This window comes from Cupressus sempervirens, chromosome 8 (assembly GCF_028749045.1).
Source record: "Cupressus sempervirens isolate cs-2001-9-10 chromosome 8, ASM2874904v1, whole genome shotgun sequence".
Lineage (NCBI taxonomy): Eukaryota > Viridiplantae > Streptophyta > Pinopsida > Cupressales > Cupressaceae > Cupressus > Cupressus sempervirens.
In genome coordinates, this window is record NC_143125.1 from 747,675,066 (window position 1) to 747,747,154 (window position 72,089).

At 34.7% G+C, this 72,089-nt stretch overlaps 1 protein-coding gene across 1 annotated transcript; it reads left to right on the forward strand.

The window, feature by feature from the left end:
• The first annotated feature begins 25,045 nt into the window (after positions 1–25,045).
• On the forward strand, positions 25,046–58,441 carry LOC149544580 (disease resistance protein ADR2-like). The gene is made up of 6 exons (XM_089796414.1): positions 25,046–25,531; positions 53,614–53,743; positions 53,828–54,392; positions 55,474–55,728; positions 55,835–56,479; positions 56,573–58,441. The coding sequence occupies exons 1-6, from the start codon at positions 25,372–25,374 to the stop codon at positions 58,262–58,264; spliced, it is 3,447 nt and encodes a 1,148-aa protein (XP_089652540.1). The 5' UTR covers positions 25,046–25,371; the 3' UTR covers positions 58,265–58,441.
• The last annotated feature ends 13,648 nt before the right edge of the window (positions 58,442–72,089 follow it).

Consider the following 72,089-nt stretch of genomic DNA (forward strand, 5'->3'; position numbering starts at 1 on the left):
TGAAGATTCCTCAATTGTGAAGTCGTCTGATATCTAGTTGGATTCAAAGAGTGGTGAGAATTTGATGATAAAGAGGATTCTAATTAAGGAACTAGTTAAAGGAGGGCCCAATAAGAGGAGGTCACTCTTGAAAGTGAGGTGTAATATAATGAGGAAAGTCTAAAAAGTTGTCATAGACTCAGGGTCTACAAATAAAATAATTTTATAAGATGCCATAGCTAAGCTCAAGATTCCCAAAATACCTCATAGCACTCCTTACAAAGTCACTTGGTTAAACAAAGAGCAACATGTTTTAGTGAATGGGAAAGCATGGATTGAGTTCACGATAGGAGGATATAAAGACAAGATTTTATGTGATTTTTTACCCATGGATGGCTATCACCTATTACTAGGTAGGCCATGGCAGTTTGATAGAAAGGCCATACACAATGGTGAGCTCAACTCATATACCTTTGAAAATGATTGAGTGAGTTATAAAATTTAGTCACGACTAAATCAAATAGCCAAGGAAGTGGACCTATTGTATTAATGTTGAAGGGGAAAGAGTTCATGAAAACTCTTGACAAAGAAGAAGTAGTGGGTTATGCTATTGGGGTGAAACCCAAGGAGGATAGAGAGAATATGAAGCAGGACATACCTCATGAAGTGTAGAAAATTTTGAAGAAATTCAAGAGCATCAGAGCATCATATTAGATGGGGCACCTACAACCCTGCCGCCTCAAAGGGAAACCAAACATCAAATAGAATTGATCCTAGGGGCATCTCTACCAAATAAGGCACATTATAAATTAACTCCTGAACAGAATAGGGAAGTTGTAAAGAAAGTACAAGAATTGGTGGATCAAGGATCAATAAGGAAGAGCATCAACCCATGTGTTGTGCCTATTGTTTTGGCACCAAAAAAAGAAGGAACATGGAGATTGTGCACAAACTCCAAAGCTTGGGAGGGGATAAGTATTACACCAAGATATACCTTAAAAGTGGCTATCATCAGATTGTAATAAAAGAGGGAGATGAGTGAAAAATAACTTTTGAAACCATTGAAGTACTCAATGAATGGTTAGTCATGCCATTTAGCCTCTCCAATGCTCCAAGTACATTCATGAGGCTCATGAATGAGATGTTGAAATTTACTTTACAGGTAAGTTTGTGGTAGTCTATTTAGATGAGATATTAATTTTCAATATGAGAAAAGAGGAACATTTAGAGCATATTAGCATTGTGTTGTCTAAGTTAAAAAAGGAACATCTTACCATAAATATAGACAAGTGTGATTTCATGAAGTAGGAACTAGTCTATTTAGGATTTTTTCTATCTCAAGGAGATCTTAAAATGGATGAGACTAAAGTTGCAGCAATATTAAATTGGCCAACTCCCAAGAATGCTAGTGAAGTGAGGAGTTTCCATGGCCTAGCCCAATACTATAGAAAGTTCATTAGGAAATTCAGTGGGATATGTGCTCCCATGATGGATACTATTAAGGGTGGAATGAAGACTAAATTTTTGTGGACACTTGTAGTAGACAAGGGATTTGAGACATTGAAGAAAGAGGTAGCTACTAAGCCCATCCTCAGGTTACCTACTTTTAATGAACCTTTTGTTGTGGACCTTTTGTTGTGGAATGTGATGCTAGTAACATAGTAGTGGAAAGAGTGTTAAGTTAAAGCAATAGACTAGTGGCTTTCTTTAGTGAAAAGCTAAATGCAACAAAGAAAAAATATGCTTCCTATGATTTAGAACTTTATGCACTTGTTCAAACCCTTACAAAGTGGAGGCATTATCTTTTGCCTAAAGAGTTTGTAGTGTTCACTAATAATCAAGCTTTAAATTTTCTCAACTCCCAAGACAAATTGAACCATAGGTATGTCAAGTGGGTGGAGTATTTTTAGTCCTATACCTTTACCATAAAGCATAAGAAGGGGCAGATAAATAAAGTAGAAGATGCCCTAAGTAGAAGGCTACTCGCTATTCAAGAAATCCAAATAAAGAGCATAGGATTGGATAAATTCAAGGAAATATACCAAACTAATGGAGACTTTAAAACAACATACAAGGTATGTCAACAACATCTAAATCAATTTCATGGTGAGTTTGTAGAATATACATTGTAGAATGGGATACTCTTCAAAGGAGGGCAACTATATGTACCAAAAGGATCCATGAGGGAGAACCTCATTCAAGAAAAAGATAATGGGAGTTTGAGTGGCCATTTTGGCTTAAACAAGACCTTAGAATTGGTCCAAAGATACTAATATTGGCCTAAAATGTAGAGAGATGTTAGAACTTATGTTGAGAAATGCATCATATGTCAAAGAGAAAAGGGTACTTCTACAAATGCAGGACTTTATCAACCTCTTCCAATACCAAAAAAACCATGAGAATGTGTAAGTATGGTTTTTGTGGTTTAGAAAATAGAGTGGCTTTAATAGTATCTATGTGGTAGTGGATAGATTTAGAAAAATGAGTCATTTCATTCCATGTAAGGTCACCCATGATGCAAATCATATTGCTTTTTTTTTTTAAAGGAAGTTGTGAGGATTCATGGCTTGCCAAGTAGCAATGTATCTGATAGAGATAAAAAAATTTATGGAACACTTTTGGAGGTCCTTATGGCAAAGACTAGGTACCAATCTAGCACTTAGTTCAGCTTACCATCCTCAAACTGATGGTTAGAATGAGGTAGTCATTAGGACACTTGGAAATTTGTTGAGATGCGTAACCAAGGAATATGATTTGACATGGGACTTAGTCCTTCACCAACTAGAGTTTTCCTACAATGACCATATCAATAGAACTACTGGCAAGAGTCTCTTTGAAATTGTTTATGGAATACATCCTAGAGGTGTATGTGAATTAAGAAATATGGACAGTCAAGTTCCTAATAGTGGTTATGTTGAAGATTTTAGTCAATCTATGAAGGAAGTTCATAAGTAAAAGAGTCCCTCATTGACAACACCAAGAAAATTTAGGGCAAGGCTGATCTCAATGGAAGAGAGGTACAATTTAGTGTAGGGGACTTGGTCATGGTTCACCTAAACAAAGCAAGGATGGAAAAAGGAACTTCCATAAGGCTTTAGATGAGAATACTTGGACCATGTCCTATACTAGCCAAGTATGAGAAGAATGCTTACAAATTTGGGCTACCATATGATCTAGCCATCTCCCCCATCTTTAATATAGAAGATCTAGTTAAGTACATGGGACCTCTTAGTGAGGTAGATCAGAATGTGATAGAATCAGAGAAAGAGGCTCAAGTAGTAGCTCTACCCCCTAATCCCAAGCTACAAGCATAGAAGATATTGGACTCTTGGGTTCATACAAAGACCAAGAATGGAACATATAAAGAACACCTTATAAGTGGCAAGGTAAGCCAAACTCAGAGGCTACATGGATACCTGAGAATTATTTCAAACTTTAGGGCATAGATCTCCACCTTTTGTCTCTAGAGAGGACTTAGCTTCTTTGGTGGGGAGTATGGTGAAGGGCACCTTGAGGCATAGGGCCCTCACTAATAGTAATTTTGTTGTGCTTATTCTCTAAGAGAGCTTTGTAACTAGAATAAAGGTCTGAGGACCTATTTGTGTGCTTTGGCAACATTGGTTAGGGGATAGGAAGTCATAAATGGCCTTATAATCAAGGTATTCCTTATCATGAAGTCCTATGATAGGTCTCTAGCTTAGGAAAGGGTCCCTAGCATTGAAAATCTAGGAGGTAGCCAATTTGGCACGAAAAAGATGTCAAAACTTGATGTAAACAAAAAGTTGCAAGGCAAAAAAATGTTGCAACTCTATAAAAATTGTTGATCAACTTTACAAAACCATTCCAAACATGGTGGAGATTGATGGAAACCCTAATTGCAAGGGGAAAATGCCTATATATATTCCTACAAAAACCCTAAAGTTGCTAGTGTGTGGGTGTTAGTGTATGGACTATATGTTGGAGTGTGGTTTTTTTAATGTAAAGAGACAAAATAGAGAGCAGTGAAAGCTTTTGAGTGCTAAATTAATTATTGTATCACCTTAGAATTGTAATTAGGTTTTCTTATAGGAGTTCTAATTCACTAAAGTAGGTGTGTGTTTGTGTTTTATTTCAAGTTTGTAAATTCTTTCATTTTTGCCAGTTCACTATCCTGAACTAGGAAGTTGGTACTAAGAAGCATGTAACTCACTATCCCACCGTAGAAATAGTAAGAAATCTTGGATATAGTGAGTGTAATCTATGTGCTTCATGTCTACAGAAGGAAGGGCCCTCAAAAGCCATGGAGGCATTTTTAAGCTCTTGCCTTGGGCAAGCCAGAGCATGCCCGACTAGGGAAAATAGATATTATAGAGCTCATTAATAGCAGGGTTATGAAGATCATCAAAAAAACTAGTATGGAGTACAAAGGTGAGTGAGTGAAGACTCCTTGAGAAGAAGCAGCGATTGGTAGAAATATTTTGAGGCACCAAACCAATCCATACAATAGGTAGACCTAGAAAGGCCAAGAAACCCTTAGTTTATATAGGGGTGTTGTATGGTCTTTTGGAGATCCAAAACCTAGAAAATCTAAGAGTGTTAGTGAAATTAATGGGAGTCTCTAAAGAAATTTTATGTTTCTTAGTGGAAGAAATTTGAGGAAATCACTGATTTCTTGGAGTAAGAGGGCTAATTAGGGCTCTTTTCTAGTAGCCCTATTTTGGTGGAAAAGTGTTGAACTGGTAAGGAAGGTAAGTGCTTTGAGTTGCCTTCGAAAATGGAAGAAGTGTGTTAAGAGGTCTTTCATCATCTCCATGACCCTGCAAGATGTGTGTCAAGAATAGCCAAGAAAGATCTACAATAAATTAGGAACCTTATGTGTTCTTCATCCACCATGAAAACCTAGCAAGTGGATTGAAGAGGATTTTGTTCAAGATAGAAGAGTGGGGCTTATGATTGGGGAATATTTGCATAAGAGGGATCCTATAGGTCCATTTGGTGAACTTATAAGTTACCTTAGGTCTTAGTGGTAGACTAGAAGCATGAACTAGTGATTAGTTCATCCATCTCCCTATCAAATATATAGTCCACTAATATAATTGAGAGTGCAGTGGGGGTGAATCACTTATCCAACTAATATCACAAATAATAACTTTAAACAATATTAAGCATATGAGTGATGTAAACTAAAACTATAACAAGATACTCATACACAATGAAACCAGATATGTTAACAAGGGGAAACCTTGATCAGAGGGAAAACCTTGGTGGGGATGGTATCCATAAGATGATGTACTAATATAAATATTCCTTGTTAGAGGATAGACCTTGTTAGGAGTCTCTTACAACATTCAGTACATATGAGTCCTTGTTAGGAGACTTTGAATCCCTGTTAGGAGATTCCAATCCTATTAGGAGTTGTGGAAGATAGATGGACCCACTACCCAAACAAATTTGAGGGCAAGACCAATGAACCCACTGTCCAAATGATCTTTGTATTACTCCTTGCAGAATAATAGAACTGAGCTATGCTACCTTCCTCTATCTCTGTCCTGTCAGCCAAACTTTTGCTCCTTATGATCTTGTAACCAAATCATATACTGTGCATCCAATAATCCCTTAGATTTCTTACATGCATTCAATCAACCTCTGCTCCTTTTCATAATTCACACTTCAACAATGATCACAATACTTCAACATCCTTTTCAATTAAGGAAAACATCTTTCCTTTATACCATATCTGCATAATAATTCCTTGAGTCGGCCTTAAGGTTTTCCTCAGTTAATTAAGATAAGATATATAATTAATTATAATTATAATAGCACTATCGGCTCACAGTCCAACAAAAATTAACATGTGTGACTCCAAGTCTTGTGCAATGTTGACATCATCATATGATTTTCCTTTGTGACTGGATGACTATGCATCACCTCATTATATCTTGGCTAAGAGATATAATGCAAGCATCAAAAACTACCAAATAGATGCTCTATTTCTACACTACTCATAGTAAATCAAACATAATTGGCATACATCTTTGATTTTAACTTCATCCTCTTAACCATGTCATTAGGTCACTCTCAAAAATATATCCTTAACTATGCATCACTTAACCCTTATTCAGTTACTAAGAAACATAAGATCTCTGACTGCTATTCTTCCAGTCTCTACAGAAACACTGCTATGTTGACATCAATGAAAAACAGAGTCATGAATGCAACATATCAATACTCTCCAATGCTTAGGATACTCCCCCAAAGTAGTATCATTAGAATTCATGCTAAAAACCCTAAACATTGCTTTCTTGTCACGCTTTGCCGCCATAATGATAGAGATGTTATACATTTAGAGGATTTTTATGAATTAATGTTGTTCGTGACTATTTTTAGATTATTCTATGGGTAAGATGCAAATATTTTGTAACTTTTCATGAGCTAATATATTAACATTCCATATGTGGCATGTGTTATTATACATATGAGATTAGATGGGAATGATAAGATTATACCATTTTACTCAAATGTAAGATTATAGTGACATATTGTTGGAATTATTTGGAATAACTAGGGGGGGGGGTGTGAATCAATTATCCAAGGTCCAGATGTACAAATAAAACTTTTCAATTCTTAGTCGACCCATATCCATAAAAATCCAATATGCATGCATCCATTAGATCATACAATACTTAAACTTTATAGGTTACTATCCTAGGTCAAAACAGCTTTCCAGAAATGAAATACCATAAGAACATTCAAACAATTTGACACAAGGATTTTACATGGAAACCCAATTTGGGGAAAACCATCAGTAACATGCTACCAATTCTCACTCTTCTAAAGTGTTTCCCTATGAAAGGCCAACCCTATTAAAGGTTACAATACACACTATTAAATGTAATTGGGTTAAAGGATTTCAATCACTCTATTAGGAGTGAGCCTTGTTAGAGGACTTTAGACCATTCCATTAGAATGTCATCTAATTAAAGCATTTACAAATGACTATTATGTAAACCTTAATCCAAAGGATTTACCCTAGACTGATAAAATGATTAGAAAATAATAGTAAAGCTTGATCTATAAACAAATTACAACTCACTTGCAGATTACAAATCTCTATTTTTGTCCTCCATTCTTATTGGCATTCATCCTTTTCAACTCACCCTTCAAGCATTCATACTCTTATGCCTTCTTGCTTTGCATGTCAACTACATTCACCTTTATTTGGCCACTGAATGAAGTAATATCCTAGACTCCTTGTCTTCCTTAAATTCTTGTACATGAAAACTTTTGCTTCTAACCAATTATCTCTATAAATAGAGAATTCAAATCTTTTGTCACTCAACAATAATCATCCATTTTAGGGTTAGGTCAAATTACTAAATTTTCCCTCTTTTCCATTTTACTCCCTCTAGAAACTTCTTCTACAATCTTCCTTGTATTTGCAACAAAATAATGTATCTTGAATTCTGTGCCACCAGCTCATCATGATTATCTTCCACATGCTTCACATAATTCAAGACAACAAAATAGCCATCTTAGATTTGTCATATCTTTGATTTAACACTATTTTTTGTCACTCAACATCTATACTATTCTATCACTTGACAAACACTAAAGTTTACTGATGCTTGACACCAAGTAAAATTTACTTGGCATAAACTAATAGTCACTTGGCTTGCATTGTTTTTCATCTTTGCTTGGCACCTCTTATTTTTCACTCAGCTTCTACTAATTTTTTCTTGGCTTGCACTAATTTCTTGATAAGGCTTGGTAGACACTTTTCTTACTTGATCTTCTTCTAGTCTCAACTTGAGTAATCTTTCATTTCAAACTTTAAGTAGATAAATAATACACTATAGAATAAATGTCTTACTTGGTCTTAGAGCTTCTTTTACATACCAAATAACTCAACTTTTCTCTACGTGCTATTATTATATCCTCTTTTCAAATCCTTTTTATCAATCAATTAAATGAAATCTTTTAGACCAAAAAACAATTGGCTCACCAAAAGTAGTAGGTTTGACATCATTGATAAAATAACGATTGTTTCATTATAGGTTCTTCACTTCAAAAAAATCTTATATCAATGCATATTATTATCGTAAACTAATACTCTTGTATAATTTAGCCTAGTGAGACATTCTCTTGAGTTATCTTATGTTTTTTAAATAGAGGAACAAATAGGGTTTGAAGGAGCCCTGAAACCCTTTACTAGTAGATTTTGAGGGGGGCCTTAGAACCCCACTAAGAAGAACCACTAAAATCTAGACCATAAAGAAAAACTAGCTAACAAGATTGATCATTATAGAACTAGCTGAAACTAAGGGATTTGAAAGGCTCCCACAACCATAAAAGGGATTTTGAAAGGTTTCCTAAACCTCTTGATCATCAAAAGACCAATACAAATAATAAGGTCTTGGATCTTCAGTTATCTTATGTTGCATGTCAATTTTTTAATGTGATTTTTAATTTTATTCATATTATATTTGTAATTTTTCTTCATTTAATATACATATTTCATATGCATCCATTAGAGTTGGTTAAATTCATGTTGAAGGGGTATGATAAATCTTACTTAAAATTCATGAGCTAATTTATTAGAGTGTGGAATAAATAACTCAATTTTATGGATTGTGGTCAAACAACCATTATAAAGAAGAATGAAGCATAAATATAGGGTGGACTAAAAAATCATATCAAAAAATTTCCCTATAAAAATAAAAATCACTTAATAATAAAGTTGTAGGTCAAAACAAACTAAACACGAATAAGAGTCAACATGAACTTTCAAATATCAAAGAGTCTTGGAAAATTGAAACCATATTAAAATGACAATAACTAAGAAAGTAATATTACAAGAGAAATTGATATTTAGAAAGACATTAAGTGCATCACATGTTTATTGATATAAGTTTTAAGATTTAGCTTGATTAATTCTATAATTTTCTAAAAGATAGTTTAATTTATTATGTTCACAAAAATAATATATAAAGAAAAAATTATTAGAGTAATTACACACAATAAGAGATTCATTTGACAATTTTGGAATCCCAATAATGATCATTAGAGAATCTCCTTCAACAATGAATTTATTTTAATCAATGTTCCTAATCAAAGGAAGTACTTAAACTACATCACATTCATCATCTTTGTCAAGAAAAATACCTAAGAAAAATTTTCATCATACAACATCACCTACATATTTTCTAAAATGATCTATTTATTGACTAAACATTTGACAAGAGATTGTGTGTACTATTTTTCTTATTAAATTATTTGTCTTTATTCATAGGTTATTTTTCCTTGAATGTCTCATTTTACTCTCATCAAATTCATCTATTTTTATTTCTTGATCTATTCTCTTTGATTATATTTCTTTTTTATTTAACTTGATTTTCTCATTTGTTGCACTTTCTATTCATCTCACTACCCCACAATGTATTTAGTTGGTTAAATTGTTACTGTATGATATATATGATATTCTTAAAACTAGTAATGATTGATTGAAGAAATCTATACACATTTCTTTTATTTATATGAATAATGGAAAAAATTATCTACTATTATAAATCTATTTTATTTGTATTTCATTTTAATTTTAAAACACGTTTAATCTTAGAACCATCAAATACGTTTACTTGTTTCATCTTGATGTTAATACAATTTCATTATCTCAATATAATCCATTTTAAATGTTAAATATTATAATCAAATAATTTTATTAGTTTTAACTTGGTAGTAAGTTACAATTCCATTACCTTATAGTAAACCATATTAAATGATATATATACTATTTATATAGCTTAATTTAACTAATAATAGTTATATAAGGCAGTGGGGCATAAGTTAAACAAATAACAATTCACGTCCATGTCATTTCATGAAAGTTATTTAATCAGGTAGAATATAAATGCTTGTAGCGTAACAGATAAGTATGCTGATGATAAGTGACTGGAAAACAACTCACCAAAATACAAGGGATTATGTCTATAATTGTTCATACGAACCTTGAAAAATCTTTGTTCAATCATTCAATGTACGCTTTGTAGATACCCAGATATTGATTTTATAAGGTGGCTGACTTTTCCAATAGATAATCAGAACTGCAGATGATATAAAGTTTGTAGACAAGATTTTGCCCTCCGCTCTAATAATTTCATACACAGTTTTGATTCGACGCAAACATAATGACAGGGGCATAATTTTGCAATTATCACAAAAGTTGCTCAAAGCTATCATTTGAAAGCAACGTGGAACCTAATGCCCAAGTACACTCCAACTCAATAAATTACATAACAAGTAAGATATCAATAAAGTATACAAACTGATTACATGAAACCCTAATATTCTGAGTGCAAATGCAGAGGATAGATAGATAAAACACACAAAACCAAAAAAAACGACAACCCTCAAACTGGTTTTGCCAAACTTTTGCTTTACCACACAATTAACTCTTCGTCATCCCACTTTTGAAAAAGCAATACGGCACCAGATCGAATCCCTTAAAGGAAACAAAAATCGACAGGAATGGAATTTACCATGTGTGAGTAATCCATAAAGCAGTATTAATCAAATGTTTTAATTGATTGCAGGTCAAGATGCCAAAGGACTCCATCGACTTGATTGTATTTCAAGCAAAATACCAACATTCAAAGATGCCAAAGCAAATGCTGAAGCTTCCTTGGACTTTGTGGTTGTCTGGCAAAAGATATCAGTGATCTCAGAGATGTCTAGTGCCTTTGCTTAATGCCCACTTATAGGTAGGTAGTTATTTGTTATCTCTGCACACTAAAAGCTGTTTGAGTTTTCAATGAGAGTTTCTCTATGGGGAATGTGGCCTGATTCGAGCTTGTCCTTTCACAAGAACTTCCAATATTTTATGGGTCACATTCTCGGACCAGGCTTCATTCCCCTTAGACTTCACTCTTATTTCTACAAATGTCTGTTTTGACTACAATAGAATAGAAGAATTTTAACTTCTATCAGGTTACTGATAGTCTATAGAATAATAAATCTTGAAATCCTAATTTCTTAATGACTGTTTGCAAACTTTGATGATGTATTCATATATTTGTAAGATATGTATCTTTTATCAGAGAGATGAAGAGATTTCTGCAATCTATAATATTTTTGTATACAATTGCTTAGCGTTTATTTGGTTTCTACTATAATGAATCATGAAATGTAATCTAAATAATGTTAGAAAGTTGATTTATATTTTTATTGTGGATCTTGATTTATCACTTGATATTGATATTGGGAATTTAACTAAGCCCGTCTTCTACAGTCAAACATTGTTGCAATATGGCAATATGTACCTAATGAAAAAGAGCCCCGCCTATATTTTATCCCTGAGACATTTAACAAGTGTTATTTGTGAACCCCATGAATGAGATATTTCTTCTCTACTTCAAATGGCAGGATGATTTACACACTAATTTATTTTCAGGATTATGAATAAGTATTTCTTTGGTATCTAATGGTATTTTGAAAAATGCATTTCCTTGAGCTAATGGTCTACTTTACAGAGACTGAAAGGATTTAATACTATATAAATTATTTTGGTGTCTGATGGTATTTTTCTTAACCTTATTGTCCACTTTACAGAGATTGAGAGGACTTTATTCTGTATAGATTATTTTTCTTATGACCCAAAGAACATCTCTCTCGAGAAATCTAATTGTACAAAATTATTTTTATTTAAGTTTGTTTTATCATACAATTAAACAATTGTATTTACATTTTATTACACTTTCTTTGTTTAAAAGCACGTTTATTTTGGGGGGCACATTAAACTTTTTAATCTTTTCTTGATAGTTGTTCTGATATGGAATTGGAAGAGATCTTGATATACAGTACTACCTACCATGAATTCCAAACTCAACTTGAGTTCAGTTTGAGTAAAATGTGTAAGACCAATTTTTGTTTATTTAGTTTTGTTTCTGATCCAATCTGAAAGCTATTTTTAATTATTTAATTCTGTTTCTCCAATATCTTTGCTCAAATGCCTGTATTGTGAGAATCTAGTGTATTCAATCCCTCGCATAGTTGTCTGCTCAGATTATATAGCTTAACAATAATAGCATTAATTTATATATTTATTTGTAGAATATCTTATTTGTAATTCTGTTCTTTTCCGTTTATGGTTTGTACGGTAGGCAAACAAAGACTTAGTATGAACTTGAGTTTCTTTAGGCACAAACTGATCAGTACTATACAGGCTCTAGAATTGGACCGATCCAAATCATTCAAGGTCCTTTCCCTTTGGATCTAGACAGCAGATCTACAACAGTTTTGTCCTTTTCTTTTCATATTTCACTTTTACCACTTTCAAAGACGACAATGTGAAAAAACAAATTCTAGGACATTACTAAGACATTCAAGAATGAAAGAATATGATTCACACCATCTCAAATTATCATGAGGCTTTTATAATTTGTTTTCTATCAATTGCTTGGTTTCTAAACTAAGATAGATGTTTGAGAGTTTTGATTCCTTATAAGGAGTTTAAAATGAGTTGTTAGTTAATTTTAATCTATGATATTCTAGCTACAAATTTAAATACATAGAGATATATTATAGAAGTTAATATAATATTGTTCAAAGAAGATAATTTTATAATAGGATGTAAAATTCAAGATATCAAATTTTTTGCATCATTTGTTTAATTTAAAAATAATTGTACAATTAGACTTGGGTTCTAATATAGCATACCAATTTATCCAAGAGACTTAAAGCAGCTTGGCTAATTTTCATATTTTTACTTACATTTAGTATTATCAATCTTAGAACAAGTTATTTTAGGTATAATTTATTTAATTGTTTATCATTAATTGCAAAAGATTAAATTCATTTCAACTCTTAGTACTCAATTTTGGTAAACCTAATAATTGAACTTGTCTAATGTTTCACTTTAGGTTGATTTCTTGTTCCTATAACCTTTATTCTATTGATTGATATTAATTCATTTGCAATGAATTTCTATGAACTATTTTCTTATCTTTAATCGATTCTTATATTAAGAATTTTAATGTGTCTCACAATTTGTAATAATTAATTTACTAATCCTTGATGATTTGATATCATTTAACCAAAGAAATAGCAGTGTGTGTACCATGGATGCATTTTTTCCATGTGAATATGATTTTCGTCCTTCATGTAACTTAGTTCATGAATATTTTTCCTTTTATTTTAGATTATTTCACTTCTCTTGTTGATGATCATAATGATTATTAAGATACTTTAATGAAAGTGAAGCAAATGCCCTTGAGGATCTGACTTTCTTGAATCACATATCAAATGAGAATTTGTGATTCCTTCTTTAGTGATGTACCATACATTCTTAGATAACTCATGATGACTCATGGATGTTCTATTGCTTCATGATAATGTGTTTCAAGTTGTTTATAATATACATGGTGGTAGAGAATCAATGCAATATTCATTTTGTAGGACTAACAATATAATTTAATATATTATCAAAAATAATGTAATTTAATATGTCAAATATTTTTTATTTTAATGATAGATGAATATTTAGAATTACTTTATCTAATAATGCATTAGAGTGATATAGATATTTTCAATTTTATTTACATCATTTCTCACCTTATCATGTTCTATTACTAAATTGTATTTATTTGTATCCTAAAGTTTCTATGTGCTTTTATCTTTAAACCTATAGTAGTCATTCCTTAGGATGTGCGAATTGACTATTTACTTCAGATAGTTCATTCCATGTAATTCTTTGGTGTTTAGTGTTTGATATTTTATTAGTGCATTTACACATACAAGTATTAGAGGAAATATTCAAAATGTCGTCCCACTTTTATATAAAAAATTAATAAAAATGTTACTGGTTAACTTTTTTGATGCTAAAAATCTTGGTGTTGTTATGTTACATTTATGGATGGTTTTATTTGTCTCATTATTTATTTATTTACAAGCTATATGTTTTGTATTATGTGAAAATAGATTTTGAAGGGGACATGAAACCCTATTACAAAAAGATCTAAAGATGGAAAAAATTAAATCTCATAAAATAGAACAAAACTAGACACAAAATAGGGTAGGCCAAATAGAAAATCTAGCCATGTAGAAAGACAACAACAACGGAAAGGTCCACTCACCAAATAACTACAACTCAAGGCATGCCAAAACACAAGAAAGGACACACCAAAGCATAACTACCCTAGGTGCTTCAATGGCTCAACAACGTCATGCTCCAGCTTATCCATCTATTTTGCCACTTTCTTTATCTCATTAAACTCAATGATAATAGTAGAGTCCTTCCTCTTAGTGCTAGCTCAGGTTCTTCTACTAGGGCCAGCCTAACTAACCATAAGAGAATCCTTGTCATCAGTGACCTGAATGTTGACTCTTCATATAATGGCGTTCTCCAACTTCCTTAGAAGGATCTTGATGTGCTCATTCAAGGCCTTTAGGATCTTATAAATTTGATTAACACTACCCTTCAAAGAAAAATTTAGGCTTGAGATCTTACCTTCCAACACCTAGACCTTGTCCTCCCATTTTTTTAAAGCAATAGTGCCCTTCTCTTTACAATTCATATAAGCTTTACCCTCCTCATGTGATTTTACATCCCCCCATATCACTAACCACAACATCCTCATCTTAGATGTTCACCTTACTCTCCAAAGCCCTAATCTCCAGATTAGCTTCCTTGAGCTCATAGAAGGATAATTTAATGGCTTTGTAAGAGTCCAACATCCCATCCCTAGCTACAAGAACCCTATCAAACTTACTATCTATTAGATTTAAGGTGTATAACCTTTCACTCTTGCATAGTAAAGATGTTACCACCTTTTACCTTCTTTTACCTTGTGGTAAAGTAAAAGGTTATTTCACCTTTTACCACTTAAGATTTGACTTTTGCATAGTGAATGAGAACTAATACTTTTGCATTATTAAATGTGTCCACTTTGTGAGTGGATGACTTGTTCCACCTTGTGGGTGGAAGAGTCATTCCACCTTGTGGGTGGATAAGGCACTCCACCTTATGAGTGGATGAGTCACTCCACTTTGGTGAGAGGGTGAAATCCTATATAAGGATGTTCACCACTTTGTATTTCAAGGAGGAGACACAATGTGACACACACCTTGAGAGTTTTTCTCTCTTATAACACTTGATTCATATTATTGAGAAACACATTCTTTCTCATTTCAAGTTTGTTCTTTCTTCTTCTCTATCTCTTTCTTGCTTCATCTTCCATGTAATAGGTATTTGTTGCGGGTTATAATCCAGGATCTTCAAGAGTTGTTTTTCATCAACTCCTACATGGTATTAGAGCCTTGGATTTGGAGTTGCCCATTCTTGTTTTGAGATCTTTGAAGCTTTACAGAGACTAGGCAGAGTGGCTCAAGCCATGTCATCCATGGGTCCCACAGTGACACATGGTTTGGGCTACATCATTAGCCATGTAGAAATGCCACATGGGTATTGTTGGTCTTTAATGCACAATCAATGTGCCATGTTTTGTGCTACATCATCAGCAGGTCCCATAGTGACTTAGTGGGTCCCACAACATTGACATGGCAATAATTTTTTGGCATGATGGTCACATGGCCGTCAATTTTCATGTTGTAAAATTCTAAAATCATCACTGCATTACCCTCCTGCATGCCCTTTAGGCTCTTCTTGAGCAACATTCAATTTTTTGGCCATAACTTGAGCAAACAGACTCCACTTTCGACAAATGAAATATCACTAGAAAACTAGTTCCAATCCCATTCTAATGGTGTGGGTTTTTTGAGATTTTGATATAGTTTGGTTACCTATTTTGGTAGTCAAAGACCAAATTTCTATTTTACACTCTGGCAGGCATAACATGAGCATCTGAACTCCTTTTTTTGAAAACCTTATATCATCAAAAATCTTATTTTCTGTACTTTCCAGTGATGTTGGGGGGGGTGGGTGGGGTGGTGTTTAACTATTGATTCTTATGCTTCCTTGGTTTGATGGAGTGAACCATGCATTTAGTATTTATTTCTATGTACTAGGCGGTAGCAGTGGTTGGGTACCTATGCATTTGGGTGAGATGGAACACTTATCATATGGACACTCTTCTTCATTCATTCCTATTTAGGATGCAACATTTCATGTTCATTTGATCAACTCTTTAGGCTTTGGTTTTATGCCATCTATATCTTTGAGTAGTGCCATTAAAACCCACTCCTCATGTAGATTATAGTCTTCGCTATCTATTAGAGTTAAGGTTTATAACCTTTAACTCTTGCATAGTAAAGGTATTAAACCACCTTTTACCTTCTTTTAAACCTTATGGTAAAGTAAAAGGTTATTTCACCTTTAACCACTTAAGATTTCACTTTTGCATAGTGAATGAGCACTCAACACGTGTCCACTTTGTGGGTGGATAAGTCACTCCACCTTGTGGGTTGATGAGTCACTCCACTTTGGTGAGAGGGTAAAATCCTATGTAAGGATGTTCACCCCTTTGTATTTCAAGAAGAAGAAGGAGGAGACACAATGTGACACACATCTTGAGAGTTTTTCTCTCTTGTAATACTTGATTCATATTATTGAGAAACACATTCTTTCTCATTTCAAGTTTGTTCTTTCTACTTCTCTATCTCTTTCTTGCTTCATCTTCCTTGTGACAGGTAGTTGTTGCAGGTTATAATCTAGGATCTCCAAGGTTGTTTTTCATCAACTCTTGCACTATCTTCATTGGAATTTCTAATGATAAGCATGGATGAGTCTATCATTTGGACCAAATTCCCATCCTCCTTTTGTTCATCTCTAACTGTAAAATTTATCTTCAGAGTCCAAATATCAATATTAAGCTTATCCAAGACCACAACCTTTCAACAAGTAGTATCCTTAGATTGGGGGATGTTAACCTGAAAAGTAACAACATAAGGCAGGAGCAAAAACATCAAATCCAGGGACAACATTGAGGGCAGGCAACTCCCTAGTACCCTTCTTCAAGGTTATAGTAGCAACCTAGGGACTAGGCTTCGTCTTCATCTTTCTTTGCATGCCATGCTCATCTCTATCCATTTTCATATTGAGCTAACATGATGGGCATCATCAAGGTATATTTTAGTGGCTAACATCCGTAAATTGGCTAATTTTAGAATTTTTTGGCTAGTAATTTGGTTAATAATTTAAGATTTGATACAACCTAAATCATCATAGTTTTATAAAATTTAGTTCTAAAATATTTTAAATCACTCAATAATTTTTTTTTATTGAAAAATTTAAACTCAAATATTCGCCACAATATTTGTTACATGATTAGATTTGAGTCACCCAAATATAATATATTATTGGAGAAAGTATACTTAACTGACTAATAATTATCATAATTATTAGTTACTTTAGGGATATATCACCAATATTTAGTTTTTTCTATTGATTTAAAGTATATGTAACGATCCTCATAATATTCCATGAATGTTCAATTTTGATTTGTAATATTCCATGGTGATTAATTAACTTCCTATTATTATTGAGATTCGTCAATATTTTATACAAAAAAATTATGATCCGAAAATAATTGCCAATATTAATCATATTTAAAATAAAAAATTGAGAGATTCGCTAATAGAAATAATTTTATTTTTTTTAAATAATGAAAGATTCACTAATATTTTATATCTTTTTTTGGAGGCGGCTTTCTTAAAGCTTACACTAGGCATCATTTGTAGGTCATTGCACCCATCCCTAGGGAACTTATCTTGACTCATCTCACTCCATTAGCACCTCAACTTAGTATATAAAATTTAAGCCCAAAGTAAAGCCTAAAGAAATCACTAAGATGAGATTTGATAATACCATTAAAATATCAAAATAATAATACAAATAACAAATATCTTTATGTAAATATACTAGAATATGCATTGTTACATAAATATGCTATTTTTGAATCTCAAACTTAATTTCATCAAGATGTACACAAACAAACTCTAGAACATGAACAACAATGCTACTCAATATAATAATTCACCTATTTAAACATAAATAATAATTATTTTTTATTCAAACATATATACTACAATCCATACATTTAATTCAATCATTTAATGACATTGTGTATGGAGAATAGTCAAACTCGACGATCATATAAGTCTACCATATGGTTCCAAGAAGGTAGCACCTAGTATTATTCGGACATGAAATTGTTTGTTTCGTATTTCCAAGAATGTAGTACCTAGTATAATTCGTACATGAAATTGTTTTGTTTATTTTTTTTTTATCGAGCTTATCATTATACATGGAGCTGTCTATACATTAGTTTAATTTATAAAACTTGTCTCTCTTCGAATGTTAGTAGTTCAGGGTAGAAAAATGTCTGCAGTGTCGCGGAAGTTTCCTTATCCAAGATTATTCTTTCTTGGGCACCAACACTCCACTAATTTTGGTGATAGAGTTAGGCCGGCACGTTTATTCCAATGTGCCGGCTCTTTTTAACCCTTTTTCGTTGCGGAAACCCCTGTTTCATGTTCTCAACAAATTGGCTTTGCTTAGATCTCCAAGTGTGGAAAATTCAATTTGTTGGTTTGGCGATAATAATGGAATCGGGAGTCTGCTGGAGCAGTAACGATAATGAATGCGGCTTCCACAGAGAAATGAAGGAACGAATTACCGTTATGATCAGAGGTACGTAATTAGTAGTTTTTGTGCATACGTTTGTGTATTTAAATGCCTTTTTCATTATCCTTTACAGCACTGTGTAATTCCGGTGGGATAAATTAGATTATATTTTAATGGGGTTCTGATTATCGATCTGTACCTGCTGGAAATATGTTCCAGCAGTCCACTAGTTTAAGTTATAAGGATTACTTCTTCGGTGAAGAAAAGGCAGAGAGAAACGATATTGACAAACATGCCCAGATCCAGCTTGTCAATTATTTGTTAGTTAAAAATTTAACCTTGTTGTTATTTATGATGTAGGAAATAATAATCTTTTAAGGACTCCGTCTATGTTTTACTAGATATTCACTAGTGGCTATTAACTTTTAACTTTGTTCTCAATTGAGTTATCAAATAATATGAGAAATTACTGGTTTTTTTGTTTTGTTCTTGCTTAAAGCTGAGGTTTCAGCTTCTTACTAATAATGATGCACTCTACAAGAGACGTTATGCAGGAAAGGATCTAAAAGTAGTTCAAAAAAAGGTGTTCACCTATACTTGACTCTCAATATACAAATAATTGTTCATTCGATTACCAATAGTAGTTAACAATATATCTATTAGTCCAATTTATAAATCACTACTAGTAATAGACAAAACAAATCATGATCTTTTTGGCAACACTCATGGGTTTCTTTATCTTGAGCCAAAAGCATATAAGGGAAAACATTTAGATGATCCGATCAAATTATTAAATTTAATTAGTAATAATGTGAGGGATTCAAATAATGCTTGACAAATTATGATACTAGAGGTGAACTCTTTTATGTTCAAAATATCTATCTACAAAGTGAACTTAATATAGATTCATCAAGGGTTTTCAATTTTTTTAAATGGTATTTTTTGTACAGCTATGTTTTAGTTTAAGTATTGTCTTCCGCCACTTGTCATTTTTAATAACTAGATATAATAGTGTTTTAAGAACCTATGGGGATTTCTATTGAGATTTAAAGAAAAATTCAAAGACGTCATTACTGTTGTTTAATCCTCTTAAAATATTTCAAATATTACAAAGAATCTTTTAAAATGTGTAAAAATTTCTTAATTAACTAAGCATAGTATTTGAGCATCTATAATTTATAATATTAAATATATAATATTTTTGTGTAAAATTGCTTAGCGTTTATTTGCTTTCTACAATAATGAATCATGAAATGTAATCTAAATAATGTTAGAAAGTTGATTTATATTTTTATTGTGGATGTTGATTTATCTCTTGATGTTGATATTGGGAATTTAACTAAGCCCATCTTCTACAGTCAAACATTGTTGCAATATGGCAATATGTACCTAATGATAAAAAGCCACGGCTATATTTTATCCCAGAGACATTGAACAAGTGTTATTTTTGAACCCTACGAATGAAATATTTCTTCTCTACTTCAAATGGCAGGATGATTTACACACTAATTTATTTTCAGGATTATGAATAAGTATTTCTTTGGTATCTAATGGTATTTTGAAAAATGCATTTCCTTGAGCTAATGGTCTACTTTACAGAGACTGAAAGGATTTAATACTATATAAATTATTTTGGTATCTGATGGTATTTTTCTTAACCTTATTGTCCAATTTACAGAGACTGAGGGGACTTTATTCTGTATAGATTATTTTTCTTATGACCCAAAGAACATCTCTCTTGAGAAATCTAATTGTACAAAATTATTTTTATCCAAGTTTGTTTTATCATACAATTAAACAATTGTATTTACATTTTATTACACTTTCTTTGTTTAAAAGCACGTTTATTTTGGGGGGCACATTAAATTTTTTAATCTTTTCTTGATAGTTGTTCTGATATGGAATTGCAAGAGATCTTGATATACAGTACTACCATACGATAAATTCCAAACCCAACTTGAGTTCAGTTTGAGTAAAATGTGTAAGTCCAAATTTTGTTTATTTAGTTTTGTTTCTGATTCAATCTGAACGCTATTTTTAATTATTTAATTCTTTTTCTCTAATATCTTTGTTCAAATGCATCTGGTGTATTCAATCCCCTACTCGCATAGTTGTCTGCTCAGATTATATAGCTTAACAAATAATAACATAAATTTATATGTTTAATTGTAGAGTATCTTATTTGTAATTCTGTTCTTTTCCGTTTACGGTTTGTACAGTAGGCAAACAAAGGCTTAGTATGAACTTGAGTTTCTTTAGGCACAAACTGATCAGTACTATACAGGCTCTAGAATTGGACCGATCCAAATCATTCAAGGTCCTTTCCCTTTGGATCTAGACAGCAGATCTACACCAGTTTTGTCCTTTTCTTTTCATATTTCACTTTTACCACTTTCAAAGACGACAATGTGAAAAGACAAATTCTAGGACATTACTAAGACATTCCAGAATGAAAGAATATGATTCACACCATCTCAAATTATCACGAGGCTTTTATGATTTGCTTTCTATCAATTGCTTGGTTTCTAAACTAAGATAGAAGTTTGAGAGTTTTGATTGCTTATAAGGAGTTTAAAATAAGTTAGTTAATTTTAATCTATGATATTCAAGCTACAAATTTGTACATAGAGATATATTATAAAGGTCAATATAATATTGTTCAAAGAAGATAATTTTATAATAGGATGTAAAATTCAAGATATCAAAATTTTTTGCACTATTTGTCTAATTTAAAAATTATTGTACAATCAGACTTGGGTTCTAATATAGCATACCAATTTATCCAAGAGACTTATAGCAGCTTGGCTGATTTTCATATTTTTACTTACATTTAGTATTTATCAATCTTAGAACAAGTTTATTTAGGTACAATTTATTTAATTGTTTATCATTAATTGCAAAAGATTAAATTAGTTTGAACTCTTAGTGTATTTCACTCAGTTTTGGTGAACCCAAAAACTAAACTTGTCTAATGTTTCACTTTAGGTTAATTTCTTCTTCGTATAACCTGCATTCTATTGATTCTTATTATTTCATTTGCAATGACTTTCTATGAACTATTTTCTTATCTTTAATCTATTCTCATACTAAGGATTTTAAGGTGTCTCACAATTTGTAATAATTAATTTACTAATCCTTGATGATTTGATATCATTTTACCAAAGAAATAATGGTATGTATTACATGGATGCATTTTTTCCTATGTGAATATGATTTTCATCTTTCATGTAACTTAGTGCATGAATATTTTTCCTTTTATTTTAGATTATTTCACTTCGTTCGTTGATTAAGATGCTTCATGAAAGTGAAGCAAATGCCCTTGAGGATCTTACTTTCTTGAATCACATATTAAATGAGTATGTGATTCCTTTTCCAGTGATGTACCTTGCTTTCTTAGATAACTCATGATGACTCATGGATGTTCTATTGCTTCATGATAATGATAATGTGGTTCAGGTTGTTTATAATAGATGTGGTGATAGAGAATCAATGCAATATTCATTTTGTAGGACTAACAATATAATTTAATATATTATAAAAACAATGTAATTTAATATGTCAAATATTTTTTTAATTTTAATAATAGATGAATATTTAGAATTACTTTATCTAATAATGCATTAGAGTGCTATAAATATTTGTCATGTTCTATTACTAAATTGTATTTATTTGTATCCTAGAGTTTCTATGTGCTTTTATCTTTAAACCTCTAGTAGCCATTCCTTAGGATGTGTGCTGACTATTTACTTTAGATAGTTCATTCCATCTAATTCTTGGGTATTTAGTGTTTGATATTTTATTAGTGCATCTAAACATACAAGCATTAGAGGAAAAGTTCAAAATGTTGTCTCACTTTTATATAAAAAAATTAATAAAATTTTTATCTTTTAGCATGAATTAATTTCTTCTTCCTATAACCTATATTCTATCGGTTGTTATTATTTCATTTGCAATGAATTTCTATGAACTATTTTCTTATCTATAATCCTTTCTCATACTAAGGATTTTAATGTGTCTCACAATTTTTAATAATTAATTTATTAATCCTTGATGATTTAATATCATTTTACCAAAGAAATAATGGTATGTGTTCCATGGATGCATTTTTTCCTATGTGAATATGATTTTCATCCTTCATGTAACTTAGTTCATGAATATTTTTCCTTTTATTTTAGATTATTTCACTTCACTTGTTGATGATCATAATGATTATTAAGATACTTCAATGAAAGTGAAGCAAATGCCCTTGAGGATCTTACTTTGTTGAATCACATATCAAATGAGACTTGATGATTCCTTCTCTAGTGATGTACCTTACATTCTTAGATAACTCATGATGACCCATGGATGTTCTATTGCTTCATGATAATGTGGTTCAAGTTGGTTATAATATACATGGTGGTAGAGAATCAATGCAATATTCATTTTGTAGGACTAACAATATAATTCAATATATTATAATAATAATAAAATAAAAAAATAATATGTCAAATGTTATTTAGTTTTAATGATAAATGACTATTTAGAATTACTTTATCTAATAATGCATTAGAGCGATATAAATATTTTCAATTTTATTTACATCATTTCTCACCTTATCATGTTCTATTACTAAATAGTAGTTATTTGTATCCTAGAGTTTCTATGTGCTTTTATGTTTAAACCTATAGTATTCATTCCTTAGGATGTGTGCTGACTATTTACTTTAGATAGTTTATTCCATGTAATTCTTGGGTGTTTAGTGTTTGATATTTTATTAGTGCATTAAAAATGTTACTTTTAAACTTTTTTGATGATAAAAATCTTGGTGTTCTTGTGCTACATTTATGGGTGGTTTTATTTGTCTCATTATTTATTTCTTCACAAGCTATATGTTTTTTTATTATGTGAAAATTGATTTTGAAGGGGATGTGAAACCCTATTACAAAAGCATCTAAAGATGGAAACCATTTTAAATCTCATAAGATAGAACAAAACTAGACACAAAATAAGCTAGGCCTAATAAAAAATCTAGCCACGCAGAAAAACAACAATAATGGAAAGGGCCACACGATCACCAAATAACCACAACTCAAGGCACAATAAAACATAAGAAAGGACACACCAAAGCATAACTACCCTAGGCGCTTCAATGGCTCAACAGCATCCTACTCTAGTTTATCCATCTATCTTATCACTTTCTTTATCTCATTAAACTCGATGGTAGTAGTAGAGTTCTTCCTCTTAGTGCTAGCTTAGGTTCTTCTACTAGGACCAGCCTGACTAACCATAAGAGAATCCTTGTCATCACTGACCTAAATGTTGACTCTTCATATAATGGGGTTCTCCAACTTCCCTAGAAGGTCTTGATGTGCTCATTTGAGGCCTTCAGGATCTTATAACTTTGATTAGCAATGCCCTTCAAAGAAAACTTTAGGCTTGAGATTTTACCTTTCAACACCCAGACCTTGTCCTCCAAATTTTTTTTGAGCAACAGTGCCCTTCTCTTTACATGTCATACAAGCTTTACCCTCCTCATGCGATTTGACATCACCCCATATCACTAACCACAACATCCTTGTCTCAGATGTTCATCTTACTCTTCAGAGCCCTAATCTTCATATTAGCTTCCTTGAGGTGGTAGAAGGACCATTTAATGGCTTTGTAAGAGTCCAACATCCCATTCTTGGCTATAAGAAGCCTATCCAACTTATTATCTTCGTTGGAATTTCTAACGATAAGCATGGATGAGTCTATAATTTGGACCAAATTCCCATCCCCTTTTGCTCATATCTAACCGTAAAATTGATCTTCAGTCTCCAGATATCAATCTTAAGCTTATCCAAGTCCACAACCTTCCAACAAGTAGTATCCTTAGATTGGGGGATATTAATATGAAAAGTAATAACATAATCAAGAGCAAAAACATCAAAATCAGGGACAACATTGAGGGCAAGCACCTCCCTAGTAGCCTTCTTCAAGCTTATAGTAGCAACCTAAGGACTAGGCTTCATCTTCATCTTTCTTTGCATGCCATGCTCATCTCTATCCATTTTCATATTGAGCTAACATGATGGGCATCATTTGTAGGTCATTGCAACCATCCCTAGGGGATTTATCTTGACTCGTCTTGCTCCATTAGCACATCAACCTAGTATATAAAATTTAAGCCCAAAGTAAAGCTTATTAGAAATCACTAAAATGAGATATGATAATACCACTAGATTATCAAAATAATAATACAAATAACAAATATCTTTATGTAATATACTAGAATACATGCATTGTTACATAAATATGCTATTATTTAAATCTCAAGCTTAATTTAATCAAAATGTACACAAACAAACTCTAACTCTAGACCATGAACAACAATGCTACTCAATATAATAATTCACTTATTTAAACTTAAATAATAATAATTTTTTATTCAAACATATAGACTACAATCCATACATAGAATTCAATCATTAATGACATTGTGTATGGAGAATAGTCAAACTCCTCGGTTCCAATAAGGTAGTACCTAGTATAATTCGTACATGAAATTGTTTGTTTAGTATTTTTTCATCGAGCTTATCATTATACATGGAGCTGTCTATACATTAGTTTAATTTATAAAACTTGTCTCTCTTCGAATTTTATTAGTTCAGGGTAGCAAATATCTCTGTCACCCCTGTTTTGGTACATGGGCACTTGCCTAGAAAAATGTCTGCAGTGTCGCGGAAGTTTCCTCATCCAAGATATTCTTTCTTGGGCACCACCACTTCGCTAATTTTGGTGATAGAGTTAGGTCGGCACGTTTATTCCAATGTGCCGGCTCTTTTCAACCCTGTTTTCGTTGCGGAAACCCCTGCTTCATGTTCTCAACAAATCGGCTTTGCTTGGATCTCCAAGTGTGGAAAATTCAATTTGTTTGCTTGGCGATAGTAATGGAATCGGGAGTCTGCTGCAGCAGTAACGATAATGAATGCGGCTTCGACAGAAAAATGAAGGAACGAATTACCGTTATGATCAGAGGTACGTAATAGTAGTTTTTTCTGCAAACGTTTGTGTATGTTATACGCCTTTTTTACTATCCTTTGCAGTACTGTGTAACTGTGGTGAGATAAATTAGATTATATTTTAATGGGGTTCTGATTATCGATCTGTACCTGCTGGAAATAGATTCCAGCAGTCCACTAGTTTAAGTTATAAGGATTACTTCTTCAGTGAAGAAAAGGAAGAGAGAAATGATATTGACAAACATGCCCAGATCCAGCTTGTCAATTATTTGTGTAGTTAAAAAAAATTAACTAGCGTGGTATTTATGATGTAGGAAATAATATTTTTAGGAGTATGCTTATATTTTATGAGGCAAAGATATTCAGTAGTGGCTATTAACTTCGATTTCAATTGTGTTATCAAATGATGTGAGAGATTACTGATTTTTTTGTTTTGTTTGTGTATGTGATTTAACCAGTTAAAGCTGAGGTTTCAGCTTCTTACTAATAATGATGAACTTTACAAGAGACTGTTATGTAGGAAAGGGTCTAAAAGTGTTCACCTATACTCGACTTCCAATTGTTCATTCAATTACTAACAGTAGTTGACAAAATATCCAGTAGTACTTCACAAATCTCCAATAGTAATTTATAAATCACTACTAGTAATAATAAAATATTTATATAATACTGATTTTTTTGTTTTGTTTGTGTATGTGATTTAACCAGTTAAAGCTGAGGTTTCAGCTTCTTACTAATAATGATGAACTTTACAAGAGACTGTTATGTAGGAAAGGGTCTAAAAGTGTTCACCTATACTCGACTCCCAATTGTTCATTCAATTACTAACAGTAGTTGACAAAATATCCAGTAGTACTTCACAAATCTCCAATAGTAATTTATAAATCACTACTAGTAATAATAAAATATTTATATAATAAAAATAGATAAAAGAAGTAGTATGCTCATATTTTGATGGAGGGTTTAGACCTGCTAGGAAATCTAGAAGCGAGCGAGCTACCAACCAGTGAAGGCCACCGCGAAGACAATTTAGAAACAAATATTTAAAATAGCTGAACTGATATTCAAAATGGGTAGAATCTAGAAAAAGCTCCGTCATAGAAGCAAACTGCTTGAATGCACTAAAATTAAAGCTAATCCCCATTGCCTGAGACTTGGAGATCTTTACTCTAAAGAATCGTGTTTTTTGGTCAATTAGAAAAAAATATTTTATATAAGCAAAATTGTTTGAAATTCATCCCAGACAAAAGAATTCCCTTGAACAAAGTTTGAAGCTTGAAGTTTTAACCATACGTTAAAATTATTTGTATTTGTTCATTTGCTCCAAGTCAAACTTATGTTTACTTTTTTACTCTTATTTTGAAGATTTACCGTTAGTTTTCTATTTATTTCGTATATATATTTTAGGACGTGGCTATCCTCCATCTGTATAGTTGACCAATTTTCAAAAAATTGAAAACATTGGATTTTTTTGAAAATTTCAGCATTTGATCTTCACAATCTACATAGTTTGTAGTCGAAAAAAACAACAAATTTGGAAAGAAAAAAAATTGCTACATTTTCGTGAATCTGAAAAAAAAAATTTAAAAAAATTGACTTTGTTTTGTCTTTAGAGCATTTTGCATGGAGATTAGCCTATCCCTGTTTTTTATCTCACATTCTTCACTTGTGTCATCATCCTAATGGTTTGACTTTTCTTTCATATATATGCTCTGATTGTTATTTTCTCTTGAGCATGTGTGTGTGTGTGTGTGTTTGCCACTTTTTTCTATTAATATAAATATGTTAATGTTTTCCTTCTTAACTTATCTTGAATGTGAGTTCTTTTTAGTTCTTTTGGTAAGCATGGTACTATTGTAATTGCTTTCTCTTAATTGCTAATTAAAATTTCTAATATGTACCAATCAAAATCAATTAATTTTAAATAATTTATATTTTTTTTTTTATAGTAGACTTGCATGTTTCTTACAATGATAAATCAATGAAATTAATTAAGATGATTGGCTAAAAACATTGGAGTTTTATATGCAAATTTCTTGAAAGCACTATATCTCTCTTAATTTTTAGCCAACATTTATGAATAGTGTTAATTTCCATTATTGAAAATATATAATGAAATCATATATTACAACACCATCATTATTATTAATATCTATTTAAGTAATTATCATTAGAATTAACATATTAAAATAAATATACATTTTAATTTTTAATTATAAAATATTATTATATTATAATTACAAAAAAATTATAATAATTTAAACTTAATACGTTTAAAACTTATTATAAATATATAATTAAATTATACTATGAGACAAGTACAAAGTCATTTCATGTCACTTCTTTATAGCTCTTTTCAAATCATCTTTTGTTTATTAATTTTTCTTTCTAAATTCATTTTCACTCTATTTTTGTATTCAAATTGTATTTTTATAAATTAATAATATCTTAATAAAGTTATGTACCTACAATGTCCTTGCTCTTCTCTTCATAACAATTAGTTTGAATCCCCCTCTTGACCATTGTGCAATGACAAATTTCTCTTAAATATTCTTCCTAATAAATTTGATTTTAACTTTTGACAAAATTCAACCTAATAAATTTAAATGATATATACAAATTTTCTTTTAATTTCAATAGTAAAAGTCTAGAAAAATATATTTAACTATGAGAAATGTAACAATCTTCTAAGTGTAATTTATCTTCAATCTCTTTAAGAATATTTAAAAATGTATAAGTAATATGAAGTCAAATAATCATTTCCATGCTCATCTAAAGAAACCCCTTAAATCATCATTCATAAATATCTAAGGGATAATATTATACAAATTAATAGAATCTATTTGGAATGCCCTAGCCAATATTAGTTGAGACTAACTTGCTAAATTTGTAATACCAAATTATTAACTGTGTCTTTTCATGATCTTCTTGCAACACTGATGGGTTTCTTTATCTTGAGCCAAAAGAATATAATAGAAAAAATTTAGACGATCACATCAAATTATTAAATTTAATTAGTACTAGCACTTGCACCTTAACGAGCGAGGGGTACACCCATAGTGACAAAAGGTGCAAGCCTATAAGATGGTTGCCTACGCATTTTTTTTAAAGATATTTAATTAAAATGAAAGGAGACTTAAAGACTAAAAAACTAATTAACTAATTTAAAATAGTTAAGTTTAATTGCTCTTAAATTCATTTACATCTATTATAAAAAACAAAGATATTTAAAAACTAGTAAGTAAGATAGTTAAAAAGTAGTAAGTATTTTTCCTACAAAGCAAACTATTCAAACCATTAAACAATAAGTCAGGCTTAGATATCTATTCTTAGTTGTATGTTATTCATGAAATTTCTTATTTTAATAAGTGGTTTTCTATTTTATAAATAATTCTTCTATGCATATTATAATTATTGAATATCATAGATGAAATGTTATTCTTAAACTATTATATGTTTTGTTCTACTTGAATTATGTTCTTTTTTAGTCTTTTTCTTAGCTAGATCTATGCTAAAACTTCTACATGGTATCAAAGCTTAGGAGCTAGGAAAGAGATTATTTACTATTTTGTAGGTATTGAAGATTAGATTTATTATATTGAATGGAATTTCAAGCCTTTGGTTTTTTGACTTCATACAACTATTTCAAATGAAAGCCCAAGATTCTACTTCAACTTAGAAGTAAAAGTCTTGTATCAAATAGTCATGGTGACAAAGGTGAACCCAAATCAATAGTTGAAAAGTCTAAATACTTCAAGTGCATGTATGAGGATTTTGGTCTTTTAATTTTATCCATGTCTCCAAAATTGTTGTTTCATGTTGAAGCATGGATGACTCAAAACTAGGTTTGGACTATGTTGGAGGTTCTTTTTGGGAAACAAGGTGAGATGCAAATCTACATCCTTAAAAATGAGATCGACTCATTAAATACAAGTATTTTTGAAAATATTTAGGACTTCTTCACAAATTTTAAGGCTTTGTTACTTCAACTAAGAGAATGCAAAATTGATAAATCTACACAAGAAAGTAAATTAATCCTTTTTATTTTGTCTTTTCACACAATCAGGTTTACAATATGAAAAAGTTGGAAGATGTCCACTCTTGAAGCTTTCATTGAGTCTTTGACACATGAGAAAGATAAGCTTATAAAGATGGGTATTTTAAAAAGTTCCAAAACTCATGCTCTTATTGTACATACAAGTGAGAAGAAAAATCCAAATTCAATAAAAAATCCAAGACAAAAAAGAACCTAGGTGAGCCTTGCAACTTTTATGATAAGGTGGTACATGTAGTCAATAGATGTTGGATGAGACTAGAGGCCTTGGAGAAGGCTATGCAACAATATCAAAATTTAGCCCCTGAATCTTCTTCATCACAAACAAGCCAAGGTCAGACTATTACTACATGAGCCTTACATTCTTTTTTTCTTTAGTGACACCATGTTAGTGAAAATTTCATGAATCTCTTTTGAGCTATTTTTTACTATTTGTATTTATCATATCTTGCATCTACAAAAGATCATATTTATAAACAAGTGACATGTATTTTCAACTATATTTTTGTTCTTGCAATGTTGAGTAGTGTTGTTGGGGTCACTCGTATAGATTCATGTGTCATATGCATCCTTGATTGATGGATTTTTGCATCTATTTGGCATTTATTCATTTTTTGAGGGGGCTTACGTAGAGTATTATCTTTTGTATCTTTGAATGATAGATATTTTACCTTTAGTTGCCATTTTTTCATTGTTGAAGTAGTCTTATTAGGGGTACTCCTACAAATTGTTCCTAGTCTTCATCTTGGTTTTAGAGGAGTCCCTTCATTCAACACTAGGACAATAGTTTTTTTGTATCCTTAGCTATACCTAAGAGGGGCTCTTAGTCTATGTTTTAACATCAATGTCACTCTTGTTAACACCATTCTTCTATCTCATATCTTATTTGTGATTTATTGATGATGATCCCCTATTTTACTTTCAGTTTGAATAATGCATGATTGTTTGCATACAATATCATAAGACTGAGGATGATGACAATTTGATTTGTGTAAACAAAGGATTCATGTACTTATGCAATATTTATAACTAGATAGCTATTCATAGCTTCATGTTGTTGACCAAATTTTTTGTTTTAATCAACGGTTTACTATTATATAAATAATGCTTCCATCCCTATTGTAATTATTGCATATCAAAGATGAAATTTTCTTGAAGTACCTTTTTTGTTCTACAAATTCCATTATTTTATTATTCATTTTCTTAGCTAGATTTCTATTGAAGATTCTACATTGCATTGGTTAATTTTAGCCTTGGACCATGACATTTAACAACTATGATTATATTCTTCTCTACACACCATGGGAAGGTAATCTGAGCATGTTATGATCTTGGTGGGCAGTCTTCATTAGCACCTCAAGGTTTTGGTGCAATGATTTGTACCATGTGGTATTAGAGCCTCCACCCAGGTTCAAGTCCTCAAAGCGGGTGGCAACACTGAAATTGTAGTGTTTTTTCGAGGCTCATACTGTATATGAGCAATGTTAGTATGCTAATAGAAACCAAATTTAAATAAAGCTTCTACAAACTAAACAAAATTCATAAACTTCAAGATAGACTAAGATGATCTCTCAATTGAGAATATGAGCCATTGATGGGCTCTCTCAATGAGAAGCTCTCTTGTTGAGTGGCTTTGTCTAAATAGATAGGATGTATGCTCAAGCTTTATGCTTCAAAAAGGGCTTCAAATGGAGTTGGAATTTGGGTGTGAGTGTATGGTTTTGATGTAAAATGGCTTCTTAAAATGGCATTACTACATGGATTGTGTTGTTTTGCAAAGGGGAAGGATCCATTTTATAGGCAAGAGGCTTGAGGGTTTGAGGGCTAAGATGCAAGGATGGGAAAAAGCTCATGGAGGGCTCAGATTGCATGAGAGGAGAGCACATAGATTGTGCTTCCTTACAACCAATCAGGAAGTGACACATGTCACAGGGTGAGAGGATGGAGGAAAGGGGAAGGATGAGTCAACAAAAATGCTCAAAGGATAAAATCTTCATAAAGACCCTCATAATGGCTTGTAAGAGCGATAAAAGGGCTTTGGAAGAGTCATTTATGGCCTAGTGGGCTTCATAAAGTTTTATGGTTGGAATATTTTGAGGGAGATGAGAGGAATTTCGACTTGGGCTTGATTAGGAAGGTTTTAATCTTGCTTAGGCTTGTGCAAATGATTAGAGGATGGATTAGGATGGTTTAGGATTAGCTTAGGGATAGGCAAGTGGATGGCATTTAATGAGGGTGGGTGAAGGAGGAGATATTTGTTAACTTTGGCTTGGGTTAGTATGTTTTAACCCATGTTTAGGGAATGCGACAAGGTTAGGAGGGGATTAGGATTAGGTTTAAAGACATCTTCTAGAAGAGTCTAGACTTTGGATGAGGATAAAGACTTTCTAGAATAGTCTAGAATTTCCTAGGATGAGGATGAAGACTTTCTAGAAGAGTCTAGAACTTCTTAGGATGAGGATAAATTAGATTTTTAGGAAATAAATAAAGTTTTATTTATTTCAAGGGTTTGGGTTGAGGAGATATTTATTAAAACTTTTTTAATAAACATGAGGATTAATATTTAATCTTAATTAAATATTTTGAGTTGGGATTAGGGGTAAGAAATGATGGGTTTAGCCTTTAATCAAAACTAAAGAAGGATTAGAAGATTTTGGAAGAGGTTAGTGGTCTTAAGGAAATTGGCCAAGTTTTGGGCAAAAAATAATTTTTTAATTTATTTTGGATTTTTTAGTCAATTTATTAATTAAATAATTAATAAATAATTAAATAATGTTTAAATAAGATTTAAACATTTTTGGGAGGGATTCCTTAATTAAATATTTTTAATTAAGATAAAGGGATTTAATGGCATAAAAATAAATAAATTAATTAAATAAATAATTAATTAATAAATGATGATGTCATAAATTTTTTTTCAGAAAATAGAAATACTTTATTTTCTAAAGGTTTTTAGGTGTCTACATTTTGCCCCTCTTTGATGTGATGCCGCAAGTGGCATGGCATCAAAGATAAGAAAATAAGATGCCCAAGGCTAGAGCAAAAGAGAAAAGAATGGACTGCAAGATGCCCCCTCAAGAAGGCGGCGGGGAGAGAAAGCGAGGCTCGATGACTTCTTGAAAAGTACAAGAATCCGAGATAAGCAAGAAGACTCAGATTGGCTTAAGAGAAGAGGTTTAGTTAGCTCAAACTCTCACTATAGGAGAATGATAAAGGGAGAATCAGAGGCACAAGAGGAAGCAAGCTTAAGATCTTAGGGATTGCAGAGGATGAAAGAGCGGAGTGCTATAAAAGGAATCCAGGATGGGGAGATGGATGAGGGGACTATAAAGCTGATGCAACAAGATTTCAAAGAGTCAGATTGGTGGAAGATGGGTTTCAGAGATCCCTAGGACTAGGATTGTGGATCTCGAAAGATGAGGCTTGGTGGATTGATTTAGATTGGTGGATCCCTAAGACTAGGATTGTGGATCCCTAAAGCTAAAGGTGAGGAGTGATTCAAAGAGATACTAATGCATAAGCTTGGGTAGGAGAGATGGATGCTGGATATGGATGGGGGATAATGGAGATGAAGGAAAACCATTGAAGCTTTTTGAGCGGGGGGATACATCAAAGAGAAGTACCACCATGTAGTTGAGCACTAGATTTGCTATAGGACTATTGGTTAATTGCCAAGGTTACCAAGAACATCAATGCCTTTTCACCAATTGTCCACAGGATTGGCGAACTGACTCAAAACAAACATGCAAGGATTGCCCCAGCATCACACATGATTCCTAAAGGAAGCAATGTGGAACCGACACTGGGTAACCCACAAGTAGAAAAGAAAAATAAATGAAAGACCTGATCAAGACCTAATGCTCAGATTACCCCATTCACAGCATACCATGATATAGAAGATTGTGGCAACCTTGAGGAGGGAACAAAAGGATTGCTTGGAAAAGATACTTCAAGACCCAAAAGGGAAGATTCCAAATCGAAAGAAAGTGAAAATCCAAAAGAGAACTGTTTGCCAACGAGATGGGTAGGACAAGGTACTAACGGACCAAGATCAGACATGAGGAAAGCTATATCCTGCAAGGATCTATCGGAGAGCACCTAAGCTGATGGATCTAGATGAGTGATGTGTCTGGCAAGCTGAACTAAGAAGGATAACACTTTGGTGATAGGAGATCTAGTTAAAGGATGCATTGGAATAGCTAACCAAGGGTTGTGCGATGTGTGCAAGATGCTGATCAAGGAGGAACTGACATGAAAGTTGGATAAATACAATGGTACTAAGCTAAAGAGGATGTACAAGCTGACGGACCAAGATATTTACAAGCTGAAGCTGACCAAGATAGTTACAAGAAGGAAAAAAGCTCAGGATGATAGGATAGCGAGATGGTTCGATGTTGTGCAAGATGCGAAAGCTAAGGGTGGGGTGATAGTGAAAGATATGGATTTGGCAGGATGCATCCAATGATGATGAGAGATTTTGTGACCTAGGATAGCTAGAGGAGCAAGATGAGATGGCTGGATAGGATGGTAGATAGCTAGGATTATGATGGATATAAAGAGATGACATTGGGTTTGCATGAGGATGGCCTAGATCTAGATACCAATGACAAGGGAGGATGGACAAGACAAGATATCCAAGGAATATAGTGCCCCCAATCAGAAGATAACATGCGGAAGGAGGTCTTATGATGGATGTGATAGGATTGAAGCTAGGATGGAAAAAGCTGAAGGGGCTAGGGAGATGGATGATAGCTGGGATGGTTGGTTGAAGCTGCAGGAGATAAGTGGATGGTGTGAGATGGAAGATGGATGGTGGAGGATAGGTGGATAGATTGGAAGATGGAGTTGGATGTTAAGAGATGACCAAAAGCATGAGGGTGATAGGCTAAGCTGGGGATGGTGGGATTACGCATGATGCTTGTTTGCCAAGTTTTCATCATGGTACTTGTCCAAGGTGCTTGAATTGCCAATTTTTCACCAGTGGATGCTTTATTTTTCTTTATTATTATTTTTTTTGACTTTTTGACTTCGGACTTAGCTGGAATGATTTTGGCTTTCTTCAACTATTTTGGCTTTTTTGGGATTTTTCACTAGCTGTTGGAATGTTCAATTTTGTTGCTAGCTGTTGGTACACTGGATGTGTGATTTATGCAATAGATTGGATTAGATGGGATTGATGGTAGGAGATGGAGGGATGAAAAGGTTGGAAAGGAGCATGAGATGGGGATGCTTGCAAGAGCAACATTGGCACATGTTGGGATGGGTGTGAAAAGAGCATATGGGGGATGGATGGTAGATGTGGGCATGATGGAGGATTTGTGGAAGTGTGCTTGGGGATATAGGCACCCAAGATGGAGTTAGGAGATGGGGGACATGAGTCACTGGATGGAGGATTAGCAATGGTGGATGCCATTATGCATTGGGTTTCAACTTTTTTCTTTGGGATCCACATGGTTTTGGATTTTCTTTTCATAGGCTTTTGAATTATTTTGCATTTTTTGATTGGATTTTGCCTTTTTGGAGTATGTTTTTTAGAATAGACATATGATTGCCTAGGATGTGGATTTTTAGCTTTATGCATTTTGAAGTTGGCATTCACATTGTTGTGGTAAGAATTGCGAAGATGGTTATGAGAATCTTTGTGAGATGGAGAGGATATGGAAGAGCATATAGGGGGATGATAATGGATGATGTGCCCTGATATGTGCCTTTGTTGATCTTGCATAGGAATGGAGGGAATAGGATTTGAATGATGGCTGATAGGAGGATGGAGGATGGTAGATTTTGGGACATAGGGACCCAAAATGGATTTAGTGGATGAAGGGGGGATATGGTAGGTTGTTTTGGGTTGCAAAGATGGTGGAGGGGGGGTAACATGAGATTTCTTGAAGGAGTGATGGGAGGCTGGCATGGTGGGTTTGGAGATAGGCTTGGTTTGGGGATGTGGTGTACCAACACCTTTAGATGGTGAACCTTTGGATACATATCCAAGACCATCAAATCTTGGATTCTTTTGTGCAATAATAGGTGTTCTGATTCCTTGCTCTTGTGGTGCTAAACCTTGACCTTGATAATGCCATTGATTGAGCATTTGAACTAGATGAGGATACTTTTTGCTTGCAGAAAATGGTGGAAGTGCTTTATCAGATGTACTGCAACAAGGAGATATTGTTCTTAATTCTTCTACTGAGAGGAGGCCACCATGGATGAATGTAAGTGAACCAAGAGGGTAGATTATAGATGGTGGAATAGCTTGGATAGGTGGTAAGATGGAAGCATGGAGTGGAGGAGATGGTAGGATAGGATCTTGATTTAGCTGATGGGATGAAAAGATATCTTGCAGTAGAGGAGGTATGGCTTGAGGTTTTGGAGATGGAGGGGATAGTGAATGCACTATGGATGGAAGACATGGTACGATGATATCTTCGTTTATTCTTTGGAAAATGTCAACATGCTTTTGGGCAGGATCTTGATAGGATTGGTTTAGAGTGGATGGTGTGATAGGAGGTGAAGGGATGGACTCTTCAAAGGCAACGGATGGATAGATGGGAGATTCAATAGTGGAGATGGGTGAGTAGAAGATGGATGCATAACGTTCATTATGGGAGATTTGGGAAATGCTTGGAGGTGATGTGGATAGGATTTGGAGGGTTTTGACAGATGGTGGGATTTTGATGCTTGCGGGAAGTGGAAGGATTTTAAGCAATTTGATGGATGGTATGGGGATGATAGCTATGGGAGATGGAGGTGATATTATAGATGGGGAAGCTTCATTACTGACTACTTCACATGGTTGGATTAGATGACATGGCTTATCGACTACTGGAGGTGACTTTTCTTGTATTTCCTCTAGGAGATTCCTTGGAGACTTGTGTGTCGGAGGTGGAAGTGGATTGACAGGAATAGCTAGTGTGATGGGGGTGGAAGATTGGAAGCTTGGTTGATTGGGTGATGGAGGAGAAGCTGGGATATTAGATGGCATGACTAGATAGTTTGGAAGAATGCATGGATTTTGTGGGATGCTTGGGGGAATGTTTCTAAGGCTTTCAATATACCCATCATAGTCAACAAGATATTCATCATCATTGGAATAGGAGGTGGCGGGAGCAAGGACAATACGACCGAACACATCATGATAGGTTTGGTATTTCATGTTTTGATGATGAGTCAGATGGGGATGGGGTCTTGCATATGGATGAACACGGAAGCTCATGGTTAGATTTGGATTAAGCGCAGATTTTGGATTGGCTGATGAAGGATTTCCTAGGGAGAGTCAAAGCTGTATGACAGACCTAAGGAGGATTGGCTGGAGATTTTTGGCTTTCCTGTGGATGGAAGACTTCAAGGGCATGCTGTCAAAAAGTGAGAGTTTTGCTTTCCTATGTGCTGGATTGGTGGATATTGTGTCAACTTAAGGATAGACTAATGATCCTATGGGCATGACACGAGATTGACCACTTGTGGATCCCAACCTTTAGCTCAAGGTGATGACGGATAACAAGTGAAAAAGCTAGATTACCCTAGACAAAGCTCTGTCAAAGGGATAACCTTAGTGAGGCTAGTGGATTGGTCGGATTGATTGGATAGAAAATTCTAGCAGAATGACAACAACTCTCTAAAGGCTTGGGTGTGATTTTGGATTGGGTTGCTAGCTGGTTGGGGGGGATGATTTGGAGAGACTTTGGATTTGAAATTTTTCTAAAGCAAGGAACTAGATAGATTCAGTTGCAGCGGGGGAGCTTGGATTATTTTTTGATGAGGTAGTGACTACGCTAAGTATTCCTTGAGCTGGGAGATTTTTTCTTTTTTGGGATTTTGACCAAAGTTGGAAAACATTCATTCAAAAGCTATGAACAAACAAGCAAACAAAATTTTGGAGCAAGCACGTCAAACACACCAACATCCTAGGAAGCTTTCTACAAGGATGAAATTTGTTATAGCTAGGGAGTCCTCGATATACGCAAGGTACGTGAGGCCCAAATCCGTAGATGAAATCAAAAAGATGTCACACAGTCGAGAGGAGCGATAACCCACTTCTCCTCTTTCACTTCTCAAGGGTATAAAGTTCCTTGAGGCTTAGCCCAAGCGACAAAATTTTGATTCCAAGAGAGGTGTCTTTGGATTCACCTCCCGATTTTTATACTCCGTCGGAATGCTGGAGTTGAGGTCGTCCCAAGGGGTGATGAAATCCCCAAGCAGGCCTCCTAAAAAGTGTAAAACAATACCACATACATGATCTTGGGCTTTAAAAGACACATTTATTCCAATTGATGATTTAGATTTTGTAAGCTATGATTGAAGACACTTGTGATTATGGTATACAATGTTCATTCCAATTTGACAGCATCGTTAGCATAATGAAAGTCGAGAGATCGTCAACATAAGAAATGCAAGTGTCATTGAAAATGCATCCAAACCATGTAATGTTCATTGATTGTTAGGCATTCAAGATTGAGTGTGAGTTTGTTTTAAGCCCAAAACAAAGATGTTGAAACTCGATTGCCAAGCACGTGCCCGGAGGCCCTCGACGTCAAGATTTGTCCAATTTTTATGCCCAAATGAAGTGTGAGTGAGATTAATGCACATTCAAGGAATTTTCTAACTTAGAAAAACCACTAAAGACCCAAGTGAGTGGAGTTTGATCTTTGTGGAGCACTTAACACCCTCTTAGGTAGACCCATCCCCATAGATGGCACTGAGATTGCAACCAATGGTTAAATTGATGGGTGATTAAAGAGGGTGAGTCCAACTACCAACTTACTAAAAGCATCTTTATTAGTTTTTATAACTTAGAAGATTTCAAAAATGTGGATTCTTTTTATGCCTCAAAAGATGATTATTTGATCTATGGCATTCAAGATTGGATTTGTTGTTTTAATCATGCATTCATAAAAAAAACAAACTTGATTTTAATCCATGGCACTCAAGAGTGATTTTAGCAACATGCATTCAAAGACAAGTGATTAAACATTCAAGTTTTTTCCTTTGACCATTCAAGATTGAGATTTTGTGTGTTGTTTTAAGAACTTTGAAGTGCTTTGTTTTAACCTTAGATCATTCAAGATTGTTTTGGACTCAAAAGTGAAAATGACTCTTCGGAATTTGGTTTTTATTTAAGATTTTCTGTTCTAGTTTGCATATTTTAAGCCCAGAAATGATATTCCTAGATTGTTTTGATGCATGAAAAACTTAAGAAACATTCAAGATTTTGCAACAAGACATTTGTTTGGAACAAATAACAAAGCTTTTAGGAAAATTTTTGGAAACCATTTAGGACTCTTAGTTTTCATGAGATTTTTAAAAGAACTTTAAAATATTTGCAAATGAGGTTCATTTTATCCTTGATTGATGCTTTGAGTTTGATTTAGATTTTAGTGTGCACTTAGTGTTGATTTTGAACCTTTTAAAATGGAAACTTGAAGTTCTTTTTAAATTCCCAAAAATGAAGTGTTTCTAACTTTGCATGAATGCATCTAAAACCTTGATGTTGCAAGGATGCAAATGATTGGATTGGTTTAGTTTCACTTGTTAAAAGATTTTTTCTTTTTTGCAAATTTTTAATTTTTTAATGGATTTAAGTATGATTTGGGGGTTCATTTTAAGCACTAAAAAGAAGTGTGTATGATTTTGCTTCCTTAAAAAAAAAAGACCAAGATCTCCCACAAGAAGAAGAAGAAGAAGTAGATGGAATAAGAAGAATATAGACAAGAAGAGGAAGAAGAATTCCAAGTGCTTTGTCCACCTAAGCTTGAAAAATATGCAAATACTATGAGATAGACTATGAGTTCCTTTGTCTTCTTCATGCTCATGTGGACCAATTTATACAATCCTACCAACCACAAAAACAAGAAAAATTAGCCAAAATTAGCAAATGACATACAAAACTTGACTAAAAAAGCTAATGAAGGTGACCCATGCGGGCTCCCACCGGGCGTGCCAAAATGTATATGAGCAATGTTAGTATGCTAATAGAAACCAAATTTAAATAAAGCTTCTACAAACTAAACAAAATTCATAAACTTCAAGATAGACTAAGATGAGCTCTCAATTGAGAATATAAGCCATTGATGGGCTCTCTCAATGAGAAGCTCTCTTGTTGAGTAGCTTTGTCTAAATAGATAAGATGTATGCTCAAGCTTTATGCTTCAAAAAGGGCTTCAAATGGAGTTGGAATTTGGGTGTGAGTGTATGGTTTTGATGTAAAATGGCTTCTTAAAATGGCATTATGACTTTACTGCATGGATTGTGTTGTTTTGCAAAGGGGAAGAATCCAATTTATAGAAAAGAGGCTTGAGGGTTTGAGGGCTAAGATGCAAGGATGGGAAAAAGCTCATGGAGGGCTCAGATTGCATGAGAGGAGAGCACATAGATTGTGCTTCCTTACAACCAATCAAGAAGTGACACATGTCACAGGGTGAAAGGATGGAGGAAATGGGAAGGATGAGTCAACAAAGGAGGCTCAAGGGATAAAATCTTCATAAAGACCCTCATAATGGCTTGTAAGAGCAATAAAAGGGCTTTGGAAGAGTCATTTATGGCCTAGTGGGCTTCATAAAGTTTTATGGTTGGGATATTTTGAGGGAGATGAGAGGAATTTCGACTTGGGCTTGATTAAGAAGGTTTTAAGCTTGCTTAGGCTTGTGCAAATGATTAGAGGATGGATTAGGATGGTTTAGGATTAGCTTAGAGATAGGTAAGTGGATGGCATTTAATGAGGGTGGGTGAAGGAGGAGATATTTGTTAACTTTGGCTTGGGTTAGTAAGTTTTAACCCATGTTTAGGGAATGCGACAAGGTTAGGAGGGGATTAGAATTAGGTTTAAAGACATCTTCTAGAAGAGTCTAGACTTTGGATGAGGATAAAGACTTTCTAGAATAGTCTAGAATTTCCTAGGATGAGGATGAAGACTTTCTAGAAGAGTCTAGAACTTCTTAAGATGAGGATAAATTAGATTTTTAGGAAATAAATAAAGTTTTATTTATTTCAAGGGTTTGGTCTGAGGAGATATTTATTAAAACTTTTTAAATAAACATGAGGATTAATATTTAATCTTACTTAAATATTTTGAGTTGGGATTAGGGGTAGGAAATGATGGGATTAGCCTTTAATCAAAATTAAAGAAGGATTAGAAGATTTTGGAAGAGGTTAGTGGTCTTAAGAAAATTGGCCAAGTTTTGGGCAAAAAATAAATTTTTTATTTATTTTGGGTTTTTTGGTCAATTTATTAATTAAATAATTAATAAATAAGGAAATAATGTTTAAATAAGATTTAAACATTTTTGGGAGGGATTCCTTAATTAAATATTTTTAATTAAGATAAAGGGATTTAATGGTATAAAAATAAATTAATTAATTAATTAATTAAATAATTAATTAATTAATGATGATGTCATCAAGAATTTTTCAGAAAATAAAAATACTTTATTTTCTAAAGGTTTTTAGGTGTCTACACATACAACCAAGGGAGGGCCCACCATATGGGCACACATCTAGCCCAGAGTCTAGACTATGGAGCGTGGTGGGATGTTATGATCCTGGTGGGTGGCCTTCACTAGCACCTCAGGGTTTTTGTGCAATGGTTCATACCAAAGTAGGTGTCAAATTTTTTGTCCAAATATTTAGAGTTATTAGAAGTAATAAAATTGAGTCAATATTTTTTTATATATAAAATATTAACATGCAAGAAATGCCCATATTTTAAAAGAAAGAAATGATTAGTTACACCTCAAGAAGGGGATGCAAAATAATCAAAAGAGGCAAAAGGAGTGTGTGAAAGTGAGGGAAAATGAGGTAAATTTTCAAAAAGCATTAGAGTTACCACTCTCACCTACTAATATATGTCGCCTAGCCCACTTTGACTATTAAAAATGCACTGAAGCTACCACATGAACATAAAATAAGACTCAAAACTTGGCTAAATATTATTGCAAATAATATTAAATTTTAATTAACTCAAATTGAAAAAGTTAATCACTAGATAAAAACTATTGCTTATTTTTCAAATTCTAATTATAAACTTTATTGTTACCTTTAAACTTTTAAATCAATTTATTAATTTATAAAATATTTTAAAATTTGATTATTTTTTTACATTTTTAAGTAGTTTAAAAGAATTAGAATTTACTAATCATGTACAAATATGCTATATATAGATTAGTATATTATGTATTATAATGCTTAACGATATAGGACAGATGAAGAGATAATCATATGAGAAAATGCTGTTTGCGAAGCTGTATCGTAAACTCCTTATTAAAAACACCAAAAAAAAAAACATATATACAGTCATTTACCACCGAAAACATAGATTATAAAGCTATTTATTACCACCAACAATGTATACTAGAAATTTAATGTGAATATCATTGTACTAAATTTAGTTTCAATACCGTAGACAACATAAATAGTGGATTTATTCTTAAGACTGCCAACAAGATTTGTGTACACTAATTGTCTATAGAGTAAAACCATTTTCTATTCCACCAAAAAATTATATTCTAAATTTATGTAGAATATCGACCACAATATATACTCTAATCTCAAATTTCAATTTCACCAGCAACATATACATTAAAATCATTCTCAGTACAACCAATAATTTTAGGTTGATTGCATAGAAATGGAATTGGAGTTCGATTCAGCACAAATGATTGTTGATAAAGCACTTGTTTCAGCACAAGAGATTGTCAATGAAGAACTTAATGATTCAACACAAGAAATTGTTCATATGGCTTGCAAACACAAAACTTTTGCATTGCCTCCAATGGCGGCCACAGATCTAGAAATGAAAAAGGACACCCTAGTTTTGGACATCAATGACACACTAATACACACGAAAACTCATCTAGATAGAGAATCTTACTTCTCTTTCGAATTCACCTCAGTGTTGGAATATTAATTATGGTTGGTTGTTTCTCCCTGGAGCCAAACGCCCACCTACCTCCCTGACGGTTTGCAGAACAATCAAATAAATTTATTGCTGGTAGGTGAAATTTTTTGAAATTCAGAAATGGGGGGAAAACATTTTGCAAATATAACAAAAGGAATGATCAGATTCATTCAACCAGATTAGAGTAGACAAGAGGAGACAAAGAAGAAGTTGCAGAGCAGAGAGAAAAGTGATCAGCAGATCAGTTGTTGCAGAGACAGAAGGAATCATTGTCGTGCCTGCAGTTGCACATGGTTCTATTGTCATTCTATAAGTTCATTGTTCATAGTTTATTGTTTTTTTTTTCATTCGTCCTGTTGAAGCAGTGATTTCTCCAAGCGTTATTGTATGCAGCCATTAGAGCTGTAAGTTTAAAGTTTATGAAGTTTGAAGTTTTAGGGTTATATTAGGGTTTTCTGGTTGAAGCCGTATGCTCCCAAATTTGTAATATTTTAAATCAGAGTTGAATAGTAAGCAAGCAGGCATATGTGATTCCATTGCTTCTTGTTCATTTTATTTGTGAAGTTTATTTGAAAGCTTGAAGCTTTGGGTCTCTGGTTTTAATGGTGGAAATGTTCACACTGGAAGTTTGTCACTCGGTTTTCTCTTTAGTTTGAGTTTTAATTTTATAGTCTTTACCAAGTTCAGTTGGTGCCCTCTTCTATCGGGCTCCTCTCTGCAATGTCTACCGAGTTCATTCGGTGTCTTCATCTACCGAGCTCCACTCTCCTGTGGCTACCGAGTTCACTTGGTAATCACTTTGTCTATCGAGTTCACTCGGTAATCACACTTTCTTTTATCGAGCTCACTCGGTATCCTTTTGGTTACCGAGTTGCATGTCCTTCATTTACTGAGCTCACTCGGTAAACACTCCTGCTAGTTGGTTTCTTTGGTTACCGAGCAAAATTTATCACTCGGTAATAGTTGCTCCCGAACAGTTTTATTTGTTTCAATATTTCTCACATGGTATCAGAGCTTTGAGGCCCCACATCCAAAGTGAGTTAGGGCATTTGTTTTCTAGGATATTTATCATGGTAGGAGATGCAGGAAAGATTTGGCAGCAGCCACCATCATTTAATGGACAAAATTATGATATGTTTGCAAAGAAGATGAAAACTATTATGGTTGCAAATGATTTGTGGGAGTTTTTGGTAAATGGGTTCAATGATGTGACTAATCCAACATAGTATGCTGCTCTCACAAATGCACAGAAGACTCATTTGAAAGAGTCAAAGAGGAAGGATGCTAAGGCATTAAGTTTGATTGAAGTAGCAATGACTAAAACTGTTTTTCCCAAGATTGCAACAGCAAATTATGCAAATGAAGCATGGGATATCCTTGAGACAAACTTTAAGGGGACTAATAAAGTCCATACAATAAAGCTGCAGAATATAAGGAGGGAGTTTGAGAACCTTTACATGAAGGAGAATGAATTAGTTGCAGACTTCAGTTCAAGGACCTCCAATGTGATTAACTAGCTAAAGTCAAATGGAGAAGACTATCAAGAGCAGAGGATAGTGAAAAAGATATTGAGGATTTTACCTCATAAATATGACAATTTGGTCATGACCATAGAAGAGGCAAAAGACCTCACCGTTTTGACAATGGATGAGTTGATGGGAACACTTCAAACCCATGAGCATAGGATCAATAGATCCACATCTTCTTCTACCCAAGAGCAAGCATTCAAGGCTCAGTCAAATTCAAGAGGAAAGGGGAGAGGAAGAAATGGCTCAGGCAGAAACTCCAGAGGCAGAGGCCAAGGTAATGGAGGACAAAGGAATGTTGTAGCAGAAAGCTCAAGAAGAGTAGATGGAGCAAGTAGCTCACAAAATACTTCAAGAGGAGGTAAGAAAAACTACAACTCAAATAAGAGTAATGTAGAATGCTACTATTGTCATAAATATGGGCATTATGCAAAAAAATGTTGGAAGAAGCAGAAAGATCAGTCAGGACAAGCAAATGTGGCTGATGTGAATATGGAAAGTGAAAACACTGCCTTCATCATGTGTAATGTTGGTGAAGAAGGAAGCCCTAAGGTTTGGTACCTCGATAGTGGATGTAGCAACCACATGAGTGGTAATGAAACCTTGTTTCAAATCAGAAATTAAAATGGGTAACAATGTAACCCTACCAGTTGTGGGCAAAGGATCTATTATGGTCCGCACCAAGAAAGGTGAGAAAAGGGAAATACAAAATGTATATTTTTCCCCTGGTATGAAGCACAATTTGATGAGCATTGGTCAGCTCATTCAAAATGGATACAAAGTGCTGATGGAGAATGACATGTGTGTCATTCAAGAGAAGGATGGGAGCAAGAATTTACTTGCAACAGTTCAAATGACCAAGAACAGAATGTTTCCCTTGAGGATTGAGACATGTTTCTCATCTCAAGTTAGTGTTGCACCTCCCACACAATCAGCTCTAAGGAGTGTGATTGAAGACCCCTCATGGCTATGGCACCTCAGGTATGGTCATCTTGGCTATGCTGGTTTAAATTTATTGTCAAATAAAAGAATGGTAGAAGGTTTTCCATGAATAGGAAATTCATGTGACAAGTGTGAGGCTTGTATTTTGGGTAAGCAACACAGGCTTCCCTTTAATTCTGGAAATTCTAGGAGGGCTAGATATCCATTAGAATTAGTGCATACTGACCTAGTCGGTCCTATACAAGTTACTTCCATTGGGGGGAGTACATATTTTATGACATTCATTGATGATTTCAGTCATAGAACATGGGTGTATTTCTTAAAGAATAAATCTGAAGCATTTGATAAATTTGTAGAATTTAAAGCTCAGGCTGAAAGAGAATGTGGACATTATATCAAGGTCCAAAGATCAGATAGAGGAGGGGAGTATACCTCCAATTCTTTTGTAAATTTTTGCAAGAAACATGGCATAAAGAAAGAGCTCACAGCCAGCTATACACCATAGCAAAATGGAGTGGCTGAAAGAAAGAATAGGACCATTGTTGAAATGGCAAGGATCATGATGAAAGAGAAAGGTCTCCCAACTGAATTTTGGGGAGAGGCTGTGGCAACAGCAGTTTACCTAATTAATAGGTGTCCTACAAAGGCAGTCCGTGACAGAATTCCAATGGAAGCTTGGTCACGAACAAGATGGACAGGTGAGCACCTAAGGGTGTTTAGATGTGTTTCATATGCACATGTGCCTAAAGAGAAAAGGCAGAAATTGGATGACAAAGGTGTGAAATGCATTTTCACAGGGTACAACCCAGAATCAAAGGCATACAGATTGTATGACCCATTGAACAACAAGATGGTTCTTTCAAGAGATGTGGAATTTCTTGAAAATCAGTCTTGGTATGGTTCAACTAATGAGTCACCAAGCACTTCTAGTAAAGTGCCATTTATGAATGAAGAGGATGTTGATGAACAACAAGAAGAAGGAGCAGATAGAAGAAAAGACAAGCAGCCTCAGTCATTACCGTGCTCCTCTAGGCATGACTAAGTGTCAGGGCCAAGCAGCAGCAACGAAGATTCTAATCCCACACTCTCCTCCCTGTTACCAAGAAAAACCAAGAGTCTTAGGGAGATATACCAAGATGAAAGGTATGAAGATTATGATGAGAGTGTTAATTTTGCATTATTTTCTCATAGTGATCCAATATATTTTGAGGAAGCTATTAAGGAAAAGAAATGGTGTAAGGCCATGGATGAGGAAATAGATGCTATAGAAAGAAATGAGACATGGGAGCTAACTGATTTGCCTCCCAAGAAGCATGTGATTGGAGTGAAATGGGTCTATAAGACCAAATGCAATGCTGAAGGCAATATTGATAGGCATAAGGCAAGGCTGGTAGTCAAGGGCTACAAATAGCAATATGGAAGAGACTATGATGAGACATATGCCCCTGTTGCAAGAATGGAAACTGTGCATGCTGTCATAGCAATTGCAGCTCAACACAAGTGGAAGGTATTTCAAATGGATGTGAAGTCCGCCTTCTTGAATGGTGTATTGAAGGAAGAAGTGTATGTGGAGCAGACACCTGGTTATGAAGTTGCAGGTGAAGAGAACAAAGTATATAGGTTGAAGAGAGCTCTTTATGGGCTCAAGCAAGCTCCACGAGCATGGTACAGTAGGAATGACTCATATTTGATGAGTAACGGCTTTAGAAAAAGCAATGGTGAACCTACTCTCTACATCAAGGTAGAAAATGGTAATGTGTTGATTGTTGTCTTGTATGTAGATGATTTGATTTTTGCTGGAAATGACAAGGCTCTAATTGGTGAGTTCAAAGAGGCCATGAAAAGTGAATTTGAAATGATAGACCTAGGTCTCTTGAAGTACTTTTTAGGCATAGAAGTAAAACAAATGCATGATGGAATCTTCATCTCTCAAAAAAAGTATGCAGGGCAGATCTTGGAGAGATTCAAAATGCAGAACAGTAAGGCAGCCCCCACACCAACAGCAGTAGGTCTGAAGTTGAGCAAGGAAGACTCTAGCAAGAGAGTGGATCCAACACTATACAAGAGTATGGTTGGAAGTCTGATGTATTTGACTGCAACTCAACTAAACCTAATGCATGCAGTTAGTTTGATTTCCAGATTTATGGAAACACCAAAGGATTCCCATTGTCAAGCGGGAAAGAGGATCCTAAGGTATGTGAAAGGTACCAAGGGATTTGGGATTTTTTATACTGCAAATAATAATTTCAAGTTGGTGGGATACACAGATAGTGATTGGGCTGGAAGTATAGATGATAGGAAGAGCACTTCCGGATACATGTTTCATATGGGATCGGGTGCAATTTCATGGGCATCCAAGAAGCAACCTATTGTTTCTCAATATACAGCAAAGGCTGAATACATAGCAGCAAATGCAGTAGCATGTCAGGCTATTTGGCTAAGGAGGATCTTGATAGATTTGAATGAAAGGCAAGAGGATGGAACCACAATTTATTGTGACAACATCTCATCAATTGCATTGTCCAAGAATCCAGTCTTCCATGGGAGAAGCAAACACATAGAAATCAGATATCACTTCATCAGAGAGTTGGTGGAAAATGGGGATATCAAAATAGAATTTTGTAAGTCTGAGCAGCAGCTAGCAGACATTTTTACCAAGCCATTAGGCATTGGGACTTTTGTACACCTAAGAGAGTGTCTTGGTGTAGTTGATTTGGATCAGTAGCGATCCTTGTTTGTTTGGCTCGGGATAAAGGGGGAGTATTGGAATATTAATTATGGTTGGTTGTTTCTCCCTAGATCCAAATGCCCACCTACCTCCCTGACAGTTTGCAGAATGATCAAATAAATTTATTGCTAGTAGGTGAAATTTTTTGAAATTCAGAAATGGGGGGAAAACATTTTGCAAATATAACAAAAGGAATGATCAGATTCATTCGACCAGATTAGAGTAGACAAGAGGAGACAGAGAAGAAGTTGCAGAGCAGAGAAGGCAGAGAGAAAAGTGATCAGCAGATCAGTTGTTGCAGAGACAGAAGAAATCATTGTCGTGGCTGCAGTTGTACATGGTTCTACTTGTCATTCTGTAAGTTCATAGTTCATAGTTTATTGGTTTTTTTTTTTCATTCATCCTGTTGAAGTAGTGATTGCTCTAGGCGTTATTGTATGCAGCCATTAGAGCTGCAAGTTTAAAGTTTATGAAGTTTGAAGTTTGAAGTTTTAGGGTTATATTAGGGTTTTCTGGTTGAAGCCGTATGCTCCCAGATTTGTAATATTTTAAATCAGAGTTGAATAGTAAGCAAGCAGGCATACGTGATTCCATTACTTCTTGTTCATTGTATTTGTGAAGTTTATTTGAAAGCTTGAAGCTTTGGGTCTCTGGTTTTAATGGTGGAAATGTTCACGTTGGAAGTCTGTCACTTGGTTTTCTCTTTAGTTTGAGTTTTAATTTTATAGTCTTTACTGAGTTTAGTTGGTGCCCTCTTCTACCGGGCTCCTCTCTGCAGTGTCTACCGAGTTCATTCGGTGTCTTCATCTACTGAGCTCCACTCTCCTGTGGCTACCGAGTTCACTCGGTAATCGCTTTGTCTATCGAGTTCACTAGGTAATCACACTCTCATCTTTTACTGAGCTCACTCGGTATCCTTTTGGTTACCAAGTTGCATGTCCTTCATTTACCGAGCTCACTCGATAAACACTCCTGCCAGTTGGTTTCTTTGGTTACCGAGGAAAATTTATCACTCGGTAATAGTTGCTCCCGAGCAGTTTTTATTTTTTATTTTTTTATTTTTTTATTTTTTTTAGGGTTAGGTTGTGAGTTTTATTTGTTTCAATATTTCTCACACTCAGAAAAATGAGGAAATTCTAAATCTGGAAGAGGCCAGGAGTTGAAAATATGCTATAAGAATTATTAAAATTTAAAAAATAGTAATCTTTACAACAACCGAAGAGACATATGCAAAAGCCATACAAGAGAATCTTAATTTGGATGGAAAACTAAATCATTGATTGAGCAAAAAAAATTACAAGGCTGAGAAGCCGCGTTTTTCTTTAAAAAAATATATGAAAACGCCTCAGAGAGATCTAAAAAATGTCATATTTATACACAATGAGTAGTTCCAGTGTTTGCAGTCTAATAATGCCTATGTGATCTTCGCCATTCACTGATGATGTCAGCGGTATGGTGTTGTATGCCCTTGTGGACTTCTACAAATGGGTCATGGTCCATGTCCAACATGAGAGATGACCTATGAGAGCTTTCCCTTCCTACATCAACACCTCCCCCAGGGTCCTTGCCTCACATGAACATCACTGGAAAGAAAATGTTGGTTCTAAGATTATGAAGAGGGCTTGTGCATTCCAGCTTAGAACTCCTGCAGTGTTATGATCTCATGGTGGACTCAGAATCTATTAATGGACAAATCTCTCCCATCAAATCACTTAAATATATTTAAATTGGTAAATCTAATTGTGATACGATATGCACTTTATTTTCCATGCTATTGCATTTATTGAAAGATGCACAATTCACGAATCTAATCTGTATTGCAAACCACCTACAAATTCAGTTAGCTCTTTCAAGGATTGGACAAGTTTCAAATGAAATCTCCACTTATAATAGCCTATCGACTAATTAATGTGAGGGATCCAAATGATGCTTGATAACTATGATGCTAGACTTGAACTCTTTTATGCTCAAAAGATATATCTACAAAGCGAACTTAATATAGATATTATCATAAATAGCTTTTCAATTTTTGAAAGGGTATAGTTGGTGCAACCGTGTTTTAGGTTAAGTATTGTCTTCCACCACTTGTCATATTTTAAATAACTAAATATAATGGTGTTTTAAGAACCTATGGGGAATTTGTATTTGTATTGAGATTTAAAGAAAAATTCAAAGATTTCGTTATTATTGGTTAGTCCTTCTAAAATATTTTAAATATTAAATAAAGATTCCTTAAACAATGTGTAGAAATTTCTTACTTGACTAAGCATAGTATTTGAGCATCTAAAATTTATAGGTACAAGATTGTGATTCCTAATTTTCTCTTTTTGCATGCTATTATTTCTTGCCTTCATTGTTATATATATTGGAAAAATAAATATTTTTAACTACTTATGACATCTTGGGCATTTAAGGTGAATGAAAAAGATAAATATGAATAAAGTCATAAATGAAAACCTAAAAAAATAGAATTGTTAATGTTGTGGACATGGTCAATAATGGAAATATGGGCAAATGATTGAGATGAAAATGATTTTTTAAAATTTAGTATCAATGTTTTTGAATATGACATCTAGACTGGATTATGCAATCAAATTATTATTTCATATGATTAGATCAATTGTTCTCTCAATGTGAAGGACTAAAGGTGAAGTATGTGATATTTATTGTTATACCTCCCCTAATTTAGCATGTGCATCAATTTACAACAAATCATTTAATTACCAAATTTAGATAAATAAAAATAATATTATGATAATTGCATAATTGCATAAGGATTTAATTTTCTTATGACTTTATGATGTATGTATAAAATATTACTATTTGATTTTAAAACATGACATGCAGTGTTATGATCTCATGGTGGACTTAGAATCTATTAATGGACAAATCTCTCCCATTGAATCACTTAAATATATTCAGATTGGTAGATCTAATTGTGATATGATATGCACTTGATTTTCCATGCTATTGCCTTTATTGAAAGATGTGCAATTCATGAATCCAATCTGTATTGCAAACCACCTACAAAATTAGTTAGCTCTTTCAAGGGTTGGACAAGTTTCAAATGAAATCTCCACCTATAATAGCCTGTCAGCTAATTAATGTGAGGGATTCAAATGATGCTTGATAACTATGATGCTAGGCTTGAACTCTTTTATGCTCAAAAGATCTATCTACAAAGTGAACTTAATATAGATATTATCATACATGGTTTTTCAATTTTTGAAATGGTATTTTTGGTGCAATTGTGTTTTAGTTTAAGTATTGTCTTCCACCACTTGTCATATTTTAAATAACTAAATATAATGGTGTTTTAAGAATCTATGGGGGATTTGTATTTGTATTGAGATTTAAAGAAAAAAATCAAAGATTTTGTTACTATTGGTTAGTCCTTCTAAAATATTTTAAATATTAAACAAAGAATCTTTAAAAATGTGTAGAAATATCTTACTTGACTAAGCATAGTAGTTGAGCATCTATAATTTATAGGTACAAGATTGTGATTCCTAATTTTGTCTTTTTTGCTTGCTATTATTTCTTGCCTTCATTGTTATATATATTGGAAAAATAAATATTTTTAACTACTTATGGCCTCTTGGGCATTTAAGGTGAATGAAAAAGATAAATATGAATAAAGTCAGAAATGAAAACTTAAAAAATAGAATTGTTAATGTTGTGGACATTATCAATAATAGAAATATGGATAGATGATTGAGATGAAAATAATTTTTTAAAATTTGGTATCACTAGTTTTGAATATGACATCTAGATTGGATTGTGCAATCAAATTATTATTTCATATGATTAGATCAATTGTTCTCTCAATGCGAAGGACTAAAAGTGAAGTATGTAATATTTATTTTTATACCTCCCCTAATTTAGCATGTGCATCAATCTACAACAAATCATTTAATTACCAAATTTAGATAAATAAAAATAATAATATGATAATTGCATAAGGATTTAATTTTCTTATGACTTTATGATGTATGTATAAGGTTATGTTGAAGGGGAAAAAAATCAATTATTACAAAATACATAAGAATGTTGTTAATAAATGTAGCTAAAATAACTTCAATATGTGTAAAATATTACTATTTGATTTTAAAAGATGACATTGGGAGTCAATTTAACAAATACAGTAGGAATTACAAGAGTGCAATTAATTTGGCATACATGAAAGCTTTCGAAACATATTGAGAATTAAATAAGATGACATTTTTTATACATGCTCATTGTGAAGTTATGAGTGATGTAGCCCTCATGAAGGATCATATACTTCATATTGATTTGATTAAGCACTCAATAGATGACTTATTATTTTTTATTTTTAGTCATCACCATGATGTAGATATAATGGATGAAGTTTTTAACCATTTTAACCCAAAATAATGTTTCTTTAATTTGTACTTGATGCATTTCCATTGGCATAGACTTACTTTAACCAACATGTATAGGGTATGAATTGTTCTCACACATTCAAATATATATAACAAGATAAATGAAACTCTATAATATAAAAACTTAGCACTTAACCTAAATAAATTCAAAGATATAAGGAATTGATTGTTCAAAGAGGAGGGAATCAAACTAGAAATTTTGGATTGAAAAGGATACCTACCATAGATGGCATTTGCTAGTAATAAATACATATAAATTAAGTATCTAGATTGTGTTGGTTAGAATTAGCAAAGCTAGATGAAGAAGGAAGAATCATATTAGAACTAGAGTCCATTTTTCAAACAAACAAATATCTCATTTAGTGGAATTATTTACTAGTTGAAGATGCCACATGGGAGGATGAAGAGTTTGTTTAGAACAATTCATACTTGATTAGCTAAAGATAATGGTTCTCTAAAGAGCGAGTGTGCTACACCATTTATCATAAAGCATGCATATGTTATGAATAAACAACTTATGCCCCCTTAACTCTTAATCAAGTCATTCTATTTTTAACATATTATTATTTAGTTATTTAGGTTAGCATATGACTTACATGTTATTATATAATTAAGTTTAGTTTATATCTCAAGAACAAGTAGCGCATATCTCTCTCTCTAGGAGGTAGCATGCCTTATTTGATTACTAGATTATGTATTGTGATTGTATTTGATATAATTGGAGGTGTTTCTCTTCCACATAATCCATTATGCTTGTAGACTACTCAATCCTCTCACCAACATCATTATTATTTTAAGAGATGATTTTTTTTTAAAATAAAAAAGATGTTTATTATAATTCAAAAACCATACTAATTAAAATAGTAAAAGAAAAATCAAGACATTTTCTTAACTATCATATCTTATGCATCTAATTAATTAATTATTTAAATAAAGAATGGACTTGACACTCCTTATAAATTTGAGAAGCAAGATAGTGCATGGTGGTTATGGTGGTTTTCTTTGGAATTTTCACTAGTAGAGTGGGTTGAGATGATTTTCCTTTTCTTGTTTCTTGAGTTATTGGGTCCATTTGCCATGACAAGAATTTATTGCAGAGAAACCTATCTATTGGCTAACTCTATTTTCCATGCCATCATTAGAGGGGCCAAGAAAACTCTTTGATTGGGGCAAATGATAGACACAGTAAATTACCTAGATGATCTATTCAATTTCACAAAGTTTGACATATAGATAGTTAACTTAAAACATGTACAAAATTGCCCATCAACTATTCCTTGCACCACCTATGAGGTAAGTGCTAGTTTAAATAAAAATATTTATTATTTAGTTCATACCTTTATACATTTATGCTAGATCTGCTCTAAGTATTAAGATTTAAAATTAAGTCAAATGGACAAAAGAACATCAATAATAACTTCTCAATATTCAACAACTGAAAATAGAACTGAGGCTTTTATCTTAAATTCCTAAATTTTATATAAACATTAGCATAGAGGAAATATTCGATAACATACATGCACGTTCATGATCTGTGTCCAACTTGTCTTGTGAAGGAATATTAGGAAAGATCACTCAACACAGGAAATTAAGGAGCTGGGAATATTCTCAAGCTCGGCGTTCGACCCGGGCAACTACAAATTTACGCACAGAGCAGTCCTCTCAAGTCATCCGATCGAACTGCGGGTAAGACCCATTTTATTTCAACGTTGATATCTTTCTTGCCAAATGAATCCAACATTAAATCTCACTTATTATTTCAATTAACAGTGAGCATGAACAGAAGTTTGATGTATTTCTGAGTCACAGCGGTCGGCAAAAGACTTTTGTGAGGCAGCTACATAGAGATCTGACAAACCAAGGAGTGTCATGCTTCTTTGACGAAGATTGTGAAAGTTGTTTACCAGTGGGAGAAGATTTTGCCCCTCGTATATTTGAAGCTACTGAGACATGCAAGCTAGCAGTTTTGCTTCTCTCCAAGGACTTCTTGGAAACAAAGTGGCCAATGTTGGAACTCTCTGCTTTCGTGAAAGCTAGAGATAAAAATCCCAATCTCAAAATTTTGCCTTTGTTCTTTATGATTCAGCCTGCGGCTCTCAAGAGAATTAGAGTGTACAACAAAAAGTGGAAAGAGTTTGAGAAATGCAAGGAAAGGCGGGCAGAATGGCACAGAGCTCTAAAAGTAATACGAGGAATAAATGGGCTGAAGCTTAGTGAAGGTGGTGATGAACTAGAGTTCAGAGATGAAATAGTGAAAACAATCTGGCATATACTTCCAACACCCTCTCCAAGGTATCATGTCCCTGCCATGCAAGGAGAAGCTCGAATGTGTCAGGTAATAACACCATTCATTCACCTCCATCACTCCTTTCATTTGATTTTTTTTGGATTGTATGCTCTCTTTTCTTTTTAATAAAGATTGTGTCAAATTTGTTCAAGTTTGGTGGAATAAGTTTTGTATATGGATTTTTGTTTAAATAGTGCATTTTAAGTGTGAAACTTATTGAAAACAACAGTGTGTTTCTACATGAACTATCTAGGTAAATAAAAACTTTGAATTTGTTGTTTGAACTTTTTTATCATATGAAAAGATGTGCATTCTGATGCAGGTTGACATCTTTGATGTATCGATATTTGTATAATTTTAGTCAAAAATAAATTTCTTGTTTTTTGATATTGTTATTAGAATTCAAATGTGTAGTTTTTCAGTCAAATTCATTGATTCATGTTTTATAAATAGTGGCTTGGAAAAAAGTTCTAATAGCCGCTTAGGCTAAGTTCATGCCCCTAGAACTCTTAAATCGTAAGTTAGATTTTGCCAATTTTTTCAGTTTATCTCTATATGTGAGTGAAGAGCTTAAAGCTAAGCTTTCAACTTTTGAGTATTCATGAACTCTCTTTAAGGATTATGGAACACTAAGTGGTCTAAAAGTGTCATTTCAAAATGTTCGCTTGGAACTTGCTGTGTTCATGCACCAATAGTCGCTCACTCAAAAAACACCATTACTTGTGGTTAAATATCTCCATAGACTTTATGGAAATGTTCCAATAGTGGTGCATAAATTGATCGATCACCAACCAAAAAACTTTAAAAAAATTTAAAATGATCGACTATTAATACACATTTGATCAGCTATTAATACATGTATTTTTATTTCTTGAAGCTCTATTAAGAATATTAATTGAAAAATATTTATGTTGAAACTGTCACAAATATTGAACTGCTGTTAATTATTGGACCTCTTCCCCTAATAGTTTAGAGGAAACTATCTTTTATAAAAAATGAATGATACAGTTAGTTCTCAACAAATTCGACTCCTAAACTTCATAATTGAATCCAGATTGCAAGCTTGACATACAACAAATTACTTATTACTGTCGGTCATATATGTAATTATTCCAGTAACCGGTTGCAGGAGGTTGCAGAGCTCTTCAATACTGTTAAGCCCAACGAAAAGGGAATACATATAGCAGGATTGTATGGACTAGCTGGGCACGGGAAAACTACACTTGGCAAGGCTTTCTGCAACCTCAAATTAGGGGAATTTGAAGGTAAAGTATGTCATCTGGAATTTACTAGAGGAGATTCATTCGAAAGGACAAAGCTTGCTCTGCAGTATCTCAGTCACCGCCCCCAATCTTATCTCCAAACACTGATGAGCCAAAATCAGGTTGGAAAATATAAATCTTTCACTTTTGTTTACTGGATGTTCATCCTTTCCCTATAGAGTTCTCTTTACAACTCCAAACTTATACATTTTCTAATTCAACTTACAGGCACAAGTTGAGTTCAATGCCAAAGTGAAGGGCCAGAGGGTATTGTTGGTTCTCGACAATATCACAGAAGAAAGTATAGACGAAGTAATGTATTATCTTAGGGCAGACTTGGGAGAAAACAGCTGGGTCCTCTTGAGCGCTCGAAGTGTTCATTTACTAGTTAAGCACTTGAAGATAGTAAAGCAGTCATGCATGCGAGTCCCAAGACTTGAGGAGGAAGAGGCCATAGCCATCTTATTAGAAAGGGTATTTCCATTAGAATCAAAGTTAGGTGTACAGGACAGGGTTTTTGCACTGAAGTGTGCGAAAAGATGTTTGTTCAAAGAGACATGTTGTGACATTGGTCCCAGCACTCGATCATTTCATCCTCTGGCCTTGAAAGCCTTTGGTGGCTACCTGTTGAGTAAACACGGTTCAAATTTGTCAAAATGGGTTGCTGAGATAGCTGGCACGGTAGACGGGTCCGGTGATGGGTTAGATGAAGTGTTCGCTGTGCTGTGCAAAGCTTTTGATGACATGGATCCCATATACCAAACCATATTCATACTTCTCACTGTATACAGGCCGCCCAACATGTCTCCTCACAAAGTCACCGAGTGGCTTGCAATAAACTGCAACGAAGAAATCAAGCATATTAAGAAAGCAGTGAGTTGAATTTCTGCTCTTACACTTGTTTACTTTATGATTCAATTTTTAAAACCTTTTTGGAAGCTAAGATTTCGTTATATATGGGATCAGGTCAAGAATCTGCAGAAGAAGGCTTTTATTGAAAGCTTTGAAGCTGAAATCCTCATACACGACCTCTACATTGAGTTTGCCCAAAACAAAGCAAAAAGGATGGAGAGGTGGCTGTGGTGGAAGGGAGATGGACCAAGCACACGGGGGTTGATTTCAAAATCCAACTCAGGATTCGAACTGGCTAAGTTGGAGCAATGCATTTATCGAAATCCATCCCAAATAGCCCCAACATATGTTCAAAATCTATCTGTCCTTCAGCTCGTAGGTGTGCAGAATATGGCCAATCTTGACTTGGGAATGATGAACGGTCTCAGAAGTCTCACATTACACAATTGCAGAGAGCTGGCAGCACTTGAAGGAATGGAAAAATTGAGATGCATGGCGTGGCTTCAGATAAGGGACGTAAATCCCATGCTAAAACTTCCACAGCTAAGCAGCCTCGTCGCATTACAATATCTGGAGATCGACATTGCAGACAACAGAGTGGTCAATCAGCTGGGCGATCTCACGCCATGTTTCTTTCTCAGAGAGATAATTGTTCGCTGTCCTTCACTCTCTGAGTTCCCCAGAGTAAATGGTCTATCGTTTTTGGAGAAAGTGGAGTTTAATGTATGTGATAAAGTGAAGAGCCCCCTGGACTGTACACAATGCGTGGAGCTTCAAAGTATTGTCTTAACCTTTTGCAGCCAGATGGCTGCCTCACCGCTCCTTACTGGATGTAAAAAACTATCCAAAGTTGTTTTATCAGAATGTGATGCAGTGACTATATGTCCAGAGATACATGCACCAAGTGCTTTAAGGACATTAGAGTTGCATATATCTTCAGAAGCTAATTCAGCGCCTAAAAGTTTAGAGACTTGTTGTGGATTAGATAATCTTCAATTGTGGAACATGGGGAAACTAAAGGAGCTTCCTAGTTTGAGACGTTTGTCAAATTTGACCGTGCTCAAGCTTGGCAAGTGTGGTATAAAAGAGCTACCGGATCTCACATGTTGTGTCATGTTGGAGGATGTTTACTTTTTCACACTGAGAAACTTAGAAAGGTTTCCCAATTTCTCATCACTGAGGAAGTTGAAGAACTTGAGTTTATATAATTGCAGAAGGGTTAGAGATCCTCCTAATATTGGAGGATGCCATGAATTACAAGTGTTTCATCTGCTGTACAACGATAATATCAAAGAAATTTCAAAGTTGCATGGGTGCCCACGATTGGAGGAAATGAAAGTGAGTTGGCATTGTGAGGAGGAGGTGACATATGATGGAATTGATCCCCACAGTTGGGAAATCGATGACTCTGATGAGTCATGGCTGGAGCATTTCAAATATGAGATCTTGCCAAACATAAGTAATGTGAGTTTGCCAGAAGCATTGACAAAGTTGCAGTGGCTGAAGGAAAAGACAATGTTGGTGAAACGGTTTTTCCGTGGAGTGAAGCTCTATTACTCTCTCGCTGCTCCATATGAATCGTGTGTGCCAAGGCAGCTTTCAATGGCAGGAGGAGTTACTAAAGGTTGTGATGAAATGTGTGAAAGTTCAGAGCGTAATTATGGTCAAAATTTTATTACTCTGAGATTGATAGACTGCAAAGTAAGGGCTTTTCCGACCGTCGGCAGAGTATGTGAAGACCGTGATTGGCTGAACAAGGTACAGGAGTATTTTGATAGTGCTTGCATAAGCGCAAGCATTACATAGACTATTCTTATACCTTCAGAATCACGGTTGAAATGTATATATGGCGTTGCATTTCTTCTATTCCATTGCTTTTAATCAGCAGCAAAGCAGACAGAAAACAGAAGTGTATATATATATATAATGGTAACAAATGTATATCTATGGTTTTACGTTTTGGGTTTTAGTTGTATGTTGCCAGATTTTCAGTCTCCCTTTTTCAAGCCTCTAGTTTAATCTTAATTCACAGCTACTGAATTCTTATCCAAATTAAGTTAGCCCTAGGAGAGTCTTCTTTCTCACCTTCCTCTATAAACTTATTGTTGGGATTAGGTGACTAAGCCTTACCACGATTTATTCTTTTATTTATGCTTTCATGGAAAGTTGCTAAATAAAATTGGATTCTTCCACAAGAAAAGACTTGGAGTAGAAAAACAGAAAGCTTCTATTTTTTGGTGATTTATTCTATTATGCTTTGTTTTCATGCAAGGGTGTGCATAAGAAAGTTTCTAAAATAAGTTATAGGTGCGTTGAATGTAGACGCTTTAAAAACTATTTCCTCTTGTATGAAAACTCTATAAGTACAAGGCATTGTTATAGAAAATCATGTGAGTGTAAGCATTGTTTGAAGAACATTGTTATGATGCCGAAATTGTTCTAGATTTGATATCACAGCTGAATACTCTTGGAGAGCTGTGACTCTATAGATTGTATTGTAATTGTTGTTGCTGAAAATACAATTGAGTCTGGCTTTGGAGTGGTGGGTTTTTTCTCGAGAAGGGTTTCCCATGTATATCTTGTGTTCTGTGTTTATGAGTTGAATCTTTCTATATGTATTTATTTAGCTTGCAGTAGTTTAGGTTTTTGTGAGATAAATTTCAGCATCATCTCTCTTGTTAGATTTAGCATTTGGAAGTGTTTCCACACTTAGGCTTCCTTTCAATTGGTATCAGAGCCTAGCCAACTTTGTTATTGTTGTTGGGTAGACAAGTTTTTTGTGCCGATTTAATTTTAGTGGGAGTTTTGCAGAGATTGTTTTTTTCATAATCTTATTGCAAGCTAGATATGGCAAGCACATCCAGTAGAGTAGAGATGGATAAGTTCAATGGCAAAAATTTTGAGTTGTGGAAACTTAAAATGGAGGACATGCACATAGATAGAGATCTATGGGATGCGGTTTCTTCAACGAAACCTCAAACTAAATCGCAAGAAGAGTGGGATAAGGCAAATCAAAAAGTCAAGGGTTTGATAAGACTTTGTTTGGCTGATTCTATACTCTTAAATATTCATGAAGAGAAGACTGTAGCTAGTCTTTGAAAAAAGCTTGGTGATATTTATCAAGAAAAATCCTTGGTAAATAAGTTATTTCTAAGAAAGAAGTTGTATTCTTTGAGAATGGATGAAGGAGGTTTTGTTGCTGATCACTTGAATGCGTTTAATATGCTGATTGCTCAGTTGAATTCTATAGGTGATAAGATTGATGATCAAGATAAATGCATGCTTATGTTATGTTCTTTGCCAGATTCATGGGATCGCCTTGTTATGGCTATTGGAAGCACAACAACCACTTTCAAATTGGAGGATGTGGTTGGTTCACTATTATCTGAAGAGATGTGAAGAAAGTCTTCTGAGATGGCTAAGGAGGCCCTTGTTGCTCATGGTAGAACAATAGAGAAAGGAAAGAAAAAGGACAAGAAGGGAAAATCCAAGTCTCCTAGTAAAAAATCCAAGGCAAAATGTTGGAACTGTGGCAAAATTGGACATCTTCGAAGAGACTGCAAAGAGGAGAAGAAAAAGAAAGGCAAAAAGGATATCTCTAATTTTGATACTAATAAATCTTCTCAAGATGATGTAGATGCTTTTGTTGCAGCCTTGGCAACACATACATCAGAAGATGTTTGGTTGATAGATTCAGGTGCTTCTTTCCACATGACATCTCACATAGATTGGTTCTCAAAGTATGAAGAGTTTGATGGTGGAAAGGTGTATCTGGGTGATAACTCTCACCTGAATATTGTTGGTTGTGGTAGAGTCAAGATCAGATTCCCTAATGGCAGAGTAAAGGGCATTGATGGTGTACAACATATCCCTGATTTAGCAAGAAACCTACTTTCAGTCAAAAAGCTTGGTGATGTGAGTGTGTAGATTGTTTTCTCGAGTGATGGATGCAAGATGACAAGAGGTTCTATGGTCCCTGCTAAGGGTGTTAGGATTGGCACCCTGTATAGGCTAGATGCATGCACAATTCAGTGCAATAGTGCTTCTGTGAAGTCCAAGAAAAGGGCTTTAGATTCTTCATTGTCACCAGCAGATCAATAAAAGAAGAAGACCATTGTTTCTACATCTAATGGTCATGTTTTTTGGGTACCTAAGGGTGCTAATACTTTGGAGATGAAGCTCCTTGCTGAGAAGACAATGTTATGGCACCAAAGACTTGGTCACATTGGTGAGAAGGGTCTTAGAAGCCTGAAAAATAAAAGCCTTGTTGAAGGCCTTGATGATTGTAATATGGAGTTTGACTTGTGTGAACATTGTATTTATGGTAAACAACATCGTGTTTCCTTTTATTCCAGTTCTCACAACTCTTCTGGGGTTTTGGATTATATTCATTCATATGTGTTTGGTCCAGTTAATGTTCCTTCGATATCTAGATCTTTGTGTTTTGTCTCATTCATAGATGATTATAGTCGGACATTTGTGTATTTCCTCAAAAGTAAATCTGAAGTTTTTAGTAAGTTCAAGGAATTTAAATCCTTGGTAAAAAAATTAAGTGTTTGAGAACTGATAATGGTGGTGAGTTTTGTTTAGAAAAATTTGATAGGTTTTGTAAGGATCATGGAATTGAGAGACATAAGACAACTCCATACACTCTACAAAAAAATGGAGTTGCAGAGAGGATGAATAGAACATTGATGGAGAGGGCTAGGATTATGTTGAGTGGTGCTGGTCTTGAACAAAAGTTTTGGGCTAAAGCAATAGCCACTGCATGTTATTTAATTAACAGGTCTCTTACTTCAGCACTTGTTGAGAAGACACCTATGGAAGTGTGGTCTAATAAGAAGCCCTCTTTGAGACATCTCAGAGTCTTTGGTTGTGACGCATATGCTCATGTGCCAAGTGTAAAAAGATCAAAGTTGGAGAACAAGGAAGTTAAGTGTATCTTCATTGGCTATGGTGTTGGTGTGAAAGGTTACACGCTTTGGGATCTAGTTGCAGAGAAGGTGCTCTATAGTAGAAATGTTATATTTTGTGAGCTGAAACCTTCCACAATTCTTTTGTAGCCAGAGAAGGAAGAGAAGCAGAAAAAGGAAGTAGTTCATTTTCCTACTACCTCTAAGGGAGAAGAACTATGAGCTCCTGATAGACCTAAGAATGAGGAGAGCTTAAGTAGCTCTGGAAGTTTTGAAGAAGAGCAAGAACCCGAACCTCAAACTTTGAGGAGGTCTACTCATGATAGACAACGACCTGATAGATTTGGTTATTCACCTCAGAGGTTTGGATATTCTTTGTTGGATTCTAGTTGTATATTTGCTTTGATTTCTAACCCTGATGAGCCTAGGACCATTAGAGAGGCTATGGATATGAATGATGTAGATTCCTGGATAGAAGCCATGAATGAAGAGATGGCAGCATTGAAGAAGAATGCTACATGGGATTTGGTACCTTTTCCTGAAGGATGAAAACTTGTTGGATTTAAATGGGTGTTCAAGAAGAAAGTGGGTCCAAATGGTAGTGTTGAGAAGTATAAGGCATGATTGGTTGTGAAGGGCTATTCACAGGTGGAGGGAATTGATTATGGTGAAATATTTTCTCCTGTAGCAAAGCTGACATCCATTCGATAATTGTTATCACTTGCAGCAGCTTATGATTTTGAAGTTGAGCAAATGGATGTGAAGACAACATTTCTTCATGGTGATTTGAAGGAGGAAATTTATATGTCACAACTAGAGAATTTTGTTGAAAAAGGTAAAGAAAATCTTGTTTGTAAGTTGAAGAAATCACTATATGGTTTGAAATAGTCTCTTAGAATGTGGTATCAAAAGTTTGACACCTATGTGTTGTCTTTGGGATTTCTGAGATCTAAATTTGACCATTGTGTGTATTATAAATCTGAAAATGGTCACATTCTTATCATAGTCCTGTATGTGGATGATATGTTATTTATTGGAAATGGTAAAAGAATGATTTCAGATTTGAAGTCTCAGTTAACAACACAGTTTGAGATGAAAGATCTAGGTGCAGTGAGATATATTCTTGGGATTGAGATCATTAGAGATAGAGCTAGCAGAAAGCTTTGGATGAGCCAGAGGAAGTATGTAAACTCTGTGTTGGAGAAATTCAGCATGATAGCTTGCAAGTAGTTAGTTGTTCTAATATTACATGGAACAAAGTTATCTAAGGAGGATTGTCCAAAATCTCCTACAGAGATGGAGGACATGTCTCAAGTACCTTATGCGAGTTTTGTTGGCAGTTTGATGTATGCTAAGGTCTGTACAAGACCAGACATTGCCCAAGCAGTGGGAGTCCTTAGTCGATATATGGCTAATCTTGGAAGGGTGCATTGGGATGCAGTTAAGAGAGTGTTTAGATATTTGAGAGGCACATCTGAGTATTGCTTGTGTTTTCAAGGTAACTCTTCTGTATCTTGTCATTCAATTTGTATTCATGGATATGTGGATTCAAATTGGGTAGGTGACATTGATAGCAAAAGATCCACTAGTGGATATGCTTTTATGATGTTTGGTGGTGCAATTAGTTGGATGAGTAAGCAACAAGTTGTAGTTTCTTTGTCTACTATGGAAGTAGAGTAGATGGCAACTACTCATGCCTCTAAAGAGGCCATTTCACTTAAGAGATTGTGTTCTGATATTGGTTTTGATGCAGGACAGATTACTATCTATTGTGATAGCCAAAGTGATATCTATTTAGAAAAAAATGCTACTTTCCATGCTAGAACAAAGCATATTGCTCTGAAAATATCATTTTGTTCGTGATATGGTGGAAGATGGAAAGGTGAAGTTAGAAAAGGTTACAACTTTGGAGAATGTTGTGGATGCATTGACAAAGCCAGTGAACACTGAGAAGTTTAGATAGTGTGTTGGTTCCATGGGCCTTGGGGCCTGTACTGTGATACAGTAACTCTTGTAAGTTCTTTGTCAAGTGGGAGATTGTTGGGATTAGATGACTCAGACTTACCATGATTTATTTTTTTATTTATGCTTTCATGGAAAGTTGTTAAATAAAATTAGATTCTTCCACAAGAAAAGACTTGGAGTAGAAAAACAGAAAGCTTCTATTTTTTGGTGATTTATTCTATTATGCTTTGTTTTTATCCAAGGGTGTGCATAAGAAAGTTTCTAAAATAAGTTATTGATACATTGAATGTAGACGCTTTAGAAACTATTTCCTCTTGTACGAAAACTCTATAAGTACAAGACATTGTTGTAGAAAATCATGTGAGTGCGAGCATTGTTATGCTACTAGAATTGTTCTAGATTTGATATCATAGCTGAATAATCTTGGAGAGTTGTGGCTCTGTAGATTGTATTGTAATTGTTGTTGCTGAAAATACAATTGAGTCTGGCTTTGGAGTGGTGGGTTTTTTCCCAAGAAGGGTTCCCATGTATATCTTGTGTTTTGTGTTTATGAGTTGAATCTTTCTATATGTATTTATTTAGCTTGTAGTAGTTTAAGTTTTTGTGAGATAAATTTCAGCATCATCTCTCCTATTAGATTTAGCATTTGGAAGCATTTCCGCACTTAGGCTTTCTTTCTGTCATGTCCCCAATTTTTGGTGACAGTTCGATTTAATTAATTTAATTAATGGTTGTCCAAGGATGACTAATTAATTATTTTAATTAAATAAATAGTTATTAAAAGATAACTTTATATTTAATAAAGTGACTTGGATTATAAAAGTATTTAATAAAATCACTTGACGGATAAGATCAAAAATGTTCTAGAAGTCTCTGGAGAGGATGGAGGGAAAAGAATAAATAGGCACCCCGGGGCTCCATTCGAATCAGGCAATTGGTTTTATCTCTTTGTTTTCAGGTTGTGATTCAATCACAGGTGCATTGTGGAACCTAGGGTCTTCGCAATTGTCACAGTTGGCCATTGAGAACGATAACTCTCAATCGGTACGCAATGTTGAGGGTGTGAAATATCATCTGAATTATTGCAAATTGGAGGTGACATTCAGTCATTTCATCAGAGCAGAATTTGTGGCCTAAGGCCAAATTTGGAGGACCATTCTGAGAATTGATATTCGTAGATTTAAGCTTTCGCAAGGTTTGAAGATATAGGTCATTTACAAGGTTTTACAAGATCAATTGTTAAAATGACTTCTTCAGCAAAGTTGCAGTATGAACAGACAACCTTCCAGCAACATTTCCGTATATGGTTAAGGCTGAAGTCTGACCGAGTGCAATTACAAAGATTATGTTGAAGTCGAGCTGGAGGATAAATCGACTCGAATTGATTTAGGAAGTCGTTTGCACATAGTGAATTTTGGGCAGGCCGGATTGTAGTACAACATTAGCGCCAATCACATATTTGAAGATTTAAAAAAAAAAGCGGAGTTGAAGGGTTTTTGTGGGAGGCGAAGTTCCAAAACATCACATCCGCATATACCCCTGGAATGAGGCCGCAGGAGCTATCGGGTTCAATGATTTATGAGCCGACAGAAATCCTAGAAAGTGGATTTAATCTTGTTGCAACCGGTGGACATAACTCCATCAGGAGTCGAACATTATACTTGGCAAGATCCTTTACAATTCGTCTGAAGATTCATTCGCAGCAGACATTCAACCGGCATTATCCGCGGGTCACACATTTTCACAACCATAGCCACGTTCATAGGTAATAACATGGTGCGATTTGAATTCATTATTTCCTTGTGGAAGGACCAAGACGAGTCAGGGCCGAGACGGAAGTGTAGCAACATCCAACTTAGGTGTTAAAGACTCGTGCGACTTCAGGCCATCGCTCCAGCATTCGGAAATTCACCATTTCTCAGCGATATAAATATTTGCTAGTGGCAGCGTTACCCAATAACGACCAAAGGTAGAAGATGACTTTCTACATGCGTTCTCAATACTGATGAATCCGGCAGCAAGACTATACGCCTTGAAGTGCTAACAATTAAATCTGGGCGTCCATGATCTACATCGGGTGAATTCAGTTTGGGAGCCAGTAGCAATTCATGTCCAAGATTACGGTTGGAGTTTTGGATAGTAAAGACTCCATTGAATGTTAATGTGCTGTAGCAACAAAATAATTTGGGGCGTCAGTATCTACCGGGTATAAACAACTTCAGCGAATTTCATAGAGGGCGGAAAATTTGAAGTTTTTAATATCCCTCAAAGTCAGGTCTGTTATTCAACTATTGTATTTGTGATTAGACACTGAAAAGCTTTGAATTTACAAATACCTCCTTGAATAAGTATGGTAATCTTACCTATTGTTGCATCTATATCACTTGATGAAACTTATTGGAAATAATATCAAACTGAAGGTTGCATAACAAGTGTTTGTCAAATTGTCCCAGTTCAATTTTATTTTTTTGAGTGATCCATATAGTCAGGGTTATTTCAGTGGTATCAGAGCCTGTTTGCCAATTATTTGACGAATTGCCACAGTACAATGTTGGGATTTAGTGACCTTTATAGCTAGGGTCATTTCAGTGGTATCAGAGTGGTTTTCTTGCCATCCTGTGGGGTGAGAACCGAATTACATGAGTGATCAGCACTCTACTTCAACCAAGATGGACAGGTACAGCACAAAGTCTCCAAGGACACAATCTCGGACAAGTAATAGACGCAATATTCAGAGTCAGAATTGTGGAAAGGAGGACCATTCAGGTATTCAGGATGAGCTCAGAAAAATCAAACATAACATGTCTGAACTGTTGGTTAAACACCACTATATGCTTGACAGGCTGTCCATCCTAGCTAAGGTGAATAAATCAACTGGATTTCATTTTGACAAATCTTCTCACAAAGCGTTGACTGATACAATGAGAGATGCTACTAGGAACCTTAATGAGGAGTTCAAGAAACAAGTGTGCAACCGGTCAGAGGCTTCAGTTCGGTCACAGGAAGAAGTGGTGAAGAATATTACGCTGATAGATAATAATTGTCAACTTGACACTCAAGTTGAGACAGTTGTATACAGGTTTCCCAAGGGTGATGTCTCATGTACTCAGGGTAGTTTGGTTCCGACAAGCAATGATTACAGTGAAGTGAGTTCAGATGATGATGAATATGTCATTGTGCATGGTGATGAGATACCTGGTGAAAATGAGCAAACATCGAGCATTTATGATTTTTTTGACAGAGAGTACCAGGCTCAGTTAGATGCTTCGTCACATGAGGATGAGAATGGCAGTACTTCACATGATTTGTCCAGCCAGCTAAAGGTAAGCAAAGATAGTATTGTGGCTTCTTTATCTCATCATGACAGGATGCGGGAGATGTTAGAAGAACACATCCAGATGATTCAGTTACAAGGAAGACATAAGGGAGTTCAGGCGAATTCTTCTTGCTATGACTTACATGCAATTGGTGAGGGAATGGGAACGATGAAGTTGAGCTATTTGCATCTTCTATCAGATCGTGACCATCTTCTAATCCTTACCAAAGATTATTCAGATGCCTTGAGGAGGAAGGAGGAGGAAGTTGTCAAGCTTTCTTGCGAGCTTGAGGACACTTGAGAAACTTTGGCATTACAGGACTGGGAGAGACATGAGAATGAGCATGGCATGGAGCTAAGTTTAATTTCATCTGATACGTCTAACACTCAACTTTCTATATTTGACGGATCATATATGGTAGCTGATAATGTTACGAGTTCATCTTGCATTCACATCCAGGATACAAGGACAATGGCAGACAGGTATGTGAAGTTAATTGGTATTGGTCACATTACTCAGGTAAGGAGTTTGCTTGAGTTACCAGCTATTCCTTGTTTACGGATATGGACTCAAGAATGTTTCAGCAGCGTTTGGGATTCAATTGACTGGAGAGCACTTAATAGTAGCAATGTTTGTTTGAGTGCTATCATGGATTTGATTAGCAGAATACACGGTGTTGTCTTTCCTTGTGCCAGCAGTTTGTCCGATGTTGGTATTAGTCTTTATACACCGTTGTTGGGTTTGGTTCATATTTCCAGTCGACCATCCTTGCTGAAAGGTGTTGAAGGTTTTTCATATTTGGAAGCATGTACAGATGAGTCCCAGGATCGTTTTGACCTTGATGACATCCGGGAGAATGAAGTGAACAATTTTGAAGATTCAGCTTCCTTGACAGTTTCTTTAGGTACAGAAGAGCTTGATAGCAGAACTACAGATTTTGACACTCTGGATGTTGATATGAGTTTTGGAGTTGATTCGCAAAATATGGATGGTAATAATCCAGAGACCAGTATCTTTGAAGATACTCCTTTAGACAATGTGTCAGAGGGAATTTATAGAAGATGGTATAGCCAGAACCATCATGTGATTAGCCAATTGAAAGTTAGTGAGCGAGACATTGCTATCGCTTGTGAGCATTTTGATACTGCTCGTCAGTTGTTGGCAGTTACTGGTTGGGGTACTTCTATGATAGATGAGTCCAGCAGTGGTTACTTTTCTTTGGCAGAGATTCATGCCTTGCGTGAAGCTGTCCAAATTTTGAAGCAGGATTATTTACGATTGGTAGCCGACCATGATCACTTGGTTGAGTGGGGGAGTACAGCCTATGAGGCACTCTTGGATCGTGAAGAGGAGGTGAGTGAGCTTTCCCAAGAGCTCATAACGACTACTGAGGCATTAGAGGACACACAGCGAGATCTACAGAAGTCGCAGTTTCAGTTGAAGGAGGTGACCATGGAGTTGGAGCATTTGCGGTCAAAACCAGCCCCAGACCTAGTTCATTTGACTACTGAGGTGGATGATGGTAAGCACACTTCCGCAGTTACTACTAAGGAGCATATTGTTAAGGCCGACACATATATTCAAGATTTGGTAGTAGCTGGTTCTAATGAATTTGGGATACCAGTTGAGTCAAGTCTCCAGATTGATTCTACTCAGATAGTTGATAGTGTGGTACAGTTGAGTACGCCATCCTTACAGGAGGACCCGATGTGGTGTAAAGGGGAGTATGTAAATGTTTCCTCATATAATTTTTACTGCACTGAATCGTTTATGGAGTATTTGCTGGACAGTGCATGTGTTCATTTGGACTCGCATGAAGTGACAGAAGGTGTTCTCATCCATGATACTAGTGTTATTTGCAGATTGGTTGAGAAGATTATAGGGGTCCTTTCTACTATGCTACCTCACAGGGATCTCGAGAAGGGGTTTGTTGAGCAGAGTGCACAAGGACCTATCCGACCTACAGTCACTCGAAGTCAGAAAATGGAGCCATATGTTGATTACCAGTTCAGTGATGATGAGCTAGCAGCAGAATTTGGAGGTTCTTACCGGCATTATACGGTAGGGTACGCTCATCATTTCTCTTTTGACACAGAGATAGAAGATTTTATTTCACGCAGATGTAGATTGGCTCCAGTTTCTTACCATCCATTAGGGGATAGATTGGCATCATCTTTTGAAAATAAAATTGGTAGTAGCAAGTTACTCAGCCTGCAACATCGACACACCCGGGGCAGTTTTTCAAAGATTGGATTTGATGGCAGTAATTCAAGTACCTATGGCTGTTGTCATATTTACAGTGTAGTTGGGTGCAGGTGTCTTTTTGACAGGGGTTGAGTCTTGATAGAGTTGATGTTTCAGTTGGCTTGAGTTCCGCAGAATGTTTTCTTCTACCGGCATCTATAGTTGGTTTTCAGATGATTTCATCAGAAGTGTCAGTTGTTTGGATGTTGAGTACAGTTTCTCAGTTACTGGTATTGATGATCTCTCCACGGGAGTATGATGAGGATTGGGATGATACACAGATTTACATTTGGGATCCAGGAACACTGATTGGTTCATGGTTCAGCCATTGCTTGGGGACAAGCAATTTCAGGAAGGGCGGACTGTCATGTCCCCAATTTTTGGTGACAGTTCGATTTAATTAATTTAATTAATGGTTGTCCAAGGAGGACTAATTAATTATTTTAATTAAATAAATAGTTATTAAAAGATAACTTTATATTTAATAAAGTGACTTGGATTATAAAAGTATTTAATAAAGTCACTTGAGGGATAAGATCAAAAATGTTCTAGAAGTCTCTGGAGAGGATGGAGGGAAAAGAATAAATAGGCACCCCGGGGCTCCATTCGAATCATGTAGTTGGTTTTATCTCTTTGTTTTCAGGTTGTGATTCAATCACAGGTGCATTGTGGAACCTAGGGTCTTCGCAATTGTCACAGTTGGCCATTGAGAACGATAACTCTCAATCGGTACGCAATTTTGAGGGTGTGAAATATCATCCGAATTATTGCAGATTGGAGGTGACATTCAGTCATTTCATCGGAGCAGAATTTGTGGCCTAAGGCCAAATTTGGAGGACCATTCTGAGAATTGATATTCGTAGATTTAAGCTTTCGCAAGGTTTGAAGATATAGGTCATTTACAAGGTTTTACAAGATCAATTGTTAAAACGACTTCTTCAGCAAAGTTGCAGTATGAACAGACAACCTTCCAGCAACATTTCTGTATATGGTTAAGGCTGAAGTCTGACCGAGTGCAATTACAAAGATTATGTTGAAGTCGAGCTGGAGGAGAAATCGACTCGAATTGATTTAGGAAGCCGTTTGCACATAGTGAATTTTGGGCAGGCCGGATTGTAGTACAACATTAGCGCCAATCACATATTTGAAGATTTAAAAAAAATGCGGAGTTGAAGGGTTTTTGTGGGAGGCGAAGTTCCAAAACATCACATCCGCATATACCCCTGGAACGAGGCCGCAGGAGCTATCGGGTTCAATGATTTATGAGTCGACAGAAATCCTAGAAAGTGGATTTAATCTTGTTGCAACCGGCGGACATAACTCCATCAGGAGTCGGACATTATACTTGGCAAGATCCTTCACGATTCGTCTGAAGATTCATTCGCAGCAGACATTCAACCGGCATTATCCGTGGGTCACACATTTTCACAACCATAGCCACGTTCATAGGTAATAACATGGTACGAGTTGAATTCATTATTTCCTTGCGGAAGGACCAAGACGAGTCAGGGCCGAGACGAAAGTGTAGCAACATCCAGCTTAGGTGTTAAAGACTCGTGCGACTTCAGGCCATCGCTCCAGCATTCAAAAATTCACCATTTCTCAGTGATATAAATATTTGCTAGTGGCAGCGTTACCCAATAACGACCAAAGGCAAAAGATGACTTTCTACATGCGTTCTCAATACTGATGAATCCGACAGCAAGACTATACGCCTTGAAGTGCTAACAATTAAATCTGGGCGTCCACGATCTACATCGGGTGAATTCAGTTTGGGAGCCAGTAGCAATTCATGTCCAAGATTACGGTTGGAGTTTTGGATAGTAAAGACTCCATTGAATGTTAATGTGCTGTAGCAACAAAATAATTTGGGGCGTCAGTATCTACCGGGTATAAACAACTTCAGTGAATTTCATAGAGGGCGGCAAATTTGAGGTTTTTAATATCCCTCAAAGTCAGGTCTGTTATTCAACTATTGTATTTGTGATTAGACACTGAAAAGCTTTGAATTTACAAATACCTCCTTGAATAAGTATGGTAATCTTACCTATTGTTGTATCTATATCACTTGATGAAACTTATTGGAAATAATATCAAACTGAAGGTTGCATAACAAGTGTTTGTCAAATTGTCCCAGTTCAATTTTATGTTTTTGAGTGATCCATATAGTCAGGGTTATTTCAGTGGTATCAGAGCCTGTTTGCCAACTATTTGACGAATTTCCACAGTACAATGTTGGGATTTAGTGACCTTTATAGCTAGGGTCATTTCACTTTCACTTACCAATATGTCTATTAAGCAATTAGTCTATATCAGTCAAGCGAGCTAATTATAGGTTCATGGAAATGCCTTGCATTTTCTTTGGTATGAAGAAGATTAGTTACTATGATATGTGCTCTAAAGGCACCTACATCAAAGTCAGCATCCATATGAAGGAGATTTGCCCAAAATGCTTATTCTAAGTGACATGTGCCAAAATGTTCTTCAAAAAGATGAAATTCATGTTCTTGGGAACTAGAGGGCAACATTCTAGAAAGAAGACATATTGAAAACATCACCTAACAGGGTGATTTCAGAAAACCTATGCTTCGGCTCTGCAGCAGGGCTCTTTATCCTTAGTTAGGATCAACTTCTTTTGTCACACTATTAAAAGTTGTGAGCCAAGTGTAGTGGAAATTGTGGATTCACCACAACATTGAAGGGATTTGTTTTTTATCACAAAGATAGTAGAAGAATCATCATGCCCACCCATTTGACTATGAGGAAGCATAGATTGTTGTCAACCATTTGTTTTGGAAACTAGCATTCTAATTGGGCCAAGGCCATTCCAAAGCCACATTTCTAGTTACCATAAAGCATATTAAAACTTGTTGGTTTGGTCTTTGAGCTAGAGGAGATTGATTTTCTAAAGTCTTTGCACAGAGCTTGTAGTGTTCATTTGATAAGATCAACCAATTTTATTAAGATATGTGTGTTTTAGATATGCACCTTCATTACTCCGTGAGCATAGGAAGGGCACCTTGAAACACAATTTTCTGAAGTGCACCAAGTAGACCAAATGGTAGGTTATTTTTGCCTAATTTTTCATTCTTGGGGTTACTTGGAAGATTGTGAATACGTTAGGAAAAGTATGGAACTTTATTGATAAAGCTAAAGAACTTTTGAAATCAATCTTCTTAGCTATGTTGTGTT

Excerpts from the sequence above, each read along its gene's own strand:
- LOC149544580 (XM_089796414.1), top strand. The coding sequence starts at position 25,372 with ATGTTCTCAACAAATCGGCTTTGCTTGGATCTCCAAGTGTGGAAAATT. Across the intron at positions 54,393-55,473 it reads GAGAAGCTCGAATGTGTCAG|GAGGTTGCAGAGCTCTTCAA; the intron begins GTAATAACACCA and ends AACCGGTTGCAG. Across the intron at positions 55,729-55,834 it reads CACTGATGAGCCAAAATCAG|GCACAAGTTGAGTTCAATGC; the intron begins GTTGGAAAATAT and ends TTCAACTTACAG.